Here is a 72,089-nt window from a genome sequence, read left to right on the forward strand (position 1 = left end):
CAGAAAACTCTCCCAATGGCACTACTAGGAATAATTAAGTTGTAAAATTAGTCTTTGTTTGCCAGATGAGAAACAATATTTTTTGCCGTTGACTTTTTTCAATTTCTTCTGTCTGGATAAATATAATTAGGTAATGTATGATGGCTTGTTAGCATTTTCTTCATTGTGTTTGCCAGTGCATAAGAAAATATAAGGCATCACAAATACATACTCAAGAAGAATTCAGAACAACAACAAAAAATATCGTATGCCCAAATAATATTTCATACAACAGACACACAATATTCAGCTTAGTATGTAAACTGCCTAAATTATATAGATTTGAATATCTATTAATTTACAAAATATATTCTTATATCAATTCATTAAAGAGATGCTTGTAAGTTGACAAATGCAAAATGTAACTGTATGATACCTTGCGCATCATGTATCTCTGCCTCTATATATTGTAAGCCCTTTTAAGCCCTTTTATGCTGTTTTTGAACACTAACAAAATCAAAATATATACTGAGGGATGTAATAAAGTTACAAAGTTTTTCAATTGGTAGCAAGCCGTAGCAACCAATGAAAGTCTTGCTTTTACACAAGGGACCAGTAAATGCTACCTGACTATTGTTAACAGACAGTATTTAGATTTTTTTTTTTTTACTGCATCTCCTATGTGTAACTTTAATTCCATCATTCATCAAATATCACCAATAAAAACCCATAAATCTGTTCTCCTTGCTTTTTTTAATTTTAATTTATAATTCAAAAATCGCTTAATATATCTATTTCTATACAGAAAGTATTTTTTAGTCATACATGAAACTCTTCAGAGCTGGGCTCTGTATCATTTAGTCACAACTTACTCTTTGCCCTCCTTTAAAGCCTATCAAGGCAGGTTGATAATGCCGGCATTCCCATAACATAAGGTTTCTTCCCTTATCCTTAAATAATGCTTATGAGGAAGTCAACTAATTAGTCAAATGAAGGTATGTAATATTTATGTAATATGTATGTGAAATGGGAATATATAAAGCCAAACTTTGAGAAAAAACACAATGGGGCAAATTCACTAAGGCGCGAAGCGCCGAACGCTAGCGTTTTTTCGCTAGCGTTCGGCATTTTCGCTACTGCGCAAATTCACTAACGAACGCTGGCGTAGTTTCGCTAGTGTTACTTCGCAACCTTACGCCAGGCGAATTTTCGCTAGCGATGAAACTACGCAAATTCACTAACTTGCGCAGTGTAGCGAACGCTACCTTTTACGCTAGACTTCTTTCGCCACCTCAGACCTGGCGAAGCGCAATAGAGTAGATAGGGATTGTTTCAAAAAAAGTCAAATTTTTTTCTAAGTCCCAAAAAACGCTGGCGTGTTTTCTACATGATGGGTGATAGGCTGAAAAAGATCAAAATTTTTTTGGGGCTCCCCCCTACTTTTCCTGACTCATGGCAACTTACCTAGACAGTGGGCACATGTGTAGGGCAAAATAAAATTTTTATTTGCAGATTTGAAGGTTTTCTAGGCATTTGTAGTGCAGATATGTGTTCCTCCATTGAAATTAGAATTTCGCGCCGTATGCAAATTAGCCTTCGCTAGCGCAACTTCGCAAACTTACGCTACCCCTGTGCGCAACTTCGCATTTTAGTGAATTTGCGGAGCGCTGGCGAAAATTCGCCTGGCGAAGTGCGGCAAAGTTGCGCCTGGCGCAACTTCGATTCTTAGTGAATTTGCCCCAATTATCCTGCAAAGCCAGACTATATTGTTATAGTAATGTCCCATAAAGGAGGGATTGTGTCATGATTTTTATGATGTTTTTTTATTTTTATTTTACACTGCAAATAATTCATTCTACCATATAAAATGTAATTCCTGAACCAGCAAGAGTATTTTTTTTAAGTTGTAATATTGGTGTGTAGGCAGCCATCTCAGGTCATTTTGCCTGAGATGGCTGAAGTGACTGAAGTTTATCAGAGCAAGTCACATAACTTGGGGCAGCTGGGAAACTGTCATGGAAAAACATGTTTTTTCCAAAACACATCAGTTACTAGTGCTGCTCCAGCAGCATTCTGCACTGAAATCCATTTCTCAAAACTGCAAACCGATTTTTTATATTCAATTTTGAAATCTGACATGGGGCTAGACTTTTTGTCAATTTCCCAGCTGCCCCAGTCATGTCACTTGTGCCTGCACTTTAGGATGGAATTACTTTCTGGCAGGCTGTTATTTCTCCTACTTAATGTAACTGAATCAGTCTCAGTGGGACTTGGCTTTTACAATTAAAGTGATACTGACACTTTCCTATAAAAATCATAGGAACGTGTCAGTATGAAGAAAATGCTGCACACAAAATATTTACCATCAAAGCCCCCCGCAAAGCCGCCCCAGCCCAGCAAACCCGCACTCATCCGACCCTCCGACCCACCTAAAAGATCTCTTCAACTGAATTGAAATGCTGACTAAATCTCTTCAACTGTTTCCTACATCTTCCAGTTTGCTTTACTGACGCAGGGCTGGGGGTGGCGCGATCCTTCCATTGGCCGATTACATATCACAATTGGACTTCAGCCTATGGAAGGATCGCTCCGCCCCCAGCCCTGCATCAGTGAAGCAACCCGGAAGATCAGTCAGTGCAGGAACCGATTCGGCTGAGAAAGGTGCGCAGGGCTGGGGGCAGATTTGTGGGGGGGGGCCTTTGCAGGAAATATTTTATGTGCAGCATTTTCTTCATACTGACACGTTCCTATGAGTTTTATAGGAACGTGCCAGAATCGCTTTAAGATCTTAGAGCTTAGATCTTCCAGGGAGCTGTAATCTTGTGTTACACAGGCCATAGACTCAAAGATCCGCTCGTTTGGCGACATCGCCAAACGAGCGTATCTTTCCCCGATATGCCACTAACTGCATGGCTATATCAGGGGAAATTCGAACGTTCGGCCGTATGGCCGAACGATCGAATTACGATGCGTCAAGGGGCTCCAACGGGTCGGTCGGTTAAAAATCAAACCTTCCCGATCAATATCATGGCCATATATCGATCGGGAAGACCCGTCGGAAGCCCCCATACACGGGCAGATAAGCTGTCAAATCGGTCCAAACAACCGATATCGCCAGCTTTATCTGCCCGTGTATGGCCACCTTTAGGGAGCTGCTATCTTGTTACCTTCCCATTGTTCTGTTGTTAGGCTGCTGAGGGGGGGGGGGTGATATCCCAACTTGCATTACAGCAGTAAAGAGTGATTGAAGTTTATGAGAGCACAAGTCACATGACTGGAGGCAGCTGGGAAATTGACAATATGTCTAGCCCCATGTCAGATTTCAAAATTTAATATAACAAAATCTGTTTGATCTTTTGAAAAATGGATTTAAGTACAGAATTCTGCTGGAGCAGCACTATTAACTGATGCGTTTTGAAAAAAACATGTTTTCCCATGACAGTATCCCTTTAAGCATGCTAGAATCAGTTTAAATTCATTACATTGTGTATTCAGTCTTTCAACATACAGATAAAAATACTTAGGTACTGTAACATAGAATATCCCCAGCTATTCAAGAGGGAAAGCCAAACATAATAATTTTGCAAAGCCAAGTTATATTGATGTCATACAAAGAACTTTAAGGTTCCCATGGGCATATACAAATGAACTGAAGAGCTGCATCCAGTCCCTCAGCCTCCAGTCGGCATGTTGAGGGGCTCTAACGAAGAATATCCCTAGTTATTCAGAAGGAAAAGTCAAACATAGTCATCCTGCAAGTTTCTTCACTCTATCACTAAATTCCTTATAATAGTGATAAAAATAAATCCACTTTACTTTAATCATATAGTTATTTATATATAATTATTTATTTCCCAGTCTTGTGGCAGATTTGTGCTTAGTATAGGGGATTATCTATTTTATTTTGTTGTATCTGTCTGACAAAGACAAGAGGTCCTCTGCACTTATTCACTATCACTATATTAAGGGCATTGGGACATTTTGTCTACTAGAAAACTCCCTCTCCTTTAAACAAAACAGAGATTGTTTGTACATATACTGCAATATATTCAAGCTGGCCAACTACATGAAAGCCATCCGTGGCCAGTCCTAGACTCACATGCAACTGATTGCTACAATGCTCACCAGAACTTATTGATGACACATATGGCAATGGGGTGCACTTTTGGCAGTTCTGGACATGTGCCTTTGGGCTACTATAAACATGGTGGGCAAGGTGGCCCCTCAAGTACCATTGCCTTCAGACTAAATCAAAATGAGCCAGCAAAATCTTCACAGAAGTTAAAGAAAACAATCTTATATTTACTTCTTACTATTCCCAGTAAGCAAAGATACAGATAAAACGACAGATATAGTGGACCTGTAACTATTTGCAGCTATAATTCCTGACTGAGAAAGTAAACATTGTTGTAAAGTTATGCATAAGTAATAACATCACAGCACGCAATTAATGATTATTACTTATTATTTTGGGTCAAGAATTCTCCGCCAACCCCACTTTACAGTTAAACTGTACACTGTATAGATAGAGTATTCAACAATATTCTGTGGTCTTTCATTCACAAACGTAGTTAATGAGGTTGAAAAAAAGGAAATGCCCATTTGGTTCATCTGTTAAATCATATAAGTCCATTTTAGTTTAATATAAGAACAACTCGTTCCTCTTAATGTTCGTTTAACACTGGGCTGAAAATCTGAAGGTATAAAACAATTGCGTGATTATATCTCAGCCGATTTTCCTAGATTTTTTTAGTTTGCTTAAATGTTCAATGTATTCTCTTACAGTTCAAATAACAGTCAATTCAATTACATAAAGTATCCAAATACAGTAGTAATATCAGTTCGTTTGCATGGTGAGCCTGATGTTTACTTTAACAGGGTTGCTTTTTAAATGTTGAATTACTTTCTTATTCAATATTTTAAAAAGAACCACAAGTAGTGACTTAGTGCATAATAACCATCCCTTCTAAAGTGCAATTATTTAAGCTCAAGTTTATTAGCCTAGTTAGAGCAATATCCTGTATGGAAAATATGGCAATATTTTCAGTTATGTGCATTCACTTTTTTAAGACCTTTATAACATTCTGGAGTGAGTCCATCTGTTTAATTTATGGAAATTAAATAACCATAAATGGCATTTCATTTATGACTCCGTTTTTAATACATTAGCAAGGCTCTGTCAGATCTTGGCCACTGATATAAAAAGGGTTAAATGTTAACCAGACATATTCTTTTCTATGTATTTAGGGGCATATTTATTAACATTGGAGACAAACATCACCGATGATGTTGCCCATAACAACCACATAACAACATACATCAGATATTTGCTATTGTTTTCTTAATTGTAGGTTCAAATTGCCCGTTAATGTGAAAGGAAAGCCTGGGTGTTATTCCAATCCATATGAAGGAATTTGATAAACACACTCTAATTTGCATTGCTGTGAGTATAATCAACTACCACAGTTGATACAGCAGAGAATACGGTGGATTTCTACCATACCCTTTATACCCTATTTCTTATACTGATCACTTATAAACATTGTGTTTGATGAATGTGTGGCACAATTAAGAAATTTTCACGAGTTACTCATACAGTTTGGGTCTCTGGAGTTATATTTCTTGGATCATTAGTACACTGTCAGTGGTGTAACTAGAGTGCACCAGGCCCCCATGCAAAGAAATCTTCAGAGGGTCCCAGCGCACTCCAATCCCCATCCTCCTGCCCCGTGCCAACTTGTGCTCTGCTTCCCTGCCACAGGGAAGAGAAAGGGGGGGGGGGGGGGTTTCTTGTTAGCTATAAAGGAAGCAGACCCTGCAGTCCAGGCCCCCCTTTTCCTTGGGCTCCCCTGCTTCCTCTATTGTTACCCCACTTCACACTGATTTGGTATGAGTATATGGCAAAAGGGTGTGTATATGAAAATGCTACACGATGGGACCCATTTGCTACAATTTCTCGAAAAATTTGTGGTTTCCCATTTTTTAAAAAAAAGTTATTAAAATTTGAGATTCCTTGAGTGTAAAAGTCACTTCAAATACAAAACTTTGCCAGGTAACAGATGTCGAGGTCCTATAGAAGTCAATCGGAGCTGCACTGATCCTATAGTTTTAAATCAATTCTTACTTTTAGCCCTTTTAAGATTTTTTTAATTAAGAGGTTTTAGAGGTATTCGTATTTTTTTTGGGATTGTTCAGCGTAATTTTATGTACGTACTTTTTTTATTCGGATCTTTTAATTGGGGGCCGATTCACAAAGGGTCGAATATCGAGGGTTAAGTTTTTTTTATATAGGAGGTTTGTAGCAACAAATATCTTAAACCATGACATATAATATGCAGTCAGTGTGTTGTGCTAGGAGTGAAAATGTATGATTTATATTTTGGCGTTTCTAGAAGACGGGGTAAATTCACAAAAGGGCGAAGTGGCCGTCGCTAGTAAAAATTAGCTAGAAATCCAATCCACAGGGACATTGCTAATTCACTAACAGGCGCAGACGACAATTCGCAAACGAACGGGACCGTCACTAGCGTTCATTTGCACTCTATCGCCAAGCGACTTTTCGCTCAGGTGAATGGTCGTTGATCCGCAAATTCAGTATAGTGTGGATTTTACTGAACGTTACCTCATTCGCCACAGTTGACTTCGCCATCTCAGACCAGGTGAACTGCTAAAATGAAGCTACATCCGCCTCAATCTTATGTCAGTTACATTATATCCTGTCTGCCAAAAATGCATTAAAGTTTAAAAAACGCTAGCAACTTTTCCTTTTTAAACGGGATTGTCCTAACTTGGACTTTTTTTGGCTTAACATTTTCCCCCAGACATTTGAGAACATGAGGAACATTCATTTTACAGTGGGCTCATGTCTAGGGCATTATATTAACTCTTTTGTCTTTATTAAGGTTCCTTGGACATTTGTAATAAAAAGTAGTAACTTCAAGCATTTGCACCAACATCTCTAATAAAGACGTCCATACAACTTTAATGAACCTGCCCTATGCAAATTGACCTAAGCGTAAGATTACTAGTGAATTTTCACTAGGCACAAATGAACGCTAGCGCATCTTCCCTATGAAATGCTCGCACTGCTGAAGTAACAAAGGCTGGCCATCCAAGAAGGTTTGAACCAAAAAAGACTTACAATCAACAATGACTGCTTTTGAGCATACTGTAGGTCTTAAGTATAATAATACAGAAACCCAATGGGGCCCATTGGGAACCAATCTGAAGAGAGAGAACCTAGGAACCTATGCAGCTTTAAATCCAAATCAAACAATGTGATCATTTTATTCCTGTAGTTTCATCTATAAATGTACATGGTACTGAAGGCTAAAATAGCAGTCAGGAATATACATCTGTGTAGTGTAATAGAGTTAATACATATCTCTGTCTTATTACTATATTTAAATAATCATTTTATATGACAGTATAATTACACTAGAAAACAATTCCTATTTCCTCCATTCTTTATATATTTATCATCATTTGGATCTTTACTTTCATCTTCTGCTATAAATGATATTGTAAAGAGAGTTAAATAAGTTAAACCAATGCAATTACTTCCCCAGATTTAAATTAACTCAGGTATCAATTTCTAAGTCTTTGCAATTGAGCAGCTACCATTTAATCTGTTCAAATAAATTCATTTGTAGCGGTATATTTATGATGTCAGTGCTGTTTGCATTCCCTTTTGAATAATGGTTTGTATGGAGAAACCTGACATTCAAACGGTATTTTCGTGGAATTTCATTCATTATGAAACAACCATTTAGTGCACTGCTGCAATTTCCAACCATTTGCTGAACCTTTAAGACATTGCTAAACGATGATTTATCAAGAAACCCTACATTCAAATGCTTAACACAGCACATACATAAGCATAGATACCATAGAATAGAAGTAAACAGAAAAAAAGAACATATAGTAGAGGACCTAGTAATACAGCAAGTAAAATATGTACGTTGATTTTGTGATGTGTGTTTATATTTAGGGTAAAAGGTTAACAAACACGGCTGGTTTTAGTCCCGAGACCCTCTCAGAATCTGTAAGAGCTTTATTTAATTGATAAAGGAAATATAATTTTGCAATCCACTAACCTCCATTCCTTTTATGTTATTCCTTTTGTTGGACATAACTTTCGTATGATTGCTGTCAGGGGCAGAACATCGGCTGATCTGTTCTTTTCTACTTTATTTGATCGGAATGGTTAGTGACAGGTCGTGAGATGGGGAAGTGCGATTGTACGATGATTCGTACGATCGGATCTTTGCGTCTATGGCCAGCTTTAGTCACAAATCTGTCTTTCCCATATCCAAGTTTAAAACAAAGTAAAAAGTCATCCGCTCCCCCACTGCAGTAGCCCATGAAACTCTGTGCTCTGTACATATAGGTATGTGTGTGCATGCCTGTGATTAAAATGCATCTACACGTCCAATAACTACTATGCGACACTGGAAACTTAAAGATGAAATAAACCATAAAAATGATATGGATAGAAATTCACGTGCTGGACTTATAGTGGAAGCCCAACTGCTCAGTAACAGTAATGATCCAGGCATTCAGAGATAGCCTTAGCAACTCTCCATCTTTTGAGCATCAGAGACACTGCATATGCTCAGCATGCTCTGGGCTGCCATAAAGAAGCTAAACATGGTGATCATCAGAAACTATTGAATGATTAGCAAAAACGTTAGTTGATGTGTTATTATCAATTCTGGCACAGAAGCATTCTTTGCCTAATTCTGTGCACAGGTTTGTTTCTCCTTTAATTTAGCACATTTTTACATTATAAAAAGAGACTCCATTTTTTCAGTTTACTTCAGTCTTACTATTAAACTTAACTAAAGTGGAATAAAGTAAAGCAGCAGGGGTGAGAGTCATGTAAAACATTTAGGTTCAATCAATGGGATCATGCTGTGGGTCTACGAAGACCTATGAGGAGAGGCCAGAACCTAATACATACACATACAAATAAGTTAATTCCTAGTCGGGGTGAGTTGGCTTTTATCAACCCACATATATACTATGCCAATAGATTTGTCCTGGAGAAAACAAAGAACTACTTTTGCTTGCTGTAGTGTAAGTACTTTAAGGTGAGAAAGTGAAACTAAATAGTTTATGTTTAAACTTAAAAATATAACAAAATATATAATGTCTGTTGGGGGATAATTTCATTGATGCATGGAAGCTTCCTAAAAACCCATGATTTATTTTTCTAGAAACAATCTTTGAGGAAACAAACCTACAGACTGACAACTGGCAACAGGCTTCACACAGCAACAGCAACATGTGGATCTGAACTGCTGCAAAACTGCAGATATTTATGCAGGGTTTGTAAATTGTGTCTGTGTCATGCTGTTAACTCATGTCATTGTGTAATTATTTTTTGCTTATGTTTAACCATTTTTTAGTTGCTGTGGTTTCTGCTTATATACCAATATTGAACAGTTGTTGATTCTGTTATTGGCCCTACAAACCTATTCACCTTAGAAAAGATCTTTCATGTAGGCTCATGCTTATATTAGCAACATTTGTTTCATGTTAATGAAGCTGCTAAGAATCTTTTCAGGGCAGTTGCTCTTGGCATATGGCCTAATAGTTTTATTTCTTTTTTTACTTGATTTACAAGTTCCTTTCTAGTCGTCTTCTGCCACCCTGTGAAACATCTGCAGGTTTGCAGCAGTTCAGCTCTATTTTAAATCTCTTATGCCACCACGTGGAGCATTTTAATTACTGCAGGGAGTTACCGTAATGTATTTTTCTGCAAAATGATTGCAGGTAACGTTGTTGTACCGTGTTAGCCAGTAAAAATGTTACAGGCCAACCCTTTTGAAATAAAAAAAGAAAGTGGTATAAAGGTGATACATTTATTGGCTAACTAAGATAATCATAGCAAGCATTCAGAACATTTTAGTTCCTTAACTTAAAAGTAAAAGTTTTGTTCTACTGTGCATTTGAACTCACCAAGGGCCACAGCAAAAATCCCAGGGAAAGAAGAAAGGTGATGGTGTGGCACACACTGGGATAGTACTCAAGGCCGTCAGCCCTGGGTCTAAGGTTAGTCTATAATCACCTGGGTGTGCTAACAGAGCATATGGATGTAGGGAATGAGAAGTCAGCAAAAACAAGTAATTTGGGGAGTACTTGGACGTACAGTATGTTCAGAGATGCAGAAAGTGGAGGAGCGATTGCTGATATGTATGTGCCTGGAAGAAGCATTTATTATGGACTAAATTGATGACAGTCTTTGAAGGAAAAGTTCAATAAAGTCAAGTACAGTACTTCATATATGATATTATGCGAGAGCATGAATCAGAATTTTGGTAACATCTCCACTGATCATCATGTTTTTAAAATATTTCTTAGGCGAAAGTGACATGATTTCGTTATTTTGATTGGATATGAGGAGCGAAAGACAGAACAAAAGCAAGAATAATACTAAGGCACCGGGCCTGTGGAAAAAGGGTGTTGGTGGGGAAGTTAACTATAAGAGACACGTCTTGAATATTATGGGTGTGGGAAACAGGAGCATTTCTATCTGAGAGGTTTTAAGGAAAGGTAACAAAAAAAATTAATGTGTATCGAAGTAATTACAATCCAGGATTTGCTTTGTTATTTGGCCAGGATTCGTCCTTTCTCAGCAGGAATTGGAATCTGCCAAATCCATGGCCGAACTGAATCCTCAAAATCTCGTGAATTTTCGTCACACAAACAAGGAAGTAAAACATTGTTAACCCTTCTGTACCTTGATTTGCATATATAAATTAAGAGTTTGGATTCGGTTCAGTACTTGGCCGAAAATAGATCAGTGCATCACTCAATAATGTAGTAGTGTTGTCCTGCACTGGTAAAACTGATGTGTTTGCTTCATAAAGACTGCTATAATTTCTACAAAGAAGCTGCCATTCAAGCTGTAAAAAAAAAAAAGATAAAGCACAGTTTACCACCATTCTATTCTTCAGAGATTACCTGTTACCTGCAATGTAACCTAAGCCTTTTCTCCATCTTAAATGGCAGACCCAAAGCAATCTTTTGAAGCATACACACCAGTTATACCAGTGCAGGGCAACAGTACATTATAATTCTTTATTACTTTTATTATATACTTTCATTTATTTGGTGTTACTGTTTCTTTAAGGGAGTGGGATATTTAATGGGGTTGTTAACTTTTAAATCAATCTTAAATGATGTAGGAAGTGATATTCTGAGACAATTTTCAATTGGTTTTCATTTTTTATTATTTGTGGTTGTGAGTTATTTAGTTTTTTATTTAGCAGCTCTCCAGTTTGTCATTTCAGCCATCTGGTTGCTAGGGTCCAAATTACCCGAACAGTAATACTTTGATTTGAATAAGAAACAGGAATATGAATAGAATAGGAGGGCCTGAATAGAAAGATGAGTAATAAAAAGTAGCAATAACAATGAATTTGTAGCCTTACAGAGCAATAGTATTTTTAGATGAGGTCAGTGACCCCCATTTGAAAGTTGGGAAGAGTCAGAAGAAGGAAGCTAATAATTTAAAAACGATAAAAAAAAACTAAATAATGAAAAATAATTGAAAGGTTTCTCAGAACCACCCCTTTAAAGGAGACATATTGTGTAAAAAACAAGAATATGCCAGTGCATTATATCTTTTATATATAAAAAATGTGCTTTAAAAAGTGGTGTTTCTTTATTAAAAAAACCCTTTATCTACAAAAACCCATCTAGTTCCACCCATCTGTTCCCTTTTCCTGTTTCCTCCTTTCCCAGACTGCGCAGTTGAGCTGGCGGCACTCTGCACACTGCATTGTAGGATAAGAAGCAATCAGCAGCTAGGCTGACCTGACAGGGATGTAAAGCATGTCTTTGCTTGTGTGGCTGCAGGGCTGTGATTGGCTATCCCCCCTCCTACTGTGCTTCTGACACCCCTCATTTGACTGTAGCAGATCTATAGGGAACTCCAATAAAGGGCACATTTAAAAATTATTATTGCCAAAAAGATGTGGGGTTTGAAACTGGGGAGGGGGGCCCTTGGGGGTGCGGGGGCCCTGATGTGGCAGCCCTGATGGGCCCAGTCCAACCCTGGTACAGGAGGTACTAGAAACTGTATGAATTGATAAGCTTGTGTTGGTAGGAAGTAATAATAATAATAATAAGGGACATAGGACAGAGCCTTAAGAACAGGCAGTGAGGTACAGGAGAATGTGATATTCTGTTGTAGGAGACAATATGCAATTTGAAATTTAAGAGGAAAACCAGGGCAGTGCTATGAAAGCAAAAAGAATGGCAGCACTGAAGGAGGAGAGTGTGATCCAGTGTCTATAGCTTCTGTGATCTAGTATTAATAGGGATTTTTTTTTTGTTTGTTTTAGGCCATTAGTTAGCATTGCTGGAGCAGTTTCTGTGGAATTTGGTGGTACACAGCCACACTGTATAATAAGTCCCCCTGGCCAAATCAGAGAGGAATAATATCAGTCGGTCGTAACTTATACGAAACACTCAAGTAGTTTAGAGATTAAAGGGCCAGTAACAGCAAAAATTTTCTAAAACAAAATTCGTTAGTATGCTATGAAAAAAAAGACACAAACACATATTAAACTTTAAAATCGCTAAGTCTTTATTAAGAAACAACTTACGATCCATCGTACGGTGCTCGATTTCTCCTCCCTGGCTATCTCCTATAAGGAAGGCAGGGAGGAGAAATGGAGCGCCGCACGATGGATCACTGATCGCCTTTTCTGAAGAGGAGCGCAAGCAGAGTTTCGGTAAGTTATTTCTTAGAAAAAGACTTTTTTTAAAAATTGCTGTTACTGGTCTTTTAAAGGGGTTGTTCACCTTTAAGTTAACTTTTAGTATGTTAATGGATGGCTAATTCTAAGCAACCTTTGAATTGGCCTTCATTTTTAATTTCTTAAAAGTTTTTGAATTATTTCCTTTGTTCTTCAGATCTTATCCAACTTTCAAAAAGGGGTCACTGACCCCATCTGACAAACAAATGCTCTGTAAGGCTACACTAGTATTGTTATTGCTACTTTTTATTACTCATCTTTCTGTTCAGGGCTCTCCTTTTCATATTCCAGTCTCTTATTCAAATCAGTGCATGGTTGCTAGGGTAATTTGTAACCTAGCAACCAGATGGCTGAAATTGCAAACCGGAGAGCTGCTGAATAAAAAGCTAAATAACTCAAAAACCACAAATAATAAAAAATTAAAACCAATTGAAAAATTGTCTCAGAACAACACTCTCTACATCATTTCAATTCATTGAAAGGTGAACAAGCCCTTTAAGGAAAGTAGAGCAATTGATGGGATTAGGGATCCAGTGACTCCAGTATTTGGTTTTCCATTCGACCTTTTTCAGCAGGATTCAGATTCGGCTGAATCTAAGTGCTTGGTCGAACCAAATCCAAGTCCTTAAAATCAAGTGGCTTTTTGTCACGCATGCGAGGAAGCGAAAAAAGGTTTTCTAAGGGTCTTCCTGGTGCTAATTTGCATTTGCCCCAGACGTTTAAGGGCTTCTAACATGCTGTGTTCCACTTGTGTTCTGCGCTTACATGCATCATTGTGTGAACGGACCATAAAAAAGACTTCTTCGACTTCTTCTTCAGTCACAGGTGGGATGGAGCACAGAAGGGACTGAGGAGAGTTTTTGGAAGGAGGTGAATGGCTAGGAAGATGTTTTGAGCAAAGCCATTTCCTATCCTCAGAAAGAGAATAGTGGTGCAGCTTTTTTCAGAGAGTGAATTACATAAAGGGCTGACAGGGTGGGTGCCTCGAGAGTTACACAGTGTACCTCCCAACTGTCCTGTTTGACAGCTCAACCCGCAGTCCCAGATTGTTACGGAAATGTTCCGACTTTCTCTTTGATCTTCTGCACTAAACGGCCAAAAAAAAGTTAAAAGTTTCCAAACCTTAATTGGCTTTTGGCAGAGAGCCCAGAATATGTGGCAGGTGCACTTGGATACATTTGTAACAATTTAAAATAAGCAGGTCTCTTGGGGAAACTGTGACTTGCAGCTTAAAGGGCAATTCACCTTCATAAGCAAAACTGTAATAACACCAAAAAAAAAACACAGACACGTGTTCAAACTTTTATAACCTGCCAAATTTTAGAAACTGAACATGAAATATTTTGGTCTCTATTCTGTTTGCAAAATGTTGGGAGGTATGTCACAGTTTAAATGAGAAAGCACAAGCTAATGCATCACCCAGTACTTAGAGATAGTAACGTTACTCCCAACAACGTCACAAAAGCGGGAAAATAGCCCCCCGGCAAGTAACATCCATATATATGTATTTCCTGAGATCACGCGCCTCCCCACTTCCCCGGAAAGTTTGCGCAAGCGCATTATAAATTCACAACTTCTCCCAAAGTCCTATTTGCTTATTGTTCATAGTTAGACAATATCTCTGTCAAATAATGAGATAAAGCGAACGCAGTTGTTGTGCCTCAGTGTTACCATACGCACTTTAAACGAGCGGTTCCCTTCACTCCAGCAGTAACACGCAGTCGCATTCCAAGACGTCAACACGAGGTGGCGCTGCTATTGCCAGGAAGTCCCGTGCGTCGCAACGCCTTCTGGGAAATGTAGTTTTAGCAAGGGTCGAACCAATAAGAAAAGTAGTTTACTTGACCACAACTCCCACACTCCATTGTGCTGTCTCAGCCACCTTCAGCAAAAGGCAGGAGTTTTTGGGAAGCTGTGAGAGGCCGTTCGAAGACAGAGATCCCTTAGTGGGGGGGATCTGTCGGTGCCACTCCTTGTGCAGTGTCTGCGTGTTTATCACAGGATCACTTACCTGATGACATGATTCATGGGGATGGGCCAGCAGCAGACATGACCACCGAAGACCCACAGATGAAGAATGCGGAGTGAGTAGATCTGGACCTGTGTGTTCATTGTTATCTTTAAGTGATCGCAAAGGGAGTTGCTAAATGTTGCAATGCGATATACGGGGCTTAGACATATTTCTGACCTATTATTCGATCAGCAATAAATCCAGTTGAGCTTTGGTTAAAGACAGCAGCATAGTTTATTGAAGCCTCCTGGTGTCAAACGGGGCTGATCGTGATACAGTAGGAAACTAATGAGTGACGTTCCAGATCTGCCTGTAAGAAAGTGCCTGTGTGTTCCTCATACTCCTGGGACTCAGAGCTGCAACTGCTCCTCAACAAACTCCCTCTATTTTTAGCTTTTCTCTTCCCTTATCCCTTCTCATTAGCTCTGGCCTGTGACTTGCACAATACAGCAGGGAACATATATATATATCTGCACAAAGTACAGTAAACACTCATACCTGCCATTCTTCTAAAGCTTATACTGAACCCATCAGATGAATGAAAATTAGGGATGCACCTAATCCACTATTTTGGATTCAGCCAACCCCTGAATCCGTCACGAAAGATTCGGCCGAATCCTAATTTGCATATACAAATTAGGGGTGGTAAGGGGAAAACATTTTTTACTTCCTTGTTTTGTGACAAAATGATGCGCGATTTCCCTCCCCTAATTTGCATATGCAAATTAGGATTCGGTTCGGCCGGGCAGAAGGATTCGGCCGAAACCCAAACCGAATCCTGGATTCGGCCGAAACCCAAATCCTGGATTCGGTGCAGCCCTAATGAAAATACAACTTTTCCTTTTAAAACTTGCTGTAAATTGTTGATGCATTCCATTTTGGGATTTATGTCATAGCCTAGCCAGGGCCGTTCCTGCCATATGTCAAGGTGAGCACCTTGCCTCAGACGGCAGTGAACGGCCAGTTACAAGGGGCGGCAAAAAACCACCTCCTGTAACTTTAAGAGCCGAATTTCTGGTTTTAAACCAGAAATTCGGCTCTGCTAGTGCAGAAAGCGAGGTACTCTTGCACTAGCGATGCAGCCTCTTTTGACCCACTCCGACACTAAACCTTTAAGCGGGGAGCGGGAGAGGGGGCGGCATCCGGGTTGCTACCTCAGGCCGCAGCAGCTCACGGATCGCCCCTGAGCCTAGCATTGATTTTTTTTTTTTTTCAAGTGTTAGCCTCATTTGTAATTTGATTTATTTCATAAAATTGGGACATATTTTGATATATATCTCTATATGGGCATATCATTTAAGCATGTAATGGCCTAGTATTACATTGTTTATTACCCATTTCAGTTGACCACATTTTCCCTGGTCTCCAATGCCAGCAACCTAAACCTAGTATAATATTTTAACTAGGAAGTTGACAGAATTTAATTTATTTATTATTTGTGCTAGGTACAACAAGCTGATAGCAAACTTAATACTAAAGGCACAGTACACCCCCTATTTTTCAACATTTGTTCAGTGACTAGGGATTGTGCTAAATGTACTTTAGTCTAACTGTTTTAATAAAGAAACATCTTTGGTTTTTGTTTTTCTCCTGCAAATTGAAAGTAAAGTTTCAGTCTACTTCCTGTTCATACGAGCACTGGGAAAGCAAATTCACAGTCCACTGCGGTGCCTCTGTAGAGAGAAACCCCTTTGTTCCCCCAGCAGTAGAATTTGTTAAGCTTTGAGATAAGAAGTAGCTCATTAAACAGAAGCTTCTCAGTGAGCTGCTGATTTGTTTTGGTTGTGTGTGTACAGGAATAGGAAGTTGGTTGTGACTTTACTTTCAGTTGCACGTTATAAAATAAATAAAAACCATAGATATATTTTTTTAATGACAACAATGGGTAAACGTATTTGCCGTACAAGCCCTATTCATTGAACTCATGTTGAAAGGGACATCATACTGCCCCTTTAATAACCGGTTAAGATCCCTTTTCCATTAGCTCTGCTTACATTTTTATTGCCACTTATTTTTTACTTGTCTCAACTAAAACAACACAGAACTGACCTAACAAATATTGAATCTTAGATTAAAGGGAAAAAAAACATGTCTAGTGTATAAGCAATGACAATAGCCAACAATAAACCATAGAAATGTGTTGTTGCATGCTGTGAATATTTTCTGTATAATTGTATTTACACTTGAGCAGGAGCAGCATTATCACTTGTGCTTGCAAAGGTAAATTTGAAAGTCCCCCATAGACAGTAACGGCGTATGGATTCATAAATACTAGCAGGAATTAAAATGGAGTTAGCCTAAAATTGGAGTGTGGGGTAACATAGTAACATATTAAGTTAGGTTGAAAAAAGACACACGTATATCAAGTTCAATTTAATTTAATTAAAAGTAGGGAGGGGTGTGTGTATGGATGCTGGGTTTTCATTTGGAGGGGTTGAACTTGATGGACTTTGTCTTTTTTCAACCCAATTTAACTATGTAACCTTTTAACTTTTTTTTTTTTATCCTGCCTAACTGCCAGTTGATCCAGAGGAAGGCAAAAAAACTCCATCTGAAGCCTCTCCAATTTGCCTCAGAGGGGGAAAAAATCCTTCCTGACTCCAAAATGGCAATCGGACTAGTCCCTGGATCAACTTGTACTATGAGCTATCTTCCATAACCCTGTATTCCCTTACTTGCTAAAAAGCCATCCAACCACTTCTTAAAGCTATCTAATGTATCAGCCTGTACCACTGATTCAGGGAGAGAATTCCACATCTCAACAGCTCTCACTGTAAAAAACCCCTTCCGAATGTTTAGGCGGATATTAGGGTAAAATGTTTGTTTACGTAAGGAGGACATATAACATCATAATCACAATGTTTTTAAATGTTAGTTTCAGATTTTTTACACCACCCTCAGCAAAAATTGTAATGTATGTACATTTTATTTATATAGCTCTGCTTATGCACACAGCCCTATACAGCACTCTTTAATCTGTATTACCTCACTTTTCCTTTACTCCACCTTTGAGTAAGTGCACCCTCAGGGTGCAGTTCTGTTGAGGCCTATACAGTATGAGTCAGTAGATTATTCTGCAGTTTTAAAATGAACAGTTGTCTATGCAAATCAAGCTATGTCCTCATACATTCATGCCTGTTTATAATAAAGAGGAGATTATCTCTTACATAAAAAGATAACCTTTTCCTCTTTTAAATCTCGTAAAGTTTAGTGTTTGCGAAACCATCCCTGTTTTTTTGATCCAAAGTAAAAGACATCCCTCTTTATTAAAACGGCTGGCAGTGTAACCAGACATACAGTAGATAGTTTGATATAATACTAGATGCAAACCTGAGAGGCACACCTGTAAAACAAGATTTGACAGGCCAAAATTCTTTTGGAACTAATCTTGTCTTTTTTTTTCTAATCCTGTTTTTGCTTGTTTGGTTAGGCCCCATGGCTACAACATTTTGGGTCATAAAGATAAATATATATGTCGGTGCATAATTAGATGTTAGATCTTTACCACCAAATCATATTCCTACCTGTATTCCATGTATACCCCATTCAATTATTTTTTTTTTTCATGGAAATCCTGTCCAGCTATATTTCAGTGAAATTGCACCATATAGTTGAATTCAAGTGAATGGGAACGAGAAGGGGTAATTTTGGTTGCTACCTGTCTTGCCTATGATAAAATGATCTGTTTGCCATCTGCCATACTAAATGTGCTGGAACTGTGCTTTATAGATACATTTTGTATCTGACGTCTTTAACAGGCAAAACAAAGGAAGGTGGCTGGCACTCGAAAACCCTGTCTTTGTCAGTGCATTAGTAAATGATTTATGAGTGTTTCCCCTATGTCTGGCAATTGATGGGCACACTTCATTATTGTTTGAGAGCAGTTTCCCAGTACAGTTTATTGGGCTTTTGAAGCCACAACAACAAAATAAGTTCAAAAATGTTAGATCTCCCCAAGGATTATAATCATTTACCTGATACTTGAGGCTGGTGCTCCTGTTAGCAGAAAACTGCCCAGGGTACTTGCGAGCGACCCTCTTCCTCCTTACAAGGGCCTGCATGCATAGTAGAGTGAAAAGATGGAATTAAAAAAAAAAAAAAAAAGTACCACAACTTTTTCGTTCTACTGCGCATGTGTCAGCCGTGGAATATTTAGGAAAGACGAGAAGAAGAGGATCGCTTGCTTGCAAGTATTCTGGGCCAATTCAGTTTTCTGCTAATAGAAGCACTAGCCCTGGGTATCGGGTAAGTGATTACAGTCCTTGGGGGGTGCCCTAACATTTGCCACCCATGGATTGGACCTTCCCTTCTCCTTTAAATAAAAGAGGAATGTTCCCTTGATTCTATTTTAACGTGCCATCTTTTCCATCATGTTACTACCAAATTTTCTCTGGTGTGAAATTCCCGTATTCTATTCTACCACACCCATATATGCTAGGGTGCTCATTTGTGTATGGCTCAGTTTAGCTGTGCTTGCATCTGTCCTTTGCATGAGCAGGCTAGACACCTTAGCAAACTTATTGTAGGTAAATAAGCACAGATTTCTATAAAGTAGCCAAATAACACACATTTAGACCAGCATTTATGGTTCTCAAGTTGTATGTTGGTGCCTGATATACGTCCTCCCTTGAAATCCCAGGACAGGGCCCTGCTTTACTGTGTTACTCAAGGAGCATTAATAAGTGGCCAATCAGAATGAGCCTGGGCATCTGTAGCAAGGTGTGGTTTTTACCCAGCCTACAGTCGCTAAAGGCAGTGCTGCAGTATCTCTTCCGTCTTCAATGAATTTATGCATTTTTACATTGAATGTTTTGGAATTTTATACCAGACCAAAGCAACCACGGCCCTTTACCTTCAAGGAAGCCCCAGTAGCTCCCCATCTTCTTTTCTGCTGATTCACTGCACATGCTCTGTGCTGCTGTCACTTACTGAGTTTAGGGACTAACTCAAAATATACATATAGAATTGAATTGTCACAATATAAGGCTGATTGGTAATTACTACATGTCAGCTCAGAAACCAGTGCAACTAACATCAGAATTTAATAATCAGCCCTGTAGCATCCGCTTATATTACAGACAAACTTAATTTTCTGCCTGATAATTTGTGACAACCCCTAAGCTTAGCTTCTCAACAGCTGTTCAGAACCCACCAAGCATGTGAGTGTCACCGACACTTTCCAAGACGTGACCCCCTGTGACAAGCTTGAAGTCCTGGATCATTGCTGATATTTTAGATGCTGAAACTTGAGACTGGTGCAATAAATTCAGTATATAAAATGACATTTTTAACCATATTAATTTTTGGCGTTTAGTTCTCCTTTAAAGGGGTTGTTTACTTCCAAACATTTTTTTCATTTCAATTGTTTTCAGATTGTTCACCAGAAATAAAGACTTTTTTCAATTGCTTTTCATCTTTAATTTTTTACCAGTTTTCCAAAAGTTTTAAAGTTGAATGTTCTGGTGTTACAGACTGGCAGCTCAGTGATCCAGGTGCAGATTCTGAGCTGGTACAATTTGCTACATGAGTTGATACATTTCTCAGCAGCATCTGTGGAATATTAGCAACTATTGTATCAATTATGTCTCTAATGAAACTCATGGATTTTGCTCAGCAGGGACAAAGAAAAGAATCAATTTAGAATAGTTACAGAGTTGGTGACCGCCGTCTGCCGGAGCTGATTCAGAAAGACAAGAAGGCAAAAATTTAAACTTTACAGTTCAAAATCAGAAAAATGATCACAAATAGAAAATAACTGAAAAAGTGTTTATTTCTGGGGAACTATCTAAAAACAACTGAACTGAAAATAGTGTTGGAAGGCGAATGACTGGCATCATGGCTGGGATACCTTTGTTAAGAAACATTGCCTGTGTTACAGGAATAAATTATTTATCAGGTTGTATGAAGGCAGTAGCGGGCCAGCAGATGAACAAATGAGACCGCACTTTGGACTGATTCTCTGGAAGTAGCCCATGGCTCATCTGGTAATGTGCCAAGCAGGCATATAGAGCTGCTTTTGTCTTTCACTAACAGATGCTCATAGGAAAAGAGGAGAGCACTTCAGACGCAGATTAACTGCTTGTGGTTGGTGTTTATTTCAAACTGCGCAGTTTGAAATAAACACCAACCACAAGCAGTTAATCTGGGTCTGAAGTGCTCTCCTCTTTTCCTATGAACTACTGATATTTTGGATGGTCGGTACATCTATCTAAGGGGGATTGAAGCACTCATTTAATGTCTGCAATTGGCTGTTGCGCAGATTCATCTACCTTCTACAATTTCACTAACATACTTTGCAGAGTAAGGTACATCATGTGTAATGTGTATTATATGTAATCGGATTTGCTGTTTCCTGTGTGTTTATAAATTGCTTTTTAGAACACAGCGAACTTATTTCTAGCCAGATACAAGTAGCAGTTGCCTCTGTGACACTGGCCTGTAGAATTCTAGGCCTTCTTCATCTAAAATCATGTTGGGTTGTGTTAAAAGGAAATTCCCTAGTAGATTGTTGGCCCCTTCAAAATGGTATGCAGACCCCTAGAAGGTGTTTGCATGCTATGAGGGTGGCAAGAAAATGATGCAGCAGACAAAGTACCCAGAAATAACACATGTACCAATTTCTAGTAGATTTGTCCTATATTCCAGTAAATCATTATATTATCTCTGTAGACCAGGCAAGCCTAATGCACATCAGTACAGAATGGCACGGACAGAACTTTGGGGCCTGGTTCAAACCTATTTACATAAGCCATTGCAGGGAAGAACTGTAGAGTTATAGCTTTCTAGGTCAGTAGTCAGGCAGTCTTTCTACTTCCTTTTAGACAAGTGAAGCATATATTGTTGCTTTCCTATGCTGGTTTCCTGCTGTACAGCTGCATGGCCGATAAAGTGCTTTTGATGCTCCAGCTCATTAAGCCCTTTTCCCGCTTGCTGTTCTCTTTCCTTTTGTGAGACTGAAAGGGTTTTTTTTCATGTTCAATTCCCCTTGTGCTTAACTGACTATTGGTTAATAGTGATGGACAAGAATTCAGTGGGAATTTTAAACTGCAAATGTAATGCAATGTTTTATTATGTAGGGGGAGTTGATATTAGAGGTGTTCTCCCCAGGAAAAAAAATGGGCTGGGTGGGGGAAAAAATACATATTTTATGATCCTCCCTCTTCTGTGCCCAATGTGGAGGCGTAGCTGGCGGGAGATGCCCAGTTACAACGGCCTGGGAAAAACACTGAATATTGGGGTATGACAGACTGATATTTAGCTGTGTTTCTGACTCAGGACACTGTAATCCTGCATCTGACTGCTCATACACCCAGGAACTGCTCACATACATATCTAGGTTTCAGTCTGGATACTTATGGTTACATCTCCAATTCTCCTAGATCCACTTATCAGATCAGTATGTAGTTTTGCTCTCAGCCCTGTTTGACAAGACATACTGTAACTCTATTGTCTGCAGAAAAGCTGGATTGTTGGCAAATATTCACTAATGAGAGATGAAGTATTATTACTGCCAAACTTGCAGTTTTCTTTCACAAAGTACAGGTGTGGAACTTATTAACTATAAACCTGTTGTCCAGAAAGTTTCAAAACACACAAAAACTCCCATTTTAAGCAAATCTGATTTTCAATAATGATTTAAATTGATTCATTTATCTCTGTAATAATAAAACAGTACCTTGTACTTGAGGGTAACTAAGCTGCATGAGTCCATTTTGGCTGCAAAACAATACTATTGGATTTCTGTCATGTTTAAATGTAGATTTCGGGTATGGAATCTAAATTGCAAAAATAACCTTTATCAGAAAAACCTTTGTCCTGTGCATTCCAGATAATAGATCCCATACCTGTTCTATGAAAGATCAGGAAACAGATCCTGATGAACAAAGGTGCACATCAAATGAAATTATAAGTTGATGGGGGGGGCAAAAACTATAAATTGTCACTCTTTGCAGTCATAAAAGAAAAGAAAATCATCAGACCTCTTATTTTCTGTATTCATATAAATGTTTATGCCACATCAATAATCACTTGTTTCTATAGTAAATTGAGGGGATAATGAAGTGATGTTACACATGCAGATTCAGTTTCTGTTACTAATTTTAAAAAGCTTTCCAACAGCACAAATAGTCTTACTGTTAGCAGAAAGTTATTTTCAGCCCCACCAAATTGAGGGTGATGCAAATAGGGTCTCTTGTTGCTACCTGGATCATTAATATGAATTGGCTGTTCTATACACAGGTACTTGGCTTGTACATTTTAGGCACATGAGCAGTCAAAAATGAGCGTTGCCATTTTTTCTGTCTCCCAAGGCTGATGCTCACTGTGCACAGGCCCATTACAGTGGAAAGCCTACGTTTTCAGCAAAAATCCGGCCTTTTCCTCTACTGTGCATGTGCTCCCAGCCGGGACCGAAAAGGAGCCACAAAGCAAACAGGAGTAGCAGCCCAGGGCCTCAGGCAAGCAATTATAATCACTGGGGGAGGGTTAGAGGGGTGCTTTAAAAAATTAGTCCCCCCTAGGGTTGCCACCTTTTCTGGAAAAAAATACCGGCCTTCCTACATATTTATCTTTTTTCCCTATTAATAACATTGGGATCAGCCATCATTTTTACCGGCCAGGTGGCAACCATAGTCACCCCTCCCAAGTGAATACACCTTTCCTTTCTGCAATGATGGTGGTTAGTGTACATTTAAATCCCGCATTAAAGGGGTTGTTCACCTTTAAGTTAACTTTTAGTATGATGTAGAGAGTGAGGTTCTGAGATAATTTGCAATTTATCTTTTGTGACTTTTGAGTTATTTAGCTTTTTATTCAACAGCTCTGTAGTTTTCAGTTTAAGTAAGCTGGTTACTAGGACCCAAATTAGCCTAGTAACCATGAATTGATTTGAATGGGAGACTGGAATATGAATAGGAGAGGCCTGAATGGAAAGATGAGTAATAAAAAGTAGCAATACCAATACATTTGTAGCTTTACCTGTTATACAGAATGCAAAGGACTTGTAATTTTAATCTTTATATCTTGAGTCTGCTAAAAAAAAATATTTACACATTAAATAACCACAATAAATTGTTTTTCACCCAGTAAGGATTCATTTGGGTCAAGTACAAGGTACTGTTTTATTATTACAGAGAAAAAGAAAATCATTCTTAAAAATGGTAATCATTTGATTAAAATGGAGTCTATTGAAGGTGGCCTTCCTGTAATTTCGGAGCTTTCTGGATAACGGGTTTCTGGATAACTTATTCCATACTTGTAGATGGCAGGCCCTTTGAGACAGACATGTGAGTGTCTGCTGGAACCTGCTTGTGTGCCTTTCTCCATTTACACTCAACCTATGTATGTTACAAGTTCATCTCAAATTATTTAGGAGACTATGTGTTTACCAGCCGTTACTGCTAAATAATTAAACACAGTGTTTAGGAGTAACAGAAGAGCCTGTGTGCTAGAGCCAAAGCCTAAACCTATGTCATTAGTCTTGGTGACTAATCCTCTCTGAAACGGCACACTGTGAAATGAGGCCAGATATTCAAAGCTTACTTAAAGTCACAGCATTAAATACTTGAGATATTGTACCCAATCTCATCTGTTTAAAGTATTTAGCCAGTATCTATGCGCTGCACAATATAAAATTGTCTACGTTATTTCTATCTGCTGTCTTAGTCTCACTCAGCTGTTGTTTATAACACTTGGGCTTGATGCAAATCTGTACTGTAACAAACCTTTACACAAACAAAAAGCAAACTCTGCTCTCCCAGGACTAAATCTGTAGGACCAGATTTTTTACTTTAAAATAGACCACAATGTTGTGAACCACTGATCTTTGACCTTTGAGGCTTCAGCTGTTGCCTAATTGTAACTCAAATGATGAGAGTTGTAGTTAAATTACTACGAACAGTAAGTGACTTCTACTTGTAGCAATGCTATATAGAAACTGAAGCAGGCCTTATGCTAGACCAAGGAAAATATTGATTTAGCAGAAATAATAGAAATTGAAGAAATAGGTCATCATTCACCTCATCGCTTTCCACAGTGGATCTCAGGGCGAGGTCACATGGCGTTTTGATATTGCTTATTCAAAAACTTGTGGTCGAGTGTAAATACGCCAATGAAACCACACACTCATGAAATATGCGTTTTCAAGCTGTATTTTTTTTTTTCCCCATCATGCATTTAGTTTTTCCTCATTCCCCACAATTCCTCTCGGGAGAATTCTTTTAAACTTTTGTTAAAAAAAAGCGATTTGCATGCAATCTTGCTCTCCGTCAATACGCAATGTAATTACGTCACCAATACGTATACAAATACGTATATGCGCAATCCATTTCACAAGAGTTTGGCCGCCATATTGACAATATTCAGCATAGTTCAGCTAAGTGTTTTTCCAAACTTGCGGATCTCATAGAGTTCAAAAATATGCCGTTTCCTTGGCGCATTGGCGTTTCTGCTGAAAACCACAAGTACTTGCATTGCGTGGTGGATGTTGGCTCGCAAACACCCCATGGGAATTGCTATAGTGCGAATTCCATTATATTCAATAGGGCTTCATTGTATGCGTATTTAAGGGGGCACTATCACAAAAATGCAAATTTAATATTAGCTTCCTTGTACTGAAGTAAGAAACTTTCTAAATACAATCAATTACAAATTCTGTATTGTTTCTGAAATAATCAAGTTTATCTTCATTATTCCTCTCTCAGCATCTGTTTCTCTTCATTCTGTCTTCATGCAGCAGTTGGGTGTCAGATGAATGATCCAATATATCTTATAGGGGGGCTTCCTTTCCTAGCTGATGTATTAGAGCTCACTCAAATAACTGATTCCTGTACAAACAAAATCTAACAAAATTACTGCCTTTTGCACCAATCCTGCATGTAGAGAGATTGTGATTTTAATAGAGTGGGCTCTATTAATACATCTTCTAGGCAAAAGGAGCCCCCCTATAAGATCTATTCTATCATTCATCTCACACCCAACCGCTACATGAAGACAGAATGAAGAAAAACAGATGCTGAGAGAGGAATAGTGAATATAAACTTGATTATTTTAGTACAGAATATTTAATTGATTGTATTTAGAAAGTTTCTTATTTAATAATAAATATTCATTTTCGCGATAGTTCCCCTTTAAGCTCGGCTGCACGTTTTTATAAACGCAACTTAAAAACGCCATGTGTGACCTCATCCTTACAGTAATAAACTTGGTTTTGTGAGTTCTGCGCTGTTTAATAAAAAAAGAGCTGCCCCGAGCGAATGTGGATCCACATGTCCTCTTTAGGTATTTGGTTTAGACAGGGTTCAGTGCGCTGTTATCTCCTTAATCAATATATTTCACTAAACCTAAAAAAAGGAAGCAATATATAGTGTAGTAGGTCTTAACGAGATGTTGTATAGATAATTAGAACCACTCACATTGTAATCCCAGAATTGTAAGCGTATAGGAATTCTCTCTACGATCGATGTCAAAATGGATCATTGAGGAGCAGTGTGTGTTAGCGCACGTTAGGCAGGCATCTACAATACCGGTTTAGGTGCGGTTCTACAAGAGAATGCTTCAAATAGTGAAGTATCACCGGAACTGCAGGGAAAGGCCCTGGGGGCCGTGTGCACTTACCGAGCAATGTTGGATAAAAGCAGTCAGAACAGGTGCGGATTTTTTCTCCTGAATGTCAACAGACAAGCGGCGCATTCAGGAGAAAAAATCCGCACCTGTTCTGACTGCTTTTATCCAACATTGGTCGGTAAGTGCACACGGCCCCCAGGGCCTTTCCCTGCAGTTCTGGCTATACTTCACTATTTGAAGCATTCTCTTTGTAGAACCGCACCTAAACCGGTATTGTAGATGCCTGCCTAACGTGCGCTAACACAAACCGCTCCTCAACGATCCATTTTGACATCGATCGTAGAGAGAATTCCTATACGTTTATAATTCTGGGAGTACAATGTGAGTAGGGTTGCCACCTTTTATAAAAAAATTTACCGGCTGCTGGGGGCGGGGCCTCAAAGGGGCGCGGCGTGACGTCAAAAGGGGCGGGCCACACCACAGACACCACGGACGCTAGAAGACGCAAAAGAAAAGGTAAATTGCAGGGGATTGGGGGCAAGCCGAGGGCTCCTTTTGATTGTATTACAAATTTACCGGCAGCTACATTGCCGGTAAATTTGTAATACCGGCCCCGGCCTTGGCAGGTATTTTACCGGCTAGGCCGGTAAAATACAGGCCGGGTGGCAACCCTAAATGTGAGTGGTTCTAATTATCTATTAAACATCTCATCTTTAAAGTATATGGAGTAATATATGCTGCTCTGGTCAGTAGACCAGTAAATTCTACCTGCTGATTGGCTGCTATGAATTCATAGATCTGGCACAAATTCGGTTCATGCTACTAAATGACTCCCCCAAGTTTAATACCATGCATAAGTATGCACATGGGTCTTACCAGGAGCCAAATGAACAGTACATTATTGAAGGTGCTGTTGGGCAGTAGGGATCACCGAGGGTGGAAAAGCTAACAGTATTAAACCAAAGCAATTTAGCAAAGTGGAAAAGCTAACAATAGAACACACGAAACAAAAGACAAGAACTATAAATGTGTTCAAAACAGAATACACTACTAACAATAATTACAACACATAATTAAGATATTCAGATCAGGCTACTATACATTTATGTTATCCTTTTAACTGTCGTATATGTGATATTCTGGACTGGCAGATGGCCCTCCTGCTCCTTGGGGTAAAACAATACTCGAATCTGCTTCTAAAAAGTTAATGTCTACTCTTTACTCAATTGTATTTCTCTAGAAATAATAAGAGATGAATGAAAGAAAAGTAGAGTTTATTGAACATATACAATTTCCCTTTAATCTGTCTTGGTCTGTTACACTGTAATTTATAAAAAGGAAAGTAAAAAAATGTAATGTTTCATGTCCTTTTCTATGCTGTGTTGCTTTATTAAACTCTGACATTAATGTTTCCTATCTGCTCCTCTCTTAGCCAAGATAAGTTTGCAGAATCCTATGAGCGACACGAATCTGTCGCCACAACGGAGGCCAGGCTGAGGATGGAAGGCGTGGAGCTTAAAGAGGAATGGCAAGATGAAGACTTTCCAAGGCAAGTGAAGGCATAGTTAATTAGACACACACATATTAAGCATTTCATAGAATTAGTGCAACACAGCCAAATAGTCTGTTATAGGCCACTAAAGAAATATTGTGACAATCAGACAATCGAAACATAATACCTACCCCCCTGAAGATTCTTTTGAATAATACAGTCCTTTGCTAAAAATACTGCAGTACCTGGTGATTCCTACCACACACAATAACAATGATGTGGGTGAAAACAACTGATATGCCAATACTGGAGATGAGCTGTTCTCCCAAACAATGTAAATTCATTAAAACGGTTCTTTTTAGTGCCAATATGAAGTTTTGTATGTAAATCAATTTTCATAGTCCATAAAGAAATGTATAAATGTAAATACTGTGCGTAAATGGAGGGAAGTAATCTATCACTGAGGGTACCAAAAGTTAAGAGGAGAGGGATTGTATCCCCTTATATGGTACCACTGGCCTGGGGTTCTTCTCAGTGAGCACCACGGAGCCTCTTCCTGCTTCTTCTTTCTTTGTGAGGGTGAACATGCTCAGTAGAGTGAAAAGCAGAACTTTACTATAAAGCCACCTTTTTCACTTTTCTGCACATGCGTGGGACCAGTGGTAGCAAAAAAAGAAGTTTCAAGTAAATACTTGACTTCCATCATGGATTTTTTTTAAAGCCTGAATCCCCAGAAGCTTCATTCTGCTCATGGTCATAAATATAACTTTTGTAATGTAACCATAGTGTGCAATTCACAAAAAGGTCAACTCCTGGGCAAACTTCTAGTTTGCACCTCTCCCTTGCACTGGGACCTAATAGCAGTAAGAGTAGTGGAATGCTTTGCGCAGGGGTTCTACAATAGCAAAATAAGGGGCACACCTGTGCCTCTCCGTCAGCAGGCCTGGCATGCAGTTCACAGTGTTAGACTTGCCATATGGAGTGCACATGACATGGTACACACACTAGTTTCAGATTTTGTAAAAGACTGTGGCACAAGAAGGCACCTTTTTGCATACCTCCACAGTAGTAATTAACTACTGGTAGCTATGCATATTGTTTTAATACACAAGACCAATGAGTAACCTGTAAAATATAATTGTGTATAGTTCTCAGTGATGTCTTTGCATTATGTCATGTATGTATCTCACTTTTTTAGTTTTGTTTTTTTTCTCTCCTGTCAACTATCTTTTGTGCACTGCTACAATTTTGTGCCGAATATTATCGAGAATTATAACCATTTATTTCTCTGATTTTAATAAATCACACTTTTTATCTAACAGGCCTCTCCCAGAAGATGACCAAATCGAGGGGGATTTCTTATGCGGCTGTGATGAAGATGGTAGACCAGGTAATGATATTGATTGCAAAATCATATTTGGAGGATTCATAAAACCTTTAGTACACTGTGGTGCAGTGTGTATATTTCAGCAACAGCTCTGTAGCTGTCATTTGAAGATCTCTACTCTTTCTGATAGGCTTTCCAATAGTTATTTTGAAGGCAGTCACTTCAGTGCTGCCCTTAATCGAGGTGACCACAGATGTTACAGAGCCCTGGCCCAATTTCTGTTGTTTCTGACAAAACCACTGGGGGTGGCAGTTTGATAGGCACCCACAGTGACTTTAAAGGAGAAGGAAAGGTCTTTTTACTTAGGGTGCTATTGCATATACTTAACTGAAACCCCTGAGCTGTTTCTCCTATCAGAAAAAAACTGCACCGGCCCAGGATTCTTCCAGCGAGTACCACGGATCGATCATCTTCTGGCTTCTTTTTTCTCGCAGCTGCGCATGTGCAGTAGCGCGAAAAGTCAAACTTTAACAAATAGAATTTGGTTCTAATTTTGTTCTATTGCGAATGCGTCTACCCCAGGAAATTTGAAGATAGTTTAAAAGTTTAGTTGTCCTAGCAAAATATATTAGTGTGCTTTCATAAATGAATTATTTTGCAGTGCTCTTCCACTGTGAATTAAAATATTTATTAAAGTTTTAAACCTCTGCCTTTTAGCAGGTTTTAAAATGGTACTGTAGTTCTACTATTCATTCAAATACTGTACTCAATTCTTGTTTAGAGAATAGGGGATTGTAGCTTAACAGCATGTCTGACTGTTGGCTAAAATGAATCTTGCTGATTACTGATTACATCAGACTGACTGAATGTTTGACATAAGCATGCCATTAGAAGGCAGGTATATGCATATAGTCGTTAATATTCTGATGTTCATTACACATTGAGTAGGTATGACCATTTGTATCTGTCTCTAAATAGCAAAAACATGACCAGTTTCATCTGATGAATATTCCCCAGGTACATTTTGTTTTCATGTGTTTTCATATGATATACAGGAACTAGCTCACCTTTTACTGAAAGGAACTTGTAAACACGCAATCCAGCAGATGCTGTCTGGGGATGGTTTTTATCTGATCGGGGTAAAGGTTCATCTGTTAATGAGTGATTCATACACTTTATTGCCTGTAGAGCTGCAGGGCTTCACTTTTCCTAAAAAAAAATGAAAGTAAGAACCAAGCATTCTAAGCAGTGTGCACTCCATCACTCAGATGCGACGCATCGTAACAGCCACTGTTGTACTCTCATGAAATATAATACAAATAAAATTCCAGTAAAGCAAAAATAAAAATAGATTTTTCTTTCTAAATAGCCAGTATGTGGAACAGTAACACCAAAAACTGAAAGGCTAGAACAAGACGATGTTTAGGTGGAGAATCCACTGCTCTGCTGCTCTCCTTGCCTTATCAACTGCGGGCGGATTTTGGCACAGAATACAAAATGCCGCGTTTCAGCAAAGAAATCCACCACATCTGCCTGCGCATGCACAGAATCAATGCTTCAGGGTGCAGGCAGACCGGGAGCAGAAGAGTAGTGGGACAGCGGATTCTCGGTCTGTTGGGAAACGCAGGCCGAGATCCGCCATTGCCTGGTCCTGACCAAAGTGTTTTTAAGAAATTAAATATAATGTAGTGTTGCCCTGCACTGGTAAAACACTACTATATGTTGTATAAATAAGCTGCTGTGTAGCCATGGGGCAGCCATTCAGGCACATGATACACAGTAGATAGCAGATAAATTCTGAAGGATCCCCAGAGCTTATCTGTTATCTAGTGTGTAACCTGTGCCTTTTCTCCTTTTTCAGCTAATCATGCCCAATCAGTCAGCTTCGTAACTTTCCTTCAGTAAGTGACACACCAACAATCACAAACTGCATTGTTGTATGCGTACTATCACAAGTGCTCAGGGCCGGAACTAGGAGTAGGCAGAGTAGGCACTTGCCTGGGGCGCAAAGCTTGGGGGTGCCAGGCACGTACCTTTCACTACTGCCTACCCCAGTCCGGGCTTCAGAATCCGGCTTGTTGCTGTGCGCCTACGAATCCAGGTTGTTGCTGTGCGCCTCACCGGGAAGGGAGGGGGTGACGCTGTGTTTTAGCACCCATGCGTGCGTAGGCGTGCATGCATGCGCTCACGTAGGAGTGCATGCGCACACTCACATAGTGGTGCGTGACGGAGGGGCGATGTGGCCAGCTGGTTTGCCTGGGGTGCCCAGCTGGCCTGGCCCGGCCCTGCAAGTGCAGTTTCTGATTGCCTTGAATAAAGTGCCACTGATACAGCACAATAAATGTTTGAGCATTTTAGGAGAGAGTTTATTTTTTATTATTATTATATACATTATGATAAGGTTTTTTACATGTTTATTCAACTGATTGCTGTCTGATAAACTTAAGAAGGGTAAATGTTATACCAAGAAGCCCTTTTTCTTTTTCATTTTGGAGTAGGAGCTTGCCATTTTAGTGGGTGTTAAGTGGGTTGTTGGGAGAGCGCTTATGTATTTTTGTGAGTTTTGTCCTTCCTATTGCCTGGTACAGTGCATTTTTAAATTCCTGAACTTTAATAACCTCCCTATCTGCTGGAAAACTGTTCCGTGAATCCCTTACCCCAACTGTAAATTATGTTATGTTGCCCTCTGTTCTTCCACATTTCTATAGGTTTTTACCTTCAAACTATAATATTATGAAATGTGTTACAGTGCATCCAGCTGGGGAAAGCACATTATGTGTCCGCTATTTTCAGGAAGAAACCAATGGAAAGATGTCTACTAAACTATCCAGTCTAACTCCTTTTAATCTTCCTCTTACAGTGCTTCAGATGTCTCCCTGTATTCCTCTGTTAATTGTGTCCTCTGTCTGTCTGCTTTAGCTTGGGCTTTCCCAGTACTGGATCAGTCAATTTACTGTATGCCTTACTCAGCATTTCATAATTCACGCAAGTATCTTCCTCCTAGCTATTTCTGCATGTTCTTCTGTCTGCCTGTCCTTGCCTGCTTTACCTATTATATGTGATCTACTTGTTGTGCCTGCAGTGTCCTTAGATAATTCTTTTACACAAGTTTCTAACAGGTATGGGTGTTTAAAAAAAAAAAAAAAAAAAAAGAATTTGGGTTTCATGTTTAATTTGAAAAGTTTTTATTATACAGCTCTTTATCTTCCCCTTTTAAATCCACTATGAAGTAAAAATTGCAATGACAGTCCCCCCCCCTTAAAGCGATACTGTCATGGGAAAAACATTTTTTTTCAAAATGAATCAGTTAATAGAGCTGCTCCAGCGGAATTCTGCACTGAAATCCATTTCTCAAAAGAGCAAACAGATTTTTTTATATTCAATTTTGAAATCTGACATGGGGCTAGACATATTGTCAATTTCCCAGCTGCCCCATGTCATGTGACTTGTGTTCTGATAAACTTCAATCACTCTTTACTGCTGTACTGCAAGTTGGAGTGATATCACCCCCCCTCCCTTTCCCCCCCAGCAGCCAAACAAAAGAACAATGGGAAGGTAACCAGATAACAGCTCCCTAACACAAGATAACATCTGCCTGGTAGATCTAAGAACAACACTCAATAGTAAAAACCCATGTCTCACTGAGACACATTCAGTTACATTGAGAAGGAAAAACAGCAGCCTGCCAGAAAGCATTTCTCTCCTAAAGTGCAGGCACACGTCACTTGACCAGGGGCTGCTGGGAAATTGACAAAATGTCTAGCCCCATGTCAGATTTCAAAATTGAATATAAAAAAATATGTTTGCTCTTTTGAGAAATGGATTTCAGTGCAGAATTCTGCTGGAGCAGCACTATTAACTGATTCATTTTGAAAAAATATTTTTTCCCATGACAGTATCCCTTTAAGCTAGCTGGGGAAAGCACCATATATTGTGATATATTTATATCCATACCAAACTGTAGTGCTTGCTTTATATTTATTTAGATTTTTTGTTTTTTAGCTGTAAATACAGTAGTTAATTGTGTTGTTCATTAACCGGACATTTTAAACATCTCTGCCGCAGAGAACTAAACCAGTTGATAGGACAAAGCAGTTGAATACATTCTAATGACAAATCAATCTAAAAGATAAAATATTTATAGTTAATATTTAATCATATATTCAAGATCTGTGTACACACTGGGAGATCACAAAATCTCTTAAAAAATGGACTTCCTTGTCCATACTTCAAGAAAGAAATGTGTTTAATTTCATTCCTGGTTGCTCAATGTTATACCTTTACACATTCACTTATATACGCATTGCCCTGAAGAATAGGAGGTAATCTGTCTAGAAGCAAGAATAGTTATTTAATTACCCCTAAGACTTTAAAAGTAATGGGGTATATACTGAAGAGAAATGTTTTATGTAGTTTCAATATGAGAGCACAGCATTCTTGTGTTTGTTAGTGATACAAATCTATGTACAGTCATATTTGTGACACGTTTTCAGAGAGATTGGACCAGATTTTCAGTTTGGTTGTCTAAATTGCAAATGAGATGCATCTTGCACTGTCAATGTCTGGCAGCTAAAGCAACCAGAATGCCAAAATTACAATAATGTATCAGATCTAGCTATTCTAAATGTACCTTATTACAAGTTATACAGACTAATGGAAGTGTACCCTCATTTTACCGCTTTATGACAGTATATAAGACATATCTAGAATATGCGGTGTGGTTTCAGTCTAATTCTAAACCATATTATGAAACTAGACAGTTTTAAGGAAATGGCATTTAAAGTAATAAAGGGAACGGAGCATCACAATTCACTGCACCTGTGTTAAATAAGGTGGGGGGTGTTGCGTCCCTTTAATTTCTGTTACAGGTTTGGGATCTGTTTTCCAGAAAGCTCTGAATTACAGGAAGGCCATCTCCCATATACTCTTTTGTGATTTTACTAACATAATTCAAAATTTTAAAACATCTTTCCTTTTTTAGCTAGCAAAACGGTAGCTATAGAGTTTTTAGAAGTCTCCCATCTGAACTCCCACTGTTTATTATACATACACTCTTTCCAGGGATAAGTAACCACTTATTATTCTGATAAGATCGTGCCTTCAGCAAAGCACTGAAGATGCTTTGCCACTTTATTTCATTGTAATGGTAGTCTTAGCACATTCATTATTTGATAACCTTTCAATAACAAAAGATTTTTATGAAAAACAAAGACATTACAAAATACGGTTTAATCCACAGGCTCAGTTAAATTAATATTGACTGTATGATGCCACTAACATCACCAGTCTATATGCTTTTTTGTTTAAATGTATTACTTGTTTTATTTTTAATCTTGAATTTATGAATTGAAATAATGGGTTGAAGGTGGAATAAAAATTATTTTTTTTCCCTAGTCACTATGATGGTAGGCTCTCAGTCTTGCCTAAATCCTCATAACACAGATTTATATTTTGGACTGTACAGAGAAATATTTGAAATTGCACCTGCAGATATCCTCCCCTGCACAATGCAGCAGTACCTATTTGTGAAGAGAAGCCTTCAAAAGAGCCAGTATTCACTTGTATATTTCTTGAGAATTTTATTTTAAGGGACTTCCTGTGCTCATTTTGTTTCATGTTATCTATGTATATGGAAACTTAGGTTGTTGTTATTCTGCATCTGTGCCTGTGTAATTCCATTTTTAGCTTTCTTAAAGCTCCAGTTCTGTCAGACCACACCCTTTTGGGTTCTAGACCTTTGCATCCTTGTTGCTACTATTAGTTCTTATAGAATGTCCTATTCTTTTCAGTTGGTCTTAATTTTTTTTTTAATAGTTTTTGAATTCTTTGAGACTCTGCCTCTTTCCAGCTTTTAAATGGGGGTCACGGACTCCGGCAGCGAAATAAACAATTGCTCACTCTGAGGCTGCTATGTCATTCTTAATTATTATTACTTATCTTTCTACTCCTGTTCAACTTCCAGTCTAACCTCCAGGGTAAGTTGGATAGCTGCTCAAACCAAACTGGAGAGCTGCTGAACAAAAAGCCAAAGTATTCAAAAACCATAAAAAAATAAAGACCAATTGCAAATTGTCTCAGAATATCATTTAGTTATAATGAACTGCCCCTATAAGGCGGCTGACACACTACAGTAAATAAAGTAAAGCTAAACTAAAGTTGTGACCAATAAAAAGTGTAGGCTACATAAGACTGATACTGCCAGCTGAGTCCAAACCCATAAGTTAGAGGGGTTGTTCACCTTTACATTAATTTAGTATGATGTAGAGCTTAAATGCTGAGAAAATTTGTAATATTGGCCTCCATTTTTACGTTTTTAAGGGGACCAGAAAGAAATGGTGTAAAATCCAGGAAAATGTAAAATAAAGGAAATGTATTATGCATAATATATAGGGGGACCACAAAACAACAATGTAAAATGAGAGAAAACCTAAAAACAGGGGATGTAAAATGGGGGTTCTACTGTATTTAGCTTTTTATTCAGCAGCTCTCCAGTTTGCAATTTCTGCAGCTATCTGGTTGCTAGAGTTCAAATTAATTTTTGCAACCAGGCAGTGGTTTGAAAGTAAGCAGGAATGTTAATAGAGGAGAGCCTACATTGAAAGATAAGTAATTCAAAGTAAGAATAACTATACAATTGTATCCTCACAGAGCAATAGTGGTTTTTGCTGCTGTTGACGGTGGCCCCATTTCCTAAGGGTGAACCATCCCTTTACAGCTAGCGGCAGCGTAGCAAGAGGCAAATAATTGTACATTCATATCTTTGTTACCAGGAATGGTGGCCCTTTAACATGTCCTGGATAAATTACAGTTTGACAGGGTGGACCTAATGTTCTACCACCAACTCTTTCTGTTGCAGATTGAATGCATGGAACCTAATTAGGAGGTTTTGTGAAAGGTTAGGAGTCTTCTCTTATTGCTACCTAAAAATATAATTTTGGTAAATCACTTAGTGCTTTGTAAATTGAGGAGTCCATACTCCCTAAGGAGGAAATAAAAATCCAATAGCGATGTTTCACTCCGTAAACACACCGCATGCTCCATACCATAAAGCAACATGATTTTCTTTCACAGTGACTGTAATCACAGGCGGCTCTGCTTTATTTTCTATAATTGGGGTAATTTCACATTTAAGTACTTAATCTCACTACATGCACTTTTGTGATTCACATTGGGCATCAATCTCAGGGGATTGGTTTAAAACATTGCAGCCGTGCACAAGTTTGGTGAATAGAAGTAAAGCCGGGCCCTGACAGCGCCACCTTATTAATGTTTTGTAGGCCTGATCTGCCAAACTCTCATCACTACTGCAGTGGGTTTTAGAATAGTGTGTCCCCCTCTTCTATAAAAATGACATTTACCACAAAGAATGTTTATAGTTACTTTGCTGTCTTATGTTATGCTGTAGTTCCAAGTCCAGTGGAAATGAACAGCAATAAAAAATCAAAGAAGAAACTGACTGCTCCCAACCTTAGCTTGAACCTGGATCACAGCGAGGGCTCCATTTTGTCTGATGACTTGGATGAAAGTGGAGAGTTGGATTTGGATGATTTGGATACGACATCTGAAAACAGCAATGAATTTGAATGGGAAGGTAACATTATTATTTATATTTATTCACATGCTTATTTCATTGTTCTTGATGTGTCTGAAAGATAAAATAAAAATGATTCGATTTTCTGGTTACCTATCTAACAGTGGCCATAGTCGCACTGATAATACCATACAAAACAAATTTTCATACGATAATCGGTGCGTTATGGTGGGAGATGAGCCGGCCGTTATCGGCAGAAGACTTGGATGTTGTTCAGCTCGTTGATTGAGCTGGCCGCAAAATTTTGATTGGGCGCCTTTGAAGGCACCAGAGCCATTGTTAGCATTAAATCGTCAGATACAGGCAGAATTCTATTGTTTCTATCTGTATATCAGACGAACCAGCTCTACACGTGTATTGAAACAACAATCTTTCCTGCAAAGATCTTTTTTTACTTAGTAATTGTAATGTCTATGGCCACCTTAATTGGCCTACCAGCTATATGGTTGGATACTGTACACAGCATTTATTGCTGGTATGGTTAATGCCCTGTAGAGATGGATGATCACTGAAGCAGGATTCGGTTGTGTGGTAGTGGCTGAACAGATTCATTGGGGCTTCAGTTTGTCCTGAAAAAAAAAAACTGATTTACAATTCATACACAGATCCAGTGATGTGCGAGTCTGGTCAGCCATCTGAATATAAACCTTTGCACATACCATTAATCCACAGACACAACAAATTGCCTCTTTTAAAAGGTGTTTCAAAATAAAATAAAAAGTAAAATAAATGTCCTTTGCTGTTGAACAATATTGGTAAGTACTATTACAGTGTTCTTAAATGTTTAAGTAATTTAAGTATATATACGTCACAATATAGTAAGTTACGTTGAAAAAAAGCCACATTTCCATCAAGTTCAATCTTTTCTATCTATTGTGGGAAGATAAGCTTTGTAAATGATAGGCAAGCCTGTTTCTTATGCAGAGAAGAGCCGGGCACAAAAGGTTAAATTCATGCCTGACTAGATTTGGAATAATTGATTTAAAAAAATTGATGCAAGACATTTTACTTTACATTTAATAAGCAAGGCAAGGAGGTCTTGTGATCAGACTTGCTTCTATTTTTGTTCACTTGAATGCATCCATTGAACACATCTCTGAAACCAAGGCCTGTATATTAATAATGCATTCAAGCAGTCAGACTTTAGCACTTTAACTTAAAACACGGTAAAGGGTGCCTTTTTGTTGTTTTGTTTTTTGATGTTGCTGACTTCCCTTGCCCTGAAGGATAGTTTCTCTAAGACTTGGATGCAGACAACTAGATAACCGTAGTTCAATTGCACCATGCTTTATGGACTCCCAGATCATGAATACCTCAAATAAGCAGTGTAATCAGCAAATATAGTATGATCATTTCCAGAAAGCTTTGTTGGTGTATATTCTAAGCTTTTGATTTGGCGCATGTCCACATGTTTATTGGTAGTTGATTGTCTGCTTGCCTGCCGTAGTAAACCATTAGTATGTCTTCTGCTGCTTCTACCATCCAATTGACATACAGTTGGTAGTCGGTTCTGTTTAACTAACCACTCTCCATCTGATTAGGACTCTGAGAACTCTTATCAAATGGGAAGAGAAACCTGATACATGGGCATGTGATTCTTAACTTTTTTTTCCTCAGTGGACACAAATTATGTTGCAGGATCAGTTTTATGACCAAAAATTGATTTGCTTTTTTTAATCACTATGTTTAATTACATAAAATAACTTTAAATAATATAATACAATACAGGCAGTGGTTTTCCTGGGTAGAAATGGGCATGACTCAGTGGAAGGGGGCTCAGTCTGAAGGTCACTTAGGGTGAGAATTGGTGACTGTGTCCATTTGTTCTAGGTATACCTGAAAGTCCAGGATGAATATGTATTGTCCTAGATATTATTGACTGATACACTGATATTTTATTTTATATGTACTCCTTTCTTGGCCTAGATTGACCTTGACCAATGGTTTGGCCTTCAAGCTGGACTACTGATTTAGAGGGATAATGCAGACCTAACCTAAGCAGCATGGGGGCACATAGGATACAATAGGTTCTCCAGTTAAACATAAAAACTAAAAAGTTTGCCACAATGTGGAAATCCTTAAAGGGATACTGTCATGGGGGAAAAAAAAATTTTCAAATTGAATCAGTTAATAGTGCTGCTCCAGCAGAATTCTGCACTGAAATCCATTTCTTAAAAGAGCAAACAGATTTTTTTATATTCAATTTTGAAATCTGACATGGGGCTAGACATTTTGTCAATTTCCCAGCTGCCCCTGGTCATGTGACTTGTGCCTGCACTTTAGGAGAGAAATGCTTTCTGGCAGGCTGCTGTTTTTCCTTCTCAATGTAACTGAATGTGTCTCAGTGGGACATGGGTTTTTACTATTGAGTGCTGTTCTCAGATCTACCAGGCAGCTGTTATCTTGTGTTAGAGAGCTGTTATCTGGTTACCTTCCCATTGTTCTTTTGTTTGGCTGCTGGGGGGGAAAAGGGAGGGGGTGATATCACTCCAACTTGCAGTAAAGAGTGAATGAAGTTTATCAGAGCACAAGTCACATGACTTGGGGCAGCTGGGAAATTGACAATATGTCTAGCCCCATGTCAGATTTTAAAATTGAATATAAAAAAATCTGTTTGCTCTTTTGAGAAATGGATTTCAGTGCAGAATTCTGCTGGAGCAGCACCATTAACTGATTCATTTTAAAAAAAATGTTTTTTCCCATGACAGTATCCCTTTAATTACTCCCTGGCAGAGTGGGTATGTTCCCAGGAGCTGTATAATCTAAACTGTAAAGCCATTAAAGGAAAGTGCTATCTTTATAATTCCATTATTGGTGCATGAGAAATAGGCGGATGAAGTTGCAGCCCAAGGTCATAATGAGATGGAAACGAACCCAAGGTTCCATCACTCGGCTCTAATGTACCAAATTTACAAAATGTAATTAAAGACTTTCCTTTCTACAACCCTGGCCATGTAACTTAATTTCTTGTGCTGTAAGCATAATAACATTGTGTGGGGCTGGGACTGTAAAGTGATAAAATTAAGATTAAAGGAGAAGGAAAGGCAATATACATTGGGGTGGCAAAAGCTAGGCACCCCCTAGTGATTATGTTTACTTGCCTGACACCCTGGGTCAGTGCTCTTATCAGCAGAAATCTGCACCTGCCTGGGATTCTTCCAGCAAGCACCACGGAACGATCCTCTTCCTCCTTCTTCGGTTTCCAAATTTCCCGGGGAAGACGCATGCACAGTAGAACAAAATAGCCAGCTTTTTCGTTAAACTTCCGACTTTTCGTTCTACTGCGCATGCACAGCCGTGAGAAGACTGAGGAAGCAAGAAGAGGCTCGATCTCTGGTGCTCACTGGAAGAACCCCAGCCCCCAAGTGTAAATTGCTTTTCCTTCTCCTTTAATACCGGTTTTGCCAATGATTTTAATATTGTACATATTAATTTATGGCTTGCCATCATCCATTGGTTCCCAGATTTTCAGAGTAAAGTGGTTAATTAAGACAAATAATGCACAACAGGTTAATAAGTGTATGTTCATAAGAGTTTATTATATTGACAGATGATCTTCCAAAACCAAAGACTACTGAGGTGCTACCAAAAGGTTCTATTCCTGAATACACTGCGGCAGAGGAGAAGGAGGAAAGCAGGCGCTGGCGCATGTTCAGAATTGGCGAGCAAGATCACAGGGTTGATATGACTGCCATAGAACCATATAAAAAAGTTATTAGCCATGGAGGTAAGAAGAGGTACTTGCATGTAATATTCTGCTCTCAATAAAACTACTCACTCATTTTATTACATAAAAATTATAATGATTAAGTAGTCATTTCATTGTTATAATCATAATGACATAATTTTATCAGCGGTGTCAAAACACATTCATTATGTCAGGACAAATTTAGTATCTAGTATGTGTTGGGTTTTGCATTGCAATTTAAAAAAAAAGTGCTATAATCCTGATGAATAAGATAAAAAAAAGGAAATATTAATGAAGGGGGGTAATGTGGGTTTGGGTTTGAGCCTTCTGTTGTCTAGTGGGGAATTATATTAGTATATTGTATATGTAATCAATGAAACAATTGCCCTCTGAGGTAGTGCACTGAAACATGGTTGTGATTTTTGTGTGAAAGCTGCACTTTGTAGCTGTACAAGGACATTTCTCAAAAATATGTACTAAGATTTCTGTAATGCATAAATCATTGCTGTTAGCCAGTGCCATAGCAAATAAATAGCATACTCTGCCTCTTGGGAAGGAGTAGGATCACAAAAGTAGCGCAAGCTTCAAGTTGATATTAATTTAGGTGTGTAAAGGTGTGTGTGTATATGTGTATATATATATATATATGTATATATATATATATATATATATATATATATATATATATATATATATATATATATATACACATACATATAGTGGTGTGAAAAACTATTTGCCCCCTTCCTGATTTCTTATTCTTTTGCATGTTTGTCACACAAAATGCAGTTTTTAAATGAGGGTTTTTATTATTTAGGGAGAAAAGAAATCCAAACCTGTGTGAAAAAGTAATTGCCCCCTGAACCTAATAACTGGTTGGGCCACCCTTAGCAGCAATAACTGCAATCAAGCGATAACTTGCAACGAGTCTTTTACAGCGCTCTGGAGGAATTTTGGCCCACACTCATCTTTGCAGAATTGTTGTAATTCAGCTTTATTCTAGCATGAACCGCCTTTTTAAGGTCATGCCACAACATCTCAATAGGATTCAGGTCAGGACTTTGACTAGGCCACTCCAAAGTCTTCATTTTGTTTTTCTTCAGCCATTCAGAGGTGGATTTGCTGGTGTGTTTTGGGTCATTGTCCTGCTGCAGCACCCAAGATCGCTTCAGCTTGAGTTGACGAACAGATGGCCGGACATTCTCCTTCAGGATTTTTTGGTAGACAGTAGAATTCATGGTTCCATCTATCACAGCAAGTCTTCCAGGTCCTGAAGCAGCAAAACAACCCCAGACCATCACACTACCACCACCATATTTTGCTGTTGGTATGATGTTCTTTTTCTGAAATGCTGTAACGGGACGCGCACCTTCCAAAAAGTTCAACTTTTGTCTCGTCGGTCCACAAGGTATTTTCCCAAAAGTCTTGGCAATCATTGAGATGTTTTTTAGCAAAATTGAGACGAGCCTTAATGTTCTTTTTGCTTAAAAGTGGTTTGCGCCTTGGAAATCTGCCATGCAGGCCGTTTTTGCCCAGTCTCTTTCTTATGGTGGAGTCGTGAACACTGACCTTAATTGAGGCAAGTGAGGCCTGCAGTTCTTTAGATGTTGTCCTGGGGTCTTTTGTATCCTCTCGGATGAGTTGTCTCTGCGCTCTTGGGGTAATTTTGGTCGGCCGGCCACTCCTGGGAAGGTTCACCACTGTTCCATGTTTTTGCCATTTGTGGATAATGGCTCTCACTGTGGTTCGCTGGAGTCCCAAAGCTTTAGAAATGGCTTTATAACCTTTGAAAATGAACTCAGGTGTGATAAACCTGCCTATGATTAAGGGAGTGATTCCCGAAACGCGTAGGGCGTTGGATCCTTGTATGTGTTTGGAATAAATATTTATTCCTAGTATTGGAGTTCCGTCCTTCCTTTGGATGTCTATGTGATAAACCACAGTTAAGTTATTTTTTAACAAGGGGGGCAATCACTTTTTCACACAGGCCCATGTAGATTTGGAGTTTTTTTTCTCCCTTAATAACGTAAACCTTCATTTAAAAACTGCATTTTGTGTTCAATTATGTTATCTTTGACTAATAGTTAACGGTTTTTGATGAGCAGAAACATTTAAGTGTGACAAACATGCAAAAGAATAAGAAATCAGGAAGGGGGCAAATAGTTTTTCACACCACTGTGTGTACACACACACACACACACACACTCTCTAAGCCAGTCTTGTGGGTGCTGGGTCAAATAACATGTTTAAAATTTCCAAAGGACCCGCACTCCAATTTCAGTGAAATATTACCTTTTATTTACAAGAACAACAGTGTGCTGATCATATCATTCATATAGATATATATATATCGGCACACAAACACACACACACACACACGTGACATGAATGAATATACTGTAAATGATATCCTTATAAAAGTGCTTGCCGATGTCATCAATAATCATAATAAGATGAACGATCAATTATTGTATTACATGCATATGGAGGATCAGCACACTCACATAATGGTATAATGAAATAAAAGAGCATATATTCACAATCAACAGTGTGCTGATCATCCATATATATACACACACTGGTTCTCAGTGAAATTTATGTGTTATAATAAATAATGTACCACCTGTTGTGAAAAATGAGGATATTAGATGTGGCCTCAAAGATCCATGACCTGTAAAAAAAAGCCTTCAGACTCATGCTTTTGTATGCTCATGGAACATCTCGATGACTTAAAGGAACAGTAACACCAAAAAATTTAAGTGTTTCAAAGTAATGAAAATACCTTGTACTGTTGCCCTGCACTGGTAAAACTGATCTGTTTGCTTCAGAAACACTACTATAGTTCATATAAACAAGCTGCTGTGTAGCAATGGCGGAAATTGAAAAACGGCTATATGGCACAGGTTAACTAATGGATAACAGATAACACCATTAGACAGACAGAGCTTATCTTCTATCTGCTGTGTAACTTGAGCTTTTTCTCCTTTGAATGGCTGCCCCCATTGCTACACAGCAGCTTATTTATATAAACAATAGTAGTGTTTCTGAAGCAAACACAGCAGTTTTACCAGTGCAGGGCAACACTGCATTATATTTTCATTACTTTAAAACACTTTTATTTTTTGATGTTACTGTTCCTTTAACATATACTTTATATTTCACAATAGGGGGTTACATTATTCACTATATAATCTACTATATAATAATATAATCTTCCTCCTTAGTTATGCCACTTCACAAACATATTTCTCTACACAAAACGAAAAAAATCCAGCAAAAAGCTCTGCATAATATCTTAATTTGAAAATTCTGAGTTTCTCTTCCACTGACTTTATTATTTTTATTTAAGGTTATTATGGAGATGGATTAAATGCAATTATAGTGTTTGCTGTGTGCTTTATGCCTGACAGCAGCCAACCTAATTATCGCTACCTAATGGACAATCTATTTAAGTGAGTATTACATTCTGTACTCTTTATTTAAATCACTACTAATGTTTATACTATATATATATATATATATATATATATATATATATATATATATATATATATATATATATATATATATATATATATATATATATATATATATATATATATATATATATATATATACACACACACACACACACACACACATTACACAAGCCACAAATAGACTGTAAAATATCTCCTTCGAATGTGTGTTTAGTGATGTTACAAGTGGTGCTCTATGGTGTCATTTGTGCCATATAAATCACTTTGGCTCATCTACCAACACTGGGAAGCTTTGCATCTCGGCTCTAACCCATGATAACCAGTAAAATTGTTGCATTTAATTTTTCAATCTGCAGCTGGTTAACATTAGCTATATACTGAGTGGTTACTGCATCTTATAAAAAGACAAATGTATGGATATTATAAAGCAAAAGTTCATCAAAATCATGTAGCCCTTGATGCTACTCAGTAACGTTTAGTATCCTTATATTTGAAGTAAGGGGTTCATTTTCCACACACTAGAAGCAATAGTTTACTAAAGGAAACCTTGATCCTTTATTATGTGTATTATGGGAATTATGTAGTTGGTACGGTGTGACCAGCTTTATTCATTTTCTTGATTTTGTTCCCCATCTTCGTTAAGTGACTGCTCGTACTGTGTGACAAGCTTTTTACTTTTTTGCTATGTCTTCTGATTTTGTTCCCTGTTCTGTCTTTTTATTTTCACCTTTATTGTCTCTGCTTATTCATCAGGTATGTTATTGGCACTTTGGAAATGTTAGTTGCAGAAAACTACATGATAGTTTATTTAAATGGAGCCACAACACGGAGGAAAATGCCTAGCCTAGGATGGCTTAGAAAATGCTATCAGCAAATTGATAGAAGGTAAGTCTAAAGCAGGAGTTCCAACATACAGGATAACATGATGAGCTAATATTACAGTCAGACTGATCTGACATATATATGCTTTAATAAGCAAAATGAAAATGAAGCTTTTGTTCATAAAGCTGGCTATTAGGCTTTTATCTGATCTTGCAATGCAACACCACACAACAGCATGATATTTTGTAGAATCCTACAAAATATGATCCCCATAACCATAATGTAAAGTCAGATCAGAGGACGTTGGATGTTGTGTTTTTGTCCATGCATCCAACAGGCAATGTATTTCAATATAAACAAAACGTTGGTCAGACACCATCAGATTTTATCGCATTGGATGAAGACACAGCATGCAGCGATCCCTTCCGACAGTTGTGTTGCGATGGATGGCAAATCTTCCATGTGCTTTACACATCAGATTTTTGTATCGATTCCATTATATTTTGATCCATGCAAATACATAAGACTTGTAGTTTTGTCGATCCAACACTGTCCTACAAAATCTCCCATGTAATTCAGCCTTGATGAACTAAAATCATCCTCTCAGAAAGAAGTACATGTATTTTCAAAAATCCATCACTCTATAAAGTTTTAAATGGGCAATAGAGTATAAATAGAGTATAAAACACTTTGTCTGTCGTTTCTGTATTTTGTAAATATTTCAGTAATTAAAACATCATGGTCATTCCTTTTTGTAACCATCAACTTAGGTGCACAATGTTACAGGCTTAGGTTAAATGATTTACTTGAATGCCAATGTATTCAAATCAACCTGTTTTTGTTTGGGGAGCAGAGAATCCAGCATTCTGTTTGGGATTTGCCAAATCCCAGTTGGTTTTTTCAAGATATGGGTTGGGCTGAAGTCCGAGCATGCAGCCAAACCAAGTTGCAACACTTGGGGGGGGGGTTATATATCAAAATCAAATATATCAAAGTCCAAAACCAGGTGTAGTTCCCAGTTCAGCAACATGTAAGTTCTCTCCAATCAAAGGTTGGTTTGTGTTTTTCCAAAACAATTTGAGTTTTTCAAGGGTAGCTTCCGTAAAAATTTAGATTTTTCTGTATAGATTTTTTTTTTCAAGATTTATTGTTCCCCAAAGCAGCAAAAAGCCCAAATCTGAAAATGCTCCCGCTAAAACCTGTCAAGGTCATATAGAAGTCAATGGCAGAGGTCCCTGGAACCATCTGAAGATTTTGGGTTTTTTTTGTGGTTTTGCTCAAAAACTTGAGCTATTCAAGTTTTTTTTCGGCGTTAACTTCATCAGTTCGAGTATTCAAGTTTTCCCCTCCTATTGTGAGTGAGTATATTCAAAGTAAAAAAAAAACTCACAGACCTTTGATAAATACTACAGCACTGAATGTAGGAAATTTTGGTCAATGGTTATATTTCTTATATTTTTTTTAAATATTGCTGCAGTCTATTTCAGGTAATGCTTCTATGCCGGGGCGGCTTTAGCATTTGAGTATTATGACCAGAGGTAAATAATTAGGGACCGCCATATGGGTTTTTACCTTGACGTGGTAGGGTGGCTTATCAATTTTATGATCATAATTTTGTAACTCCTAAACCCGTCTTTGTAAATACATGCATCTGCATAGATTGCTTATGTGACGGGACCAGGGAATATGCATTAAAGGGATACTGTCATGGGAAAAAAATGTTTTTTCAAAATGAATCAGTTAATAGTGCTGCTCCAGCAGAATTCTGCACTGAAATCCATTTCTCAAAAGAGCAAACAGATTTTTTTATATTCAATTTTGAAATCTGACATGGGGTAGACATATTGTCAATTTCCCAGCTGCCCCAAGTCATGTGACTTGTGCTCTGATAAACTTCAATCACTCTTTACTGCTGTACTGCAAGTTGGAGTGATATCACCCCCCCTCCCTTTTCTCCCCCAGCAGCCAAACAAAAGAACAATGGGAAGGTAACCAGATAGCAGCTCCCTAACACAAGATAACAGCTGCCTGGTAGATCTAAGAACAACACTCAATAGTAAAAACCCATGTCTCACTGAGACACATTCCGTTACATTGAGAAGGAAAAACAGCAGCCTGCCAGAAAGCATTTCTCTCCTAACGTGCAGGCACAAGTCACATGACCAGGGGCAGCTGGGAAATTGACAAAATGTCTAGCCCCATGTCAGATTTCAAAATTGAATATAAAAAAATCTGTTTGCTCTTTTGAGAAATGGATTTCAGTGCAGAATTCTGCTGGAGTAGCACTATTAACTGATTCATTTTGAAAAAAAATTTTTTTCCCATGACAGTATCCCTTTAAGCTATCTCTTGTTTTTCTCTATGTCTGTAGTTAATTTGGCCACATCAGTAGCACTTCCATTGTATTTTAATATTTAGCCATGGAGTGCTCCCACAACCTTTCCTTTTTGTATAGCCTAACCAAATGCTTTTCTTTCTTCATTAAAGGTTACGGAAGAATCTCAAATCTTTGATCATAGTGCACCCTTCCTGGTTTATCAGAACACTTATAGCTATCACAAAGCCCTTCATTAGGTAAGAGAAATTGAATTTGAATTTATATATTTAATTGTTATGTTACTACAATAACTACCATAATAACTATTGTTTTTTTTCCCTTTGTTTGTAGCACAAAATTCAGCCAGAAAATTAAATATGTCTTTAGCTTGGTTGAATTAGCAGAACTTATTCCTATGGAGTACGTCAGCATACCGGAATGCATAAAAGAGTATGTAATGTTCTTTACATAATTTCACTTGTCTTTCTATTGTAGTTTGAAATTTAGCTTGAGACCGTTGTACAGTAATATGTAGTTTGTTATTGGAAAGGCAAACAGAGTTGAGCTATGTGTTATTGTTATAGGGAATACTAGAAGTGTGATATTTCTTTTCCTGCTGCCAAATTCCCTTGAACATGTATAATCGGGAACAGTAAATAACCAAGGTTCTTATAGTTTATCCTATAAAACATACTTGAATATTTGTTTCAAGAAAATAGTATCAGAAATAGTATCCCCTTTCCCCAAATAAACGATATGGTTTATAAACTGCAGTGTCAAATATTATTATTAGGAAATCGTGTCGCTAAATTATATGCAGATCCTCAAGTCGATGTGCAAGTTTAATGGATACCTAAGGGAACAACAAAAAAGCATTACGAGAAACCAGAAAATGAGTTACAAATACTTAAAGAGACCTCATCATTTACTGATTGCTTATAAAAATTCACTTGCGTCATCGTTTAATAAAAATGATTCGGTTTAGTAACTATGTACATTTATTTTGCATATGGGTGCCTTTCTTTTATAATATGAGTGGACGTCCTTCCAGGGGTGCAGAGTAACTTAAAGCACTTGAAGGCGCCTGGCACATTCCAAAGCCAGGTAGGCTTTATGAGTTGCATTCAGGACTTACAGGGTTAAGTTGATTGATCTGCTCAAGTGAGATCTGACTCCTACAGGGTGCCTGGCTCTGAATTTGTTTAGATACATACATCATGGAGGTGTCTGAACAACAGAAGCACAATTAAACCCTTACGATAGCAAGGCAAGAGCAGCAAACATACTCTTTCTTACCTCAAACAATCCAGTAACTGAAAAAATACTATATACGTTTCTATATACATATGTATGTATGTATGTATGTATGTATGTATGTATCTATATATATATATATACATATATATATATATATACATACACATACCCACCCACCCAAAATTATCATTTGTGACATACTATTAAAAGAGAGAGAGAGAGCTGACAAGTCTGTTTAAATCAATTTTCTAGAATGCATTACTACATTACTTAGCCACATGCATAATTTATCATTCTGTCTAGCAGGCCTGACAGCCATAAGGGATACCATTGTCATTTGATACTCTGCTTTTTAACCTTCATGAGTCTGTAGTTTAGTTTTAAAATGCTTTAGCTCTTCATATCTTCGTCACAGCATTTAGTCATAACTTTACTGCAAACTTGCTAATGCACTTTTGCAGTTGTGACGTCTAATCGATCCCTTGCCAGCTGGTAACAAAGCAGTCCAATACATTTGGGAAATTGATATAACCTGTAGTGATGGGCGAATTTATTCGGCAGGCGCGAAATCGCAGCGAATTTCTGCCGTCGGCGAATAAATTCGTGGAATTGCCTAAAAAAAAACGCTGGCGTCAAAATATATTTGACGTTGGCGACAATTCCTCCGCTGGCGACAATTCCAACGCCGGTGACAATTCTAGGCGCCCATTGACTTTAATGGGTGTCGGAATTGTCACCGGCATCGGAATTGTTGCTGCGTCAAAAATATTTGGACGCCGGCGGTTTGCAAATTTTTCGCCATTTCGCTGGAAATTCGCACATTTTTCAGGGAAGCGAAACAGGATAAATTCGCCCATCAATAATAATCTGTCATTGCCTATCTCTGTTAGGTATTCATTTTATAAAAGAACCACATAAATCTGACTTCTCTCTTTAAAATGTGTTTTCATTTTGTGTGTTTTAATGTTTCTCTCCAGTGAGTGTCATAATATGGTCTATTGTTCACACTGAATGTAAATGATCATTTTTCTTCTGTGTCTTTCATTGTTGTGACTTACTGTGAATTAAACTCTTTCCTACCAAGGTATGACGAAGGAAAATGTAAAAAGAAAAACAAAAGGTATCCACACACCTTCTATGGGTTGCACCAGACTTAGTCCACCTGCCATGCACAAACTAATCCCTCCCTGACTGGTTGGCTTGCATTAAACTACCCAGCATTAGTAAATATAAACATGCACTTCTTACACGTAGTAGCACAGAACTGTCATTGGGCAATATTACGGAATAGAAACAAATCGATATTCTAGGGAAAGCTGATTTTATGAAAATCCAGATGTGTTTTTAACATAGTGTTGTTTCAAATGGAATTCTGAGCATGTTATGGTTCAGCAAACAAAAGCCAGTCCTGCATGGCCCCCTTCTGCTTGTTACCCAATTATATCCCCCTCTGTTATGAGCACGGATTTCAGTGTTATTTATGTGATGCATCAAGCCTGCTGCTGATAGCCGTTCCAACTTAATGTTTGTATTTGCTGTGTTTTTTTATGTTTAAGCTGACCAGTGCACTAGAGTTCTTCTGGCTCCAATCCTGTCAATTGGAAGCGTTTCTTGCATCCAGTAATTTGAACTCTGCACAGCTTTTCTTGCTCGTGAATGTAATGCCATTCTGAAACCTATTACTATGCATGCCACGTTTAATTAAAATAATACTTTCTTTTCCTATTCATCAATTAACTGGAAGGTACAATCCATTCAGGCTACATACCCACAAAACATTTAATTATTCTATAGTTAATGGCTGAAAGTAATTTTGGCAATCGTTTATTTTAGTGCTTGAAGAACACGTAATAGATTGATGATAAAGTGCAGTATTACAAATGATATATTGAAATGTTCTAAGTGCTATGATTTATGTGCATTTATTAACAACTGCATAATTTTTTTCCTTTAGGGGTTTACAAAATTAGTTCAGTTTATTTTAAATAATGTGTCTAATAATTACATTATAATAATAGTATAGTATTTCATATAGGACTCTGTAGCTTATGAGTAGTACTTAGTACAGAAAATATCTCTCTTAAAGTGATTCTGTCATGGGAAAACGTTGTTTTTTACAAAATGCTCCTCCAGGGGAATCCTGCTTTGAAATCAATTTTTCAAAAGAGCAAACAGATTATTTTATATTTAATTTTAAAATCCGACGTGGGGCTAGAAAAATTGTCAGTTTCCCAGGTGCCCCCAGTCATGTGCTCTGATAAACTTAAGTCACTCTTTACTGCTCCCCAACAGCCCATCCGCAGAACAATAGGAAGTTAACCGGAGAACAGCTCCCTGACACCTGCATTGCTAAAAATGCCCCCCCCCACCTAGTGGAAGATATGAGAACAGCACTCAATAATAAAAATCCAAGTCAGGCTAACCCAATTTACAACTCCTTCAGTTACACTGAGTATTAGAAACAATAGTTTTTTCATTATGAAGTGCTCGCTCTTTCTGAAAACACATAATCAGGCACAATGACCTGAGATGGCTGCCTACACACCAATATTACAACTTAAAAAAAATGTTTTTTTATATGGTAAAAAAGTTACTTGCAATCTACACGGTGTAATTTAGTAATAAAAACTATACCATGAAAATCATGACAAAATTCCTTATTGATTGACTGAAAGGAAGTGGAGAGTACTTGGCCCGAGTACCATACAAATCAACCCATATGTAAGGGAGGGGCCACAGAATTCTCTGTAAACGTGTTCATGGTTACATATTTTTAAAAGGTAATGTTACTTTAAAACTGTAGCAGTGTTCTGGGACTACTTGTTCTTGATTCAATTTACATAGACTTAAATATAAATAATAGAGGAAGCAAAGTCTGCCCGGAAGTGAGCATTCTGCATTTTAAGGATTTTTTTAATAATTCAAGAGCATTTATAATAAATACATTTGTGATATAATCAAAGAAATGTCGGTAACAATAAGGACAGCAGGTGGGTGAAAGTGGATGGTAGCCAGGAAGGATGTGCTGCAGACAGTTTTGCACAATTGTATAAGCTTGTTGGCAAGCATATTTTCAACATCATGTGCTTTTACTATGTGCATGTTCCAGGGGGCAGGCAGAAAAAGACTTATATATGTCTTAGCTAGAGTATACATACATATAAAATTAGTCCTATGAATATTTTAAAAAAATATACAGAAATTTAAAATCATATTCTTTTATATGCATTTTAGCTTTTGAAAGTTCCACAACCAATTCAATCCCCCTCTCCCCCAAATCATACCAGTACCAAATATGTATAGTTCTGTGAAGACTCGTGTAGATCAAAACCCACAGAATGATTTTCAAAATACCATACCAGAAAAAAAAAGTGCATGTCAGATTGCTAGGCTAAACCCCAATTTATTACTAATAAAGTAGAAGGAAAGCTACCGAGGCAGATTATTGCCAATAGATTAATCACAATAGTGCAAGCTAGAATGCAATATTTATTCTGTAGAATGATTTACCATACCTGAGTAAACAGTTCTAGAAGCTCTCTCTGTTTGTTTAGGATAGCAGCTGCCATATTAACTTGGTGTGAGATAATTTCCTACCTGAATCTCTCCCTGCTATTACAGCAGGGAGTGGAGGGAGAGAGGAGCAAACTGAGCATGCTTAAGCCCGTGCCCTGGAGGTTTAAGATGAAAGATGGAAGTCTGATACAGAAGTCCATGTGTACACAATAGAAGGAAAGAAATGCAGTGTTGAGGATTTAGAGCAGCATCACTTTTATGGGCAGATTTATCAGGGGTCGAATTGAAAATTCGAATTTTCATGTTTTTTTTTTTATGGCCAAAACTGTCAAATTCAATTAGGGAATTGTTAAAAAATTCAAATTCAGTCTTCTAGATTTATCATACTCTGGCCCTTTAAGAACTCAAATTCGACTATTCGCCACCTAAAACCTGCCAAACTGCTGTTTTAGTCAATAGGAAATGTCCTGGGATCAATTTGGAGTTGTGTGCAGTCTTCCTGACATTCGAGTTTTTTCTACGAAAAACTCGTATCAAATTCGATTCTAATTCTATTTGAGTTTTTGGGTCGATCCTATTCACCCCACCTGAGTTTTAAAAGTTCTATTTTTTTTTTTTTCAATTGTTCAAATTTCGAGTTTATGGGAGATTTAAAAAAATTCAACACTTGAAAGACCTTTCTGATAAAGCTTAATAAGAGTTAATATTTCCTTTTCCTATAAACTTTTAACAGAACATGTTTTTATAAAAGGGCCAACATATTCTGCAGTGTGTACAATACATGAGGGTAAACATCGGACATAACAATACAAAAAAAAAAACTGCCAACCAGATAAAAAGAGCACTATAGAGCTTAATCTAAATTACACTTTAGAAGACTTTTCCGACATTTAAAGATTTAACAATCCTAATAGTACTGTGGAAAATAATTCTTGAAATCTTTTTTCTCACTGAATGAGACACATCGGGGAGTAAAAATTTAGACAGCACTAGTACCCAACAACTCAGAATGGCTGACAAATTTACACATATTTATTTGGTTTGATATATGTGTTAAATATTCAGGAAATTTTCAAAAAACAAGGTAAACTACTTGAAGTCCTTAAGGTTTCCCAATTCCATATTTGATAAATCAGCTTCTTAATTTAAGAAATATAAAAAGTCAGGACTTTGATAACTCATATCGTGACAGACAAATTAAACTGCCTTTTCTGAGAGGGTGAGCAGAAACCTAGTTATTAGGGTGACAGAGGATGTGATCAACCTAGATCGAAGACTTTAATACAGTGCCACACAGAAGGTAAATGATATTGGTCTGGAGTGATATTGGTCTGGATTTTTGTACTTGGACAGAGAACTGGATGAATGATAGATTAGAAAGAGTGGTGGTAAATAAAAAAAAATCTAATTTAATTAGTCCTTTGATTTTGTGGTTGGCAGTGTAAGAACTTTCTCTATTTTTGCTGATATTAAATTTAAATGGTGAAATTGATACTGATAGATTCAGGTTTGTGGGTTTTTTTCTTTAAAAAGGATTTAATTACCTCTTAAGTGGACAGATTCATTTTGGAAAAGAGCAGAGAATAGAAACGACTATGTATATTTAGATTTGTAAAAGTGTAAAAGTTAGGAAAACCTCTGCTGGCAGGACCCACTTTACCTCTTGTACCTACAAGTTGTTACTATGGTATGTAATCTGTATGTTCAAACTGTATAGCCACTTACTGTATAGCTCTGTGGAATATGTTAGTTTATAAATATGTGTTAACAATTATAATGGTGAGGTTCAGCTGTAGCATCCGATGAACTATATTGAAATGTACTAAATGTCTTTTTCTCTGCCCAGTTCATATATTATCTCTTCCCACCCTACTAGTTCTCCAACCTCAAAATGTATTACTTTCCCCTGCAGTTCATATAATTTCCTCCTCTCTGCCAATTCACACACCCAACACAATCAGTCTTCTACTACCAGTTCATATACTTTCTCCTACTTTACCAGTCCATATACCATCTCTCATCAGTAGTTCTATACTTGTATTTATGCACCATCTCTTTATATTCCCACCAGTTATAAGTAGTTTCTACCAGCTCCAAGAAATAAGTAATTAGTGTCTGCTGCTTTCCATCCAGGGTTCATTTGCACTTTTCTTATTTACACCAAGATACATACACTCTAGAGAGGACTGTGCATACTAATGATTTTAAAGTAATCTACGATACTATCTTTGTGTTTCCACTATATCATTTAACCAAGGTGGCAGATAAATATATACTGTGCTTCTATCCAGTGGCATAACTTCAGGGTTCCAAACCCTTACAAAAAAGATTTTTTGGGACTCCCCAACCTAGACGCTCATGGGCTTGTTGGGAGCAACATATGTCATATGTTCCACATTGCCATGGGCCCCCAGCAGTTGCTGTGTCTAGTTATGTTGCTGCTATTTTTTTTTACTTCCATAACCATTTGTGTTTGTATTGTTTTTATTACTTACATCAAATTAACAGCATTGCAGTGTTAAATATTTCACTACTTCCAAACCGTTAATTAAAGTTTCATTGCATAGACAAAAATATTATGTATAACAATCAGAAATGGTATTGCATTACAGTCAAATCCATAGTCAAAAATCCTGATTTTAATTGTTTTAATTACAGCTTAACTTTTTTCCCTTTGCAGAGTTGATAAAGAACTGAACAAGAAAACAGAAGACCAAGCCAGCGGGCAGTAAGTGGAGAGGGAGCTGAAGGCACCTGAAAAATATACTGCACGAAACGGGAGTGTATTTCTTCTTTTGTGGCATATCATTATGGTTTTTTTTCTACCTGTCCTGAACAGTTAATCTACAGATGTCACTCAATTAGAGATAAGGAGCTGTACTGAGGCCAAAACTATTGAAAAAAAAAAAGTATTTTTATTTGTATTAGAATATAGAACATTTTGGGCTCGGACTGGATCTCAGAACTATGGAGACCGTACAGATTGTAAGGGGTTGGTTGCTTTTGCATAGTTGCTGCATAAAGTGTCTCTGCCTACCTTATCTGAGCCATATTGAGATTCAGCTGGTCCTTTTCATGTGATTCATTCACGACTGACCTGGTGCCAAAAAACTATTTAACAGTCGCTGCGAAAGTACCCAGAAAAGAGATTCACGGACTTCAGCAATTGCGGTTAATGCATTCTAGACACCTGACAGAAAACGTCAGGACATCTCAAATTCTGGGAACATAAGAGAATCCTTTATATTAGGGGCACTCAATGGCAAGTGACATTAAATAACCACAGTAGTAAATTATCATTAATCACCTACCAGTAAAATAGTTGTTTCTTCTGAACAGTTGCATACATCCATATAGGCCTTTCACAATTAAATTCTGGAAAGAGAGAGGCAGGCCACTCTGTCTTATATTAAAATGGATGTTGGGTGTATATTTTTCCTTAGCAAATAAAAATAAAATCTTAGTTAACATGCCCTAGTAATATATAAGATGTATTAGCATTCAGCAGATACCAAATTAATGGTATCCTTACAAGAGGACTTGTAGCTCTGTTAGTCTACAACAATGTACCCCATGTTGATGACTTCAAACTGAAGCCTCATATGAATATCCTGTAGACATGCATTGCAGTGCCTAATCATTTTTTTTCCTCCTAAAAGATGTTATTTTGTGCTTCCGGCTTCAGCAGTCATTTGAATCAATTGAAATGCCAGTAGAATGTTAGATAGCAATATGTATGTGATGACCTACTGTTCATTTGCAGCAAGTAAGCCATTGTTTGAGCAGGAGTAAATATATGAATGATGCATTTTTTAAAGAATGTGAAAAACATGTTAAAAAGCAAAATGTCTTGGTGTTCTAATGATTTCATTATGGGCAATTGACTCCCACTTTTAGCAGGACTATAGGATAGGGTGATAAATGACATTTCCTCAGTTTCCAATCAAAAACACTGATATTTTTACAGAATGTTGTTTAACGGGTTCTTTTTATCATACCACCTATGATTTGTTCTACATTTCACATGTAAACTTTCTAAAGTTGTATCCACAAACCATACACATTCTTATCGAGGCATACTTCATTACAATATTTTTTAAAGGGTTATTGGACTTCTGTAGGACTTATAGGCTTTTATTCTGTCTGGAGTTGAACATTCTAGGCCAAAAAATATATTCCATTCATTATGCAAATATGCAATTTTCTTGCATATTTGCTTTATTATATGGCATACATTATTTGCAGTTCTAGCCCTCTCATAAACTGAAAGCTATTTTACTGCCCTGGAAGTTTTCTTTGATAGTCTTGGACTCACTGGGCTCCAAGCAGTGCCACATCTATAAATAAGGGCATTTTGTCCTGCCTCACCACAGCAGCAGTAAAACACCCTATGTGCCATAGGTGTTATGTATCTTTTGTTCTGCTGTCTCACCTATTATAGCTGCTAGTGTTATATTTGGCCTTTCATCTTCGTTTTTTTTTTAAGAATAGGATATATCAGACTTCTAAGCATATTGCATTTTGCACATCACAGTTATTAGTGTGCACAATGCAGGATGCTATATGTAGGCTACCAGGTTTTAGGTTTTACCATATTCATTTTCTTCAGCCTCTTGTTTTTAATGTTGAATCAGGATACCTGGTTTTGATATTGGTGTGACAATATTGGTATTTTAATTTACACTTTTTCAATACAGGTTTTTGCATAAAAGCATAACCGCTTAGTTTATATTATGAAACAAAAACAGTTATCTTAAGGAGTATAAAGTTTGTTAATTTAACTATAAATTGAGAAATGGAGAAATTTTCCCTTGCTCACTGGCGCAGCAGCCATGTCCCTGTTTGGGGGGTTACGGGGCATACTTTCTGAGTGACAGTCAGTGTGAGCTTTTGGGTAGTATTACATAAACTTTACTGTAGCCCGCCAAGAACCATCAACTTGATCACAGCCTTATATAACAGTTTGAGACAATGTCACTCTTATGCTCAGATACAGTAATGCCTAAACTGCTGTTCTGCTTCCTTTTAAGTATAATGGAAACATTGGTAACTGGTTATACTCCGTGAACAGCACTAGTAGTGGCACCAGCAGAAAGCTGCCTCATCTGACATTACAATTAGAGGACAACAAACAACACCTTATTATTAATAGATTTTGAAAAGGTTTTGTGGGACCCCAATTTGACTAGTGCTCCCGAGCCCTACTGTAATTCTCTTAAGTTCAGCTTGGATGGTTAAAGGAGAACTGATGCATAATGAATAAGTAGTGTAGAAATACCCAAGGCAATCACAGCTGTTTTGCAATTAAGCTGTATCTCTGAAGATTTCTCTTCAGCAGTTCCCCATTTCTTTTCAGCCTAGTCAAAAAAACATGCTCTGTTCTTCTGTAGGTTACCTGAGTTTAGGGACTGCCTCACGATAATATAGTATTGATTCAGAACCTAATGCAGTAAGCATCCAAATGTAATAATCATCCCTGTAGCTTCGGATTATATGACAGGCAAACCTTATTTTGTGCTTGATGATTTGCAACAACCCTCTCAATAGCTGCCTTAGCCAAGAGCACTTTGAGCATGTGCAGTGTCACTCATAACAAAATCCAAAGTAGAGAGCTCCTGTGACAACTTTGAAGACCTGAATCATTATTTTTATAAAGATGCTGAACCTTTAAGATGGTGCAATAAGTTCAGTATATAAAATATGGCATTTCTACCCATATTTATTTTTATGTTTAAGCTCTCCTTTCGGTATCCTTCAGGTAATGGCACATGAGACTTCTAAGAGCCACGGGCGATGGGAAGATTTGTCACCCGCGAGAGATTTGCCCTACTTTGGGCAACAAATCTCCCAAAAATGCTTCTCCACAGCAATAACTGAAATCACAGGAGATAAAACCTACAAGTTGCAAAGTCTGCTGAAGTTTCCTCGGAAGGCAATTTTGTGCGACTTTGGAAAAACAAAGCGTTGTGTAGGTTTTGCCACAGGCAATTTCAATTATTGCCAGTGAAGAAGCATTTTCAGGAGATGTTGCCCACAGTAGTGCAAATTTATCATGGGCTACAAATCTCCCCATCAGCCATTAGCCTAACGTGTTGTCTCACCACAGCACACCACATTAGAACATTTTTGAGTAATATGCCTCGGTTGCTAGACATTACAAGGCACATTCAGATGGAATCTCCCCCATTCACTTTAAATGAGGGGAGATATCTAGCAACAAAACTACCTTCCTCTCCAAATACCCTTGCAATTGCCTTTCACAATCAGTGATGCCATATCTTCTAAGATATCATTATTTAGAAAAAGAATAGATATATATTTAGCCTTGATTCTGGCACCAAATTATAAGTGTAGTGGTTTCCTATGCACACCACAAGGGAAATGATTAGCAGTGAGGAGTAGCACCCTTGGAGCTTAGATCCCTGTAACCACAATGTGTTTGTATGTCAGGTTCGATTACAATAGAGCGGATCTAGCTACAATGTTTTACTTGTTTACCTTATTACCTATCTTTAACATTGTATTCAATTTGTTACATATCTTATAATGTCAAAAGAAAAACATGTTTTTTTTTTAATGTATATAGAATGCACTCTTAAAAACTTATCTGGAGGATGCATGTTCCTCATTGAAATATTTATATTCATAAAAGGAAAGGACAGAGATAATATATATTTTTATTACTTTTGTGAGCAAGATTTTATAAAGTGCACTCTTTACCCCTACAGTAAACGAAGGCCATACTTGACTGTTCTAATGTTCATACTAGAAGAATAGGAGTGTCCTGTTATGTAAAGGAAAAAAATCTAGCTGTTTTTGATGTTGCTGTTCCTCTAGTATAACTAATTGTCAAATGCAATATTGTGAACCAAATCTGTGCTATGTATTATTTGCCATTTAGATAGTACAGCCTATTAAGTCTGGTTTCTTTATAAATAAATGTTATTAAACCATACACTAAGGAACATTTTACATATGATGAAATGTACTTTCTACCACAATAAATACACTGTTTTATATGATTCAGAAAGATACAGGAGCCATATTTTGGATACTAAAATCATGCTTGACTTAACTCACGAGTGGTTTCCACATCTGAATACCTTGGCTTGCTGCTGCTCCTCCGTGGTGCTCAGTGGAAGAACCCCGGGGCGGTGCAGTTTTCTGCTGATAGGAGCACTGGCCCAGGGTTTCAGGTAAGTCAATACAATCACTTTGGGGTGCCTAACATTTGGCACCCCCAAGTGCACAAACACTTTCCTTCTCTTTTAAGGTAGTTATTTATCAAAGGTCGAGTTTGTGAGGTTTTTAATACCTCGAATATGAAAAAACTTGAATGTAAAAAAATTCTAATCCGTGCATTCGGGGGGGGGGATACTCAAATTTATCGAGTTCTCAGTTAAAAAAAACTCGAATCTCTCAAGTTTGAGTTTTCAAGCGCAAACCACCAAAAAACCTGAACATCATGAAGGCTACAAACATCTTCAAATGGTTTAAGGGAGCTATGCCATTGACTTCTACGTGATCTCGGCAGGTTTTAGCTGAAGTATTTTCGGATTCAATCGATTTCCATCTTCAGGACATAATAAATCTCGAAAAATTCGAGTTTTTACTAAAACTACCCTCTCAAACTCGGTTTCCAGGAAAAAAAAAATTGACCTGATTAAATAACCCCCTAAGTCTATTTGGATAAAATGGAAAATGGAGTAGATAACGTGTGTGTGTGCGTGCGTGCGTAATTAAATCATGGATTTCACTTTAAGACTCGCATTGAATAGACAAATTTAGACCGTAAAGCCTCACTTTGGGTAGAGGTAGGTTTTGTGTTATTAAAAGCTTTTTATAACGCACTTGGTTGTTGTGATTCAACGGTTTCAAGATGTGTTTAATAAATCAAAATAATTGTCTCACCTTAGTGCCAGGAGGAGGTAGAAGATGCAGTAGGGCCACAATATAGCCCAAGATGGCAAGTGTGGAGCTGGGAAGGTCATGATGGAATGAAAAAAGTAGACAACTGTTGTCTACATGTCTACTCCTGTCCTGGGACAATCACCTCCAGGGTCAGCTCTGCTTAATGCTTAGTAGAGTGGAAATGTGTCACTTCATATTTAACTTAAAAAAACACCAGCCTTTATTGTGTGCCAGCTGAAATGTCCACTACTACCAATCTATTGCAGTGTTATTTTTACAGCACAAGCTCTGTAGGTGCAGCTGCTCTCCCACAATTTATGGATTTCACTAAGGCAACAGTGACAGATGACATCTGGGTAGCATTATGTGACAATTTACAATACAAATATGAAAATAATCCCTTATCAAGTATTTATGTTTGTTTACAAGCACAGACTGTTAGCTTTAAAAATTAGACTTTTTGGGAGCCCCCCATATAATTTCTCTAATACCTGTCTGTATAATAAATGTGGTGGGAACTTTGAACCAATAGTGGATGTGTGTAATCAAGCATAGCTGTTTGTTAACATTATATGTCAACTTTAACTAGAGTAACCCATAAAATATTTTACAAACCACTTCAATGCATAAAGTAACAATAAATATGGATGTAAATAGCAGTGGCAGCTGTTCCTAAACCAGTGCACCCAGGTGTTAGCATCCTCTGGTTGTCACCCCTCGAACAACCTTTGGGCATCCAATATAAACTAGACTAAAAGCTTCATCACAGGGAAATAAGGAATTTTCTAAATATAATCAATTAAACATTTGGTACCATTTCTAAAATACTCAAGATCACCTTTCGTAGCCCCTCCCCCAACAATCCAGGCAGAAATCAAGAGCCAGCCTCCTGACTCATTTTCATTATGATCCTCGTTAAACCGTAGCACTGCCAGTCAATATATTAGGCTACACCAATTGGATATACATTAAAGTCTGTTAACCCTTCTGCCTGAATGGATATGACCACATTCACAATAAAAAAACAATCTCGAGATAATGTCCTTCATGTTTGTGACACAGAGTAACAAGGTTTCTAATGTGGAGTAAAGTAGGGACAGGGGTAGGGTTGCCACCTTTTCTGGAATAAAATACCAGCCTTCCTATATATTTATCTTTTTTCCTTATTAATAACATTGAGATCAACCATCATTTTTACCGGACAGGCCTGTAAAATACCAGCCAGGTGGCAACCCTAGACGGGCAAATTTTTTACCAGTTCTAGTAGCCCACCAAGCAAATTTTATATGTGTTGTATTTAAAGGGACAATGGTTTAAAGACTAGGGTTTGTTCTGAATAATATGTTTGCCCTATACTTTTAATTGGGAAATATCTATGTTTTTGATATTTCTTGCACTAAACAGGGCAACAATGAAAAATGGAACTGGCCACCTTCTTCCTGGTCCCAGTAAGCAAAGTCAAACAAATCGATAACGTAATGAGAATCCTCTGTGTAATGAGTTGTCTTTACTTACATAACTGGCTATCTCTTGGGGAAGAAACAGGGTTAACTATACAGAGGGCTTCTCTATGGGGACATCTGATTTGTTTGATTTTGCTCAATGGGACCAGGTAGCAGAATGTGACTTTAGTTTCATATATATACAGTTTGCCCTGTTAAAAACAATAGGCAAAAAGTACATTCCCTAAAAGCCCTATTCATTGAAATGTTGAAAAAGTGGCCAGACTGCCCTTTAATTAAAAGTCCAGTAAAGAATGTGCTTTGGTGGTGGTGACTTTTGCTATGGTTACTATGATACACTTTGCCCCTGTGCCTACTTTTTGTCCATATTTAGGAACCTTAATCTCTGTAATTTACAAGAGACAACTTTCATCACTCAACTGTGGTAGAATGTCTGCTAGTGAAATAATATTATCCTTGTAACTGTGACTAGGCAATTGCACACTATTCGAATTCAAGTGCCTTCAGCTTTATTAACATTTGAAGCTGTAGCCACCGCCCCGCCCCCCTAAGCCTCCACCGCGCCATCTATAGGTTGGCGACAAATCACGTCCTTTGTCACGTGAACTCGATCACGTACTGAGCGCTCAGACCTACGGCGGAAGTCTGTATTCATTTCCGGAGTTTGTTGCCGGAAGGGAGAAATTGTAGCAGCTGGAATCGGTAAGAAGTGATATGTGAGTATTAGTGGTGTAGTTTGCGTGAGATTTGTTGGAAGTGAAGGGGACGCACTGCTATGAGGTGGGTCATTAGCGCAAGTTTCGTGCCCGGCTATGTAGTGGCCGTTTCTATTAAGTTTTTGGCATGGTGTTCCTGGCTTTCCCACATGGCTACACTTTCCCTTTATCCCTTTATCCTATTGTGCTAATAACGAGTCGTGTTTATTCCCAGCGACGTGTTTAGCTGTCTCTTTCTTATGTAGTAGTAGTACGTTCGTGAATTCACTGCTAATAGACGCTGCTGCTGCTCTTTCCAATTTCCCCCTTTTCTTCTGCATAGACAGTGCTTTGCTTTTTACTATAGGATCATCATGATTACACTCACCCTTGTTTTTCTACTGGAGTCAAGTGAAAAGCACACATTCCACCACTAGTGCCATGAAGCTGACCCCAACCTGAGTCCACTTAGTTTGGTGAAATTTCACTTTGGAAATTTACCGCAACGCTTCGCCCAAATCACTAACATCTCCTCATGTGACGATTTGTTACCCATAGCAACAGCAAATCACATTTCCCGTGCATTCCACCACTAGTGACATGAAGTTCACCACCACCTGACTCCGTCCACTTAGTTTGGTGCAATTTCACTGTTTGCTATGGGTAACAGAACTTTGCATATGAGGACTAGAAATTAGTGTGACTTGCAATATTTGGTTGCGGTTAATTTCTACAGTGACATTTCCCCAAACTAAGTGGACTGAGTAAGTTTGGGGTCAGCTTCATGGCACTAGTGGTGGAATGTGTGGGGAAAGCGTAGTCTGATAGCTTGACTGTGTGCATTTAAATAAATGGTCTGATCGCTTGACTCCAGTGTTTTTCTATAGGGAAGAAATATTACTGCTCAGGCAGCTGAAGGCTAAAAGGAGAAGGAAAGGTTAAAACTAAGTAAGCCTTATCAGAAAGGTCCACCTAAATATACCAGTAAACCCTCAAAGTAATGCTGCTCTAAATCCTCTGTCAAAAGAAACACTGCATTTCTTTCCTTCTATTGTGTACACATGGACTTCTGTATCAGACTTCCTGCCTTCAGCTTAAACCTCCTTGCCCCAGGCGTGAGCATGCTCAGTTTGCTCCTCTTCCCCCTCCCTCCCTTCTCTGCTGTAATCTGAGCCCAGAGCTATAAGTGAGCAGGGAGAGACTCGGGTAAGAAGTGATGTCACACCAAGCTAATACTGCAGCTGCTATCCTAAACAAACAGAGAGCTTTTTACTCAGGTATGGTAAAACATTCTACAGAATAAATATAGCATTCTAGCTTGCACAATAAAATGCCTCTGTAGTTTTCCTTCTCCTTTAATGAATGAGACTTTGGAAATAATGGCACAGACCTATAGTAGTGTAATAGCTGCGCAAGTGTCTCTGGTGTTGAAGGGTTTGATTACACACGTAACACACCTTATTTAAAGGGTATCATAAATTAACTTCTAGTATTATATATAAACATTACAATTCTAAAAGCATTTTGGTTGTTTTCATTTTTTTTTTATATTGGACGTGCAGCTCTTGGGCATAAAATTGAAACTCTGGTCTGGTTGCTAGGGCTTAACTCTCCAAACAACCAGGAAGTCATTTTTTTAAATCAAAATGGAAGATGAATAATTGAGGCCCTGAAAAAAAAGAGATGGTCAATACAAAAAAGGAATGCTGGTGTCAGTGAACCGGACAACCACAGAGCATTTCCAGCTGCATCTTGGTAAGAGGGTGGTTTGCCTTAAAAGGGTTGTTCACCTTTGAGATAACTTTTAATATGATGTAGAGAGTCATATTCTGAGAGAATTTGCAACTGGTTTTAATTTTTTATTATTTGAGGTTTTTTCATTTTTTAGCTTTTTATTAAGCAGCTCTTCAATTTGCATTTTAAGCAATCTGGTAGCTAGGGTCCAAATTACCCTAGAAACCATGCATTGATTTGAATAAGGGACAGGAATATGAATAGGAGAGGGTCTGATGAGTAATAAAAAGTATCAATAACAATACATTTGTAGCCTTACAGAGTATTTACTTTTAAGAAGTGTCCAGCGACGTCATTTGAAAGCTGCAAAGAGTCAGCAGAAAAGGGCAAATAATTAAAAGACTATAAAAATAAATAATGAAAAACAATTGAAAAGTTGATTAGAATTGGCCATTCTATAACATACTAAAAATTACGTTAAAGGTGAACCACCCCTTTAAAGGAATTGTTCAGTGTAAATATAAAAACTGGGTAAATGGATAGGCTGTGGAAAATAAAAAAATGTTTCTAATATAGTTAGTAAGCCAAAAATGTAATGTATAAAGGCTGGAGTGACTGGATGTCTAACATAATAGCCAGAACACTACTGATTACCAGGCAGTAACCAATCAGGGGGTGGGGACATGGGACAGAACTGTTGCTTTTGAATCTGAGCTGAATGCTAAGGATCAATTGCAAACTCACTGAACAGTTATGACCCATGAGGCCCCCCTTAAAATTCACTGACTAACCGTTACTGAGCTGAAAAGCAGGACATTGGGTTCTGTTCTGTTATATAAGACATCCAGTCACTCCAGCCTTTATAGATTAAATTTTTGGCTAACTAAATATATATTTATATAACTTAATATATATTTGTTTCTATATATTAGAAACTTTTTATTTTGCACAGCCTATATATTTACCCAGTTTTTACACTGAATTGTTCCTTTAAGCTAACTTTTAGTACTTTATAGAATAGCTAATTCCAAGCAGCTTCAGTTCGCCTTCATTTTTTCTTTTTCATACTTTTTTAATCATTTGCCTCCTCCTTCTAACTCTTCCTGCTTTGAAATGGGAGTCATTGACCTCATCTAAAAAAAACAAATGCTCTGTAAGGCTACAAATTTATTTTTACTTGTTATTGCTCCTCTTTGTATTCAGGCCTCTCCTATTCATATTCCAGTCTATTATTCAAATCAATGGTTGCTATGGTAATTTGGACCCTTGCAACCAGATTGCTGAAATTGTAAACTGGAGAGCTGTTGAATAAAATAACTCAAAAGCCACAAATAAAAATGAAAACCAATTGCAAATTGTCTGAGAATATCACTCTCTATGGCATACCAAAACTTAATTTAAAGGTGAACAACCCCTTTAAATATAGAGATTTATATATAAAAAGAGCTAATAATTAACACAAGTAGTAAAGAGTCAAAGTTAAAAATTTTTGAATAGATCCATCTATAACATTCTTTCCCATGTACTTGAGACAACAGCCTTGTTCTTTGAAAGCATTCATGCTCCATGTGTATAGTATTGCTATTTTGAATATACATGCACAGGTAAAGAAAACAAGACTTTAGCATAGACGCCATTTTTATCTGTTTAATTATGGTAATTATCTAGGGGCGTTTTAAATTTATACACCATGTTAATAACTTGAATGTTAAACATCTGCTTTTTGTGTTTGTATTGTTTTTAGTGTTGACATTATTGGCCTAATTTAAAATTACCACAGTGGATGGTCAACTGCTTTGACCTCCATTAGCCATGGCTTATCAACTCTACAGGAATACTACTCTGGGTAACAGTCTTCAGGAAAGCTTGGATGAGCTAATACAGGTACAGCTTTGGTTGGTTTAAACTAGTATTTTTTTCCTTATCCCAGATACAATTTTGAAAATAGCTGACCTAGTGATAAAAATATTACGGAGGAACCCTGACATGCTAACGTGCCATACGACATTTGCAATTCTGTAGTCAGTATACACACACACCTGAGCTTTTTATCATTGTTTTTCCAAATATTCTGCTATATGCCTAGATGTGGATGGGCAAGTCAACCCCAAAATAAAAATTTGCCTAATAAAAGAAAACATAGTTCTAAGGGCAAGGCCAGACATGGCGTTTTTGCGGCGTTTTTACGATGTGTTTTTAAAAAAGAAAAGCCAAGTGTAAATACTCCACTGAAACCACATGCGACTGTCAACATGCGTTTTTCATGTGTTTTTCAGCACGTAGGATTCTTTTCCCAACATGCTGTTCTCATTGTTCTCATTGAATTTGGACGCCATATTTAAAATACGCTGCGTATTTACGTAAAGTGTGGTTTTAAATGTGCAGATCCCATAGAGTCTATTGATTTAGTAGTTTCTTGGCGTATTGGTGTTTCTGCTAAAAAAACTCCAATACTGGCGTCCTGTGGCGGATTTCAGCTTGCAAGTGCCCTGTGTGAATTGCCATAGTGCTTTTCCATTAGTTTCAGTGGTAGAGCGTATTTACTTCTGGCTGTTCTTTTTTTAAATGGGTAAGAAATCACTTTCTTACCCATTTGCTGTTGGAGGGTGCCGACCCCTTCGTCAACGTGCACCGTGCAATCAACACGTAGGCCAGGGAGTGCGAGAAGAGCTTTTCATCTGTTCTTTTTTAAAAACACAACGTAAAAACACCGCAAAAACTTCACGTCTGGACTTGCCCTAAGCAACTTTCCAATATACATTTATGAAACTTTTTAAGTGCTTTTAAAGTTATTTATAAAAACAATTGCCATCGAAAGCAGTATTTGCTTAACTCCTGGTTGTTACATTTTAAACAATGTTGCAAAAATCTTAGTTCCCCATCAAAGACAGGTCTGTTAATCAGCTGCTTGTCTTACATTGTATTAAAGGAAAACTATACCCCCTCAACAATGTAGGTCTCTATAAAAAGATATTGCATAAAACAGCTCATATGTAAAGCCCTGCTTCATGTAAATAAACCATTTTCATAATAATATATTTTTCTAGTAGTATGTGCCATTGGGTAATCCTAAATAGAAAACTGGCATTTTAAAAAATAAGGGCCGCCCCCTGGGATCATATGATTCACTGAGCACACAAACATACCATACATGTTAGGTCACATGAGCCAATTAACAGACAGAGTTGTGTCTTTTGCTTCCACACTTCTTCCTGTTACAGTTAGAGTTGTAGTATTTCTGGTCAGGTGATCTCTGAGGCAGCACACAGACCATCACAAAATGGTGGCTCAAGGCAAGAGATGTAAAAGGGCAAGATTTACTTAAATATATATTCCAGTTTGGTAAGATTCTTTAATATGCCACTTAATATGATATAAACGATCTGTTGCTTAAGTGTTCATTTTGGGGGTATAGTTTTCCTTTAACAGAAAGGGTCAGACAAACACTGCTTTCGATAGTAATACATGTACAAATAACTTTAAAACCATAGAAAATTTGTAACAAATGTATATTGCATAGTTGGCTTATGTTATCTTTTATCAGGCAAAACATTGATTTTTGGGTTGACATTCCTTTTAATTGTGGTTGGGAATTGGCTGCCAATGTTGGTTTTTTTTTTTTCTCAATTTGACCTTTTTATTCATCCTTGTTATAAACCGCTATCTTTGCTTTGTAAATCAAGAAAGTATCCTCAGATTACAAAGGTTTATTATTTTCTAAATCAATGCTGTACAACTTTTTTTTTTTTTTTTTGCAATGGGTAGATTTGGTACGACAGATTTATATTATATTTAAAGTATATTTTATATTAATCGGATTGGATGCCCATCATACCAAATCTAGAACTTCTCTTCCAGGTGGACAGTCTGTTCTAAATGAAAAGAAATTACCATAACATACACAAGGATCTAATTTTTATTTAAGAAATTTAACAGATACGAAAGAATAAAATGCAAAATGTTTCATGTTTGTAAGTCTGGGCACCATTATTCCATTCCACAGTACTATTCTGTGTAAGGTATAAGTATATAATTGGTTTCTTAATCTTTAATCCAGTCAGCTCAAGTCAGTTTCAGAGCTGGATAAATTCTCTAGCTCAATTTCTCAGGGTCTTCTGTTTATTCAAGTTTTGAACACAACTGCATTGTGACTAATGTACTGAAATTGAAAATCACATTATACTAAAAGAAACTGTTCGACAAAGACTACTTACTATAACATTTCTTTATACTCTGTATCACTGCGAGCAGTGTACTTAGCACTGTCAATTAAGAAATGAGGGTGGTATAATGTAAAATTTGAATTTGCTAGATCATTTAGTGGTTTAGAACGGTGCAGAGATGCACAAGTTGGCAAATGTTGCCATATATTTGGTATATTTATAAAGCTGTGCAAAAAGCATGTCAGTTCTTTCTATATTCTTGACATTCCTAAACTTCTTGATCCCATTCTTCAGTGTTCATGTTCTTAAAATGTTGTGAATTTCTAGGAATCATATCCTAATAATAATAGCGTTTTTCTGCAGGAGTATTCATTCTGTCTTAATGCTTTTTTTTTAAGTATTTCTGTCTTTTTGACCACAAGTCAATATTTTTTATTTCCAGTCTCAGCAGATCAACCCTCAACTTGCACTTCAGGTTCTGCTACAGTTTGACAAGGCTATTAATTCAGCATTGGCACAACGCGTCAGAAACAGAGTCAACTTCAGGGTAAGGCTCATATGCTTATTGTAGCCAAAACACAAGTGCATCAGTACAGGGTGAGAAGGTTGGACATTTGACTGACATAAGTTCTGGCGTTGACCCCAATTTTAAAGGTTTGAAAGCCGAAGATAAGATGCTTGTTGGAAATTCAGAGGCGGTCCATTTCAGAGAAGAATGGTTGAAAGGGGATGAAGGTTCAAGCCTACATGCTAAAACATACCGATTTGCTTTGTACACCCATTAGAAAAGATTTCTTTTTTTTCCCCACACACTGTTTTTAGGTTGTCTACAGATGGCTGCTGAACACCTTTCACCACCAGACATTAGAAAAGCAGTAATCGTGGTTTTTTTTTTTTTTTTATATCTCTTTACTGCTTTAATATTGGCTGGCAGCTCAAGCACTGTGATCGCAGCTATCCTGACAGCAAGGCAAATAACAACCTATTTTTCACTTTCTATCCTCTATAAATGTCCCTTACAGGCCGGAACTTGAATGATACAGCTGTTCAACCCCATGTAGGCACTAGTTTAAAATGATCTATCTTATTCTATTGTCATAAGCAACTGGGGACCAAAGTAAAAAAAGCCACACAAAGTAGAACTATATAGATTCTGAAAATCACTGCACCAGGATTAGTTTCAACCTGCAAATATACTTCTGCATGAGATTGTAAGCTCTTCAGTCAGGACTTTGAGCATGTCCCTGAGCAGCGTTAGATTAATATACAAATATCTCTTATTTGCTGTTATCTGCTGCTAAGGGGTTTATACATCCAGCTTGTTTTAGTTATTTCTTTTCTCTTGTTTTATTTCCATTCTGTTAGCCTTCTTTACAAGCCATTAAAGTCAGTACCTGTAGCCACAGAAAGGTCCCTTAGCAGTTGCTCCATACAGTAACTTCAATGCTCGGAGTTGCCTAAGCACATGTGGCTTAAGACAGAGGAAGAAGTGGGTTATTTTGCCACCAGACATGATTAAAATGAACTTCCAGGAACAGAAGTTTGTTCCCTTATTACAGCCAGGGAACCAGAAGATTTCCAGAAGCAACAGTTCAGCTTGTGTGGAACTGATCTCCGTGTGTACGGACAGCTTGAGTCCCATTGTACCTTCTTCTGGGTACTGCGAACTGTCAGAGGGAGAGTTTTTATGATTCCTTGGTGATTGCTCCTATTAATGAATGTAAATTAGAACTGACCTTTACTTTCTCTTGTAGGGATCGTTAAATACCTATAGGTTTTGTGATAACGTATGGACCTTTGTGTTGAACGACGTTGAGTTCAGAGAGGTTACTGACCTAGTGAAGGTGGATAAAGTTAAAATTGTCGCCTGTGATGGAAAAAGTAAGACAACTTTTATACTTGATTTAATGTATATTTATTACTTTTACAGATTAATGTCACGCAGGTGCTAATTTGTTAGACACACGATTGTGACCAAAGTCGCTATTTAGGTTTTTCCTGGCCAGGATGTCGCTTGCTTAAAAAGACATGCCAGTCTGGGATCCTTTCCCATTTTTCAGTTTCATTCCTTGGATAAATTCAAGTTGGGCAGTAAGTACAGTCAGGTCAGAAGTAAGTGCTGTAGTCGTATGTGCAGGGAATACCTGGGAGGTATAACGTTACACAATTGTGATAAACTCATTTGTCAATTTCTTTTTTTTAGAAATATATGCAGAATCAAAGGGAAAGTTGCAGTTGTGATTAGTTTTGTTTATTATGCCAATTAACATTGTTAAAATGTAATAAAGGTTCTTTGGGTTTGTTATTTTTTTATAGACACCGGTTCAAACACTGCAGAGTAAGAGAAATGGAATATTTCTCCAAATGGTTTCTGTTGGTCAGCGGCCTTTCCAACAATATCATGGACACGACTGTTTATTTATTTCTGTGATACAGCCAAACAAAGCTATCCTACAACATTCACTCAAGATTTGGAGGATTTCTTTTTCTATGTACATGTAGCACACAAAGCTTCCTATAAAAGGTTTTTTTGTTTTTTTTAATACTAAATGTGAAATTGCCTTTTTTTTTTTCTTTTTTTTTTCAACATGTCTAATAAAATTTTATTTAACAAAAGGAAAATGTATCCTTAAACTATATATTTAGGGATTTAATTTCAATTCTGTAAAACTGTGCGCCACATTGACTGCAGAGGATTAAAGCAATACCAACACGTTTCTATAAAATAATTTAATTATTTTAAAACACTTCTATTTTTGGTGTTACTGTTCCTTTAACTCACAGCTCCCCAAAAGCCCTATAGGTTATATACAGGTGCCATAGGCGGGTGGTAAGTAGAGGGTTTCCTTCTAGTACTTCCTTGTATGATGCACAAGCTCGGGGAGCTTTGAGGGCATCCCTGTGTGTGGACCGCCAACCGCTCTGAATGCAGGCAACACCGCATGTAGGAGGAAATTTACTTACCTCCCAAAATCTTCTAGCACTGCCTTCGCCGCACTTCGGCAGGCGTAGATTCGACAAGGCTGCGCAAATTCACAAAGATCTGAAGTTGCGCACAGGAAATCTGGAAAAATTAAAAAAAAAATTCACTAAAATTCAGATTTTATAGTAAAAAAAAAAACACGTTTTTTGGAGATTTAGCATTCGGACTTCAATAAATAACCCCCGTAATGTATATTATGGTACCAATCACTTATTTTGCAGGATCCACCCTTTTGTCCTTTAACTGTGTATATGTGTACGTATACTGGCTGGATTAATATACAGGTAAGGATCCCTTATCCGGAAACCCGATAGTCAAAAAGCTCCGCATTACGGAATGGCTGTCTCCCATAGACTCCATTTTATCCAAATAATCCACATTTTTAAAAATGATTTCCTTTTTCTCTGTTATAATAAAACAGCAGCTTGTACTTGATCCCAACTAAGATATAATTAATCCTTATTGGAAGCAAAACCAGCCTATTGGGTTTATTTAATGTTTAAATGCATTTCTAGTAGAATTAAGTAATGAAGACCCAAATTACGGAAAGATCCGTTATCCGAAAAACCCCAGGTCCCGAGAATTCTGGATAACAGGTCCCATACCTGTATACTGACGTACACTGCACTACACTGATGAACCCCAATAGGGGTGAAATGAGTCTGTTGTTGGGGTCTGACTGTAATGTAAATCCCAGTGGGGGAGCTTTATCTTATAGGTTGTCCAATAATAATGAAAAACCCTTTATGTCTGCTGGTAGCATGAGACATTCTTGTGTTCAGCCAGTAGATGGCAGTACAAGGTTAAAGAAAAACTAAAATGAAACTCAATTTGCAGGTTTTGTACCAATACCAACTGAGCGATTATAAGGAACTAAGTTAATAATTATATCATGCCTATCAATTTTCTTTTTAATTCTGTAACCACCAGGCACCCTACAACTGATTTGTCACAGTTTGTTTGGTTACTCTAAACAAAGCCTGATTTGTCTCTCACAACCTTCTCACACAGCAGCAAGCTATTTGCCACCAGTGGTATAATTATTAATCCTGCAGCTGACATGGAGACAGACTTAGTAACATGAACACTAACTGGATCACTCAGCACTGACATTCCTTGTCCACAGATTTGCCATCCGGTGCAGTGGCTGCCTATGTATGTCATCATCTAATAGATTTATGGCCAGTGACTTTCTTTAAAGTGAACTAATCTTTGCAAGCTTTGCCTTTTTTCTCATAAACTTAAAGGGATTCTGTCATGATTTTTATGATGTAGTTTTTATTTCTAAATTACACTGTTTATACTGCAAATAATTCACTCTGCCGTGTA

General features: G+C 37.7%; 2 protein-coding genes across 9 annotated transcripts; both read left to right on the forward strand.

The window, feature by feature from the left end:
* Nucleotides 1-14,606: 14,606 nt before the first annotated feature.
* On the forward strand, nt 14,607-58,833 carry LOC108711344 (BCL2/adenovirus E1B 19 kDa protein-interacting protein 2). 4 transcript variants are annotated; one of them, XM_041586733.1, is made up of 12 exons: nt 14,607-14,833; nt 27,755-27,871; nt 29,137-29,204; nt 32,061-32,126; nt 36,547-36,732; nt 40,283-40,459; nt 43,770-43,872; nt 44,653-44,784; nt 47,209-47,295; nt 47,390-47,488; nt 49,380-49,415; nt 54,492-58,833. In XM_041586733.1, exons 1-12 carry the CDS (start codon nt 14,769-14,771, stop codon nt 54,541-54,543), a joined length of 1,188 nt encoding a protein of 395 aa, XP_041442667.1. In that variant the 5' UTR covers nt 14,607-14,768; the 3' UTR covers nt 54,544-58,833. The 4 variants fall into 4 exon arrangements, with proteins under 4 accessions (XP_041442667.1, XP_041442664.1, XP_041442665.1 ...); XM_041586730.1 differs by lacking the exon at nt 32,061-32,126 and having other exon boundaries at nt 14,609-14,833; XM_041586731.1 differs by lacking the exons at nt 32,061-32,126; nt 49,380-49,415 and having other exon boundaries at nt 14,610-14,833.
* Nucleotides 58,834-61,730: 2,897 nt separating this feature from the next.
* Nucleotides 61,731-70,493, forward strand: gtf2a2.L (general transcription factor IIA 2 L homeolog). Of its 5 annotated transcripts, XM_018250757.2 has the most exons (6): nt 61,769-61,901; nt 65,359-65,498; nt 68,220-68,324; nt 69,532-69,658; nt 69,838-69,868; nt 70,094-70,493. In XM_018250757.2, the coding sequence occupies exons 2-5, from the start codon at nt 65,427-65,429 to the stop codon at nt 69,852-69,854; spliced, it is 321 nt and encodes a 106-aa protein (XP_018106246.1). In that variant the 5' UTR covers nt 61,769-61,901; nt 65,359-65,426; the 3' UTR covers nt 69,855-69,868; nt 70,094-70,493. The 5 variants fall into 5 exon arrangements, with proteins under 5 accessions (XP_018106244.1, XP_018106246.1, XP_018106243.1 ...); XM_018250755.2 differs by lacking the exon at nt 69,838-69,868 and having other exon boundaries at nt 61,731-61,887; XM_018250754.2 differs by lacking the exon at nt 69,838-69,868 and having other exon boundaries at nt 61,770-61,901.
* Nucleotides 70,494-72,089: the final 1,596 nt, after the last annotated feature.

The sequence above is a fragment of the Xenopus laevis genome, chromosome 3L, assembly GCF_017654675.1.
Source record: "Xenopus laevis strain J_2021 chromosome 3L, Xenopus_laevis_v10.1, whole genome shotgun sequence".
Lineage (NCBI taxonomy): Eukaryota > Metazoa > Chordata > Amphibia > Anura > Pipidae > Xenopus > Xenopus laevis.

Coding starts and splice junctions, on each gene's coding strand:
- LOC108711344 (XM_041586733.1), top strand. CDS start 14,769: ATGATTCATGGGGATGGGCCAGCAGCAGACATGACCACCGAAGACCCA. Junction 29,205..32,060: donor TGATGAAGATGGTAGACCAG/GTAATGATATTG, acceptor TGTCTGCTTTAG/CTTGGGCTTTCCCAGTACTG. Junction 36,733..40,282: donor CAATGAATTTGAATGGGAAG/GTAACATTATTA, acceptor TTATATTGACAG/ATGATCTTCCAAAACCAAAG.
- gtf2a2.L (XM_018250755.2), top strand. CDS start 65,427: ATGGCTTATCAACTCTACAGGAATACTACTCTGGGTAACAGTCTTCAG. Junction 68,325..69,531: donor GAAACAGAGTCAACTTCAGG/GTAAGGCTCATA, acceptor TTTCTCTTGTAG/GGATCGTTAAATACCTATAG. Junction 69,659..70,093: donor TGTCGCCTGTGATGGAAAAA/GTAAGACAACTT, acceptor ATTTTTTTATAG/ACACCGGTTCAAACACTGCA.